At 42.5% G+C, this 60948-nt stretch overlaps 2 protein-coding genes across 3 annotated transcripts; one reads left to right on the forward strand and one right to left on the reverse strand.

Moving 5' to 3' along the window:
• Positions 1-25951: 25951 nt before the first annotated feature.
• Positions 25952-47223, reverse strand: LOC118093787 (fatty acyl-CoA hydrolase precursor, medium chain-like). Of its 2 annotated transcripts, none has more exons than XM_088660638.1 (15): positions 46966-47223; positions 41525-41619; positions 40261-40465; positions 38450-38594; positions 37623-37756; positions 36099-36252; positions 34642-34746; positions 34140-34244; positions 33552-33587; positions 32151-32291; positions 31984-32064; positions 31532-31679; positions 30041-30172; positions 28455-28527; positions 25952-26953 (listed from the first exon to the last, which is right to left on the reverse strand). In XM_088660638.1, exons 1-15 carry the CDS (start codon positions 47004-47006, stop codon positions 26779-26781), a joined length of 1770 nt encoding a protein of 589 aa, XP_088516764.1. In that variant the 5' UTR covers positions 47007-47223; the 3' UTR covers positions 25952-26778. The 2 variants fall into 2 exon arrangements, with proteins under 2 accessions (XP_088516764.1, XP_034989397.3); XM_035133506.3 differs by lacking the exon at positions 46966-47223 and adding an exon at positions 42197-42328.
• A 318-nt stretch (positions 47224-47541) lies between these two features.
• Positions 47542-60428, forward strand: ZC3H15 (zinc finger CCCH-type containing 15). The gene is made up of 10 exons (XM_035133494.3): positions 47542-47859; positions 50242-50343; positions 51335-51446; positions 51549-51701; positions 52952-53043; positions 54975-55157; positions 56421-56567; positions 56692-56793; positions 57037-57163; positions 59678-60428. Exons 1-10 carry the CDS (start codon positions 47776-47778, stop codon positions 59869-59871), a joined length of 1296 nt encoding a protein of 431 aa, XP_034989385.1. The 5' UTR covers positions 47542-47775; the 3' UTR covers positions 59872-60428.
• Positions 60429-60948: the final 520 nt, after the last annotated feature.

Here is a 60948-nt window from a genome sequence, read left to right on the forward strand (position 1 = left end):
AAGTTGGGGGGGGGGAATAAATGGCATGCAATTTGAATGAATTGTTGAATTCATCCAAAAAATTGTAAAGCTGTCCATACTCTCCCATCTTCTCCACATATAAAGAGATGTACTGTAACATTTGATCCACCAGCCTTGCAGCTAAATCCCAATTGGAAAAACAAAATTTGGATCAGAAGGGTTTTAGAATATCATTCTTCTTTTTAAACAAGAAGCTACTGAGAAGTCTATAAACCAACACACTCCAGCACTGAAATTGTCACACAATTTTCACGAATATTCCAATAAATGTTTATTCATTTTACTTCTCAAGACCTCAGGACTTCCAAACCGTCAATTCAAACCCCAAATACAAATTCCAGGATTTTGACCTAGCAAGAGATGAATCAAAAGTCACCAAAAGCATTCACAGTCCTCCAAGCATGACCACTTTGTAGATGCTTCTGACCCTTGTACAACTGATACTTTGATTAACTTCAGTTTGGAGAGTTTTCAGTCAAAATCACTGAAAAATCAAGACTGTGAAATTAACCCTGTAATAGCTCCACTAATTGAAGCCTGCCAAGTCAATATTCCTGTTCAAGGACCAGTTCAAATAGATGTTCTCCACTTAAATGGTGTGGTGTGTCTAGACTCTTCATTAGATCCAATAACCTTAGCTACCCAAAGTTTTGATAAGGAATTTGGATTGTGCAAGATAAAATGGGTAATAAGCTAAATCTTTTTGCTAAAAAATCAAGGGCCTGGGATATGTCATTAAGCACTCATGTATTGAACTGCTGATTTGTAAAGAGCACCCAGATGTCCTCCTTTTGCAGAAATTCCAACTGATTAATTGACTTAATCCATTTGCCTTTAAGTATTTGTAATGATGCTGGTTGCTTCCTCACGAGTAAGCAGCTCCAAACTCCGCGGCTGCTTTTTACAGTGCTTTATTACGGTATATACACATGTACAAAACAGAGCATCAAAATCCATGACTGTCCTAGTCCGATTCAGAATCCGGAAGCACCGTCCGTCGGTTCCACCAACAAAACCCCCTTGGCATCTTGAATCTCCTCCTCTCCTTGCACCTCTTTTTCCCCCTTCGCTGTTGGGGTGATGGGGCTGGTGGAGCACCCTCTCCACTCGAGCTGCTCAGCTGAGGGGCCGGTGCTGTCTCCTATGGCACCTCCCCCTCCTGAGCACTCTGGTCCGACCCTTCAAACCTCCCCTGTGGGAACCTTGCACTCTCGGCATCCCCAAGGGTCTGCACCGCTTCCTGAGCCCCAGTACCACCTTCCGAAGGATGTCGCGAGCCGCTCGCCTCCCGGGCTCCGTCTCCATCAGAGAGCCCTGGTCCCGACTTCCTGGACTCTCCACTGACCCCTGGTGGTCCCCTGACAGTATTATTCTTGTTATCCTGGATCCTCAAACTCAAGGGGCACCGCTGTTATCCTCACACAGAGATGCCCTTTCCGAACAATTGATAGATTAACAGTCTGTAGAGGTTGATACTACAGCCACATTGGACCCAAATCACCTTACTATTGGCTCTATATATGCTCCAAATGAGGGACAATTGCAGTTTCTAACAATGGTGTTGAAAGTGAAGTGATTGTGGGTGGCAACCTAAACATGTCCAACCACACTGCTAGTCACACATTCTGTTATATGTGGTAGGCTCTGCATTCTCACAATTGATACTACCTGTATCTGTTGTTGTTTTCAAGATGCAAAAAGACTTAGTCTTGTATAGATCTAGTCCTCCCCTTCTCTTCACCAAAGAGCTGCTTTGAAACAGCAGAAACAGAGTGTATCACAACGTTAGCTCACACACCAGTGTCTAGGCCCTTGTCAATGATTGATCATGATAGAAGTGTTTTCTCCTTTCACTTACACCCTGTGCTTTTGACTGATTGGCTAGTAAGGAACAACTAGAAAAGGGCCTAGATGAATTCTTTCAATTTAACCATCTTCCTGAGACATCGATTGAACTGTTGTGGGACTGTGATAAAGGGAGCTTGTATTAAAGTCTTCCAGACTGAAAAGATTGAGTAGCAGTCCGAGACTAGCCATTGTTAGAAATTGCCATTCTAGAAGCTGAACATAAACACACTGGCAGCATTAAAATTTACCAAAAACTATTGATCAAGAGAAGTGAATTGGTTGCTGCAGACACTGGCGGAGGAAGAGGAGTGGGGGGGGGAGAGCGCACTGCCCCTGGCAGCGCGATCCCGGTGGGGTGCCATCGTGGGGCTGCCCCCCACCCACTCTGGGCACCACACGCCCACAGGGGGCACGCCACGCCCCCGGGATATGCGCCAGTCCCGCCCCTGCCTGCTCTAAAGTGTTTCTGGCACGGCCATATGTACCCAACAGACCAGAAAATGCATGCGGTGCTAACAACTAAGCTCCCAAACATCTGAAAGACCACCTCCTGCCCTACAGACACTCTTGGGTGCGAATATCAGCAGTGGGAGCCTTCTTAATGGTTCCATCTCCCCCAGAAGTTCAGGGGAGTGGCTTGGGAGACAGCACTCTCTACAGCAGCCCCCAAGTTGTGAAATTCCCTTCTCCACAAAGTCGCTGCTGGCTTCTTCACATACAGCTTTGGGTGAATACTAAAAATGCACCTCTTTATCCTAGCCTTTTGGCACTTGAGATGTGTGTTATTAGGACCCACCCTATTCCTATGACTGCAATCTGCTTAACTGCTTTTTGTATTTTATTTTAAACTAGCTGTACCCAGCCACGCGTTGCTGTGGCTCAATCATGGGCCTCCTCCACTCAGCGTCCCCATTCCCCACCGCAGCCGCATGACGTTGAGACACCCCTGTCTGGTCCCCCCGCCACGTGATATCATCTTCCTCCCAGTTGACGGCACCCAGCAGGCCAAGCACTCTCTCCCCCTCGCACTCGTGTTCTGGCAAATCCCCCCACCTCGTCCCCACCCATTCATCCTCCCGTAAGGCACGGGCGTCCTCCACTCAGCATCCCCGTTTCCCACCCCAGCCGCACACCCGTCTCTGGTCCTCCCGCCATGTGACATCATCTTCCTTCCGTGTGAGGGCACCCGCCACCCCAACACATTCCTCCTCCCCAAAGGCATGGCCCACCTCCACTCAGTGCCCCCGTTCCTCACCCCAGCCCCGTACCACAACCCAGACGTCGTGACACCTCTCTCTCTGTGGTCCCTTCCGTCTCTCTGGTCATCTTCCCTCCAGCTCTCTCTGCTAATCACTGGTCATCTTCCTCCCATGTGATGGCACCCGTCAACCCGACCCCTCTCTCTCTTCCACCCGCACCCCCCATGTGCATCTTGGGCCTGGCCTTCTCCCCTGGCTGTGCTATGCTGGGCAATGCCATGCTACTGTGATGTCACAGATAGTCTGCAGCCAATGGCAGCAGCTGAGACATCCTCAGTTGTGCTGCTTTGACATGTTTTTCTAGAAAACATGTTCTAACTTCTCACAGGTGTGACATCTGTCCAATCTAAGTTTATACAAACACCCATGTAGTGGAATGGAATGTTGTGTGAAAATTTCAACGCAACCGGTCAAGCGGTTTCGGAGGTAGCTGGATGCGTACGAACGGGGACCTTTTACATTTTTATATATATAGATTATTGTAACCTGCCCTGAGATCCAGTGGTGAAGCACAAGTAATACTAACAACAACATACCTGTCTTGAGGCCAAGCATTCTGCCCCTTAAGAGCTTCCATTCTTTGATCAAGGGGATGGAGTTTGGGAAGGGCAGGCTGGCGACAGAGGCTCATAAAGCCCTTGCCAGAACAAGATGCTCACTCTGAGCTATCTGTGATACATTATTCAAACATGCACATAAAAATATGTTTATCAGGAAAAACGCACACTAAAATGCTGAAGGGTTTTCATGAGGCTTTTTTGGGGGGGGGAAGGTGAACGGTTGCAGGAATGTGAAGAAACAGAGAACCAAAGCTTGATAGATCCTTCCATTCCTACCGTGAAATAAACCCCACTGAACTCACTAAGGATTACTTCTGAGGACTCTTCCAGATAGCTTGTTTACTGAGCATTCATCCTTTCTTTGCAAGGCGATTAAATGTCATTGGGTCAAAGGAAGTGTTGCCCCACACTTTCCAGTGTATTTTCCTGTCATTTTTCTTTTCCCAAAAAGTTCTCTCTCGTAGCAAAGGGGGTTGTTGCTCAAGAGCTCCCAATCAACTGTAATTATGTTACCTGAATTAGCCAGCATGTGAGTAAATCGCACCCAAAATTGTGACAGTCTGGAATTGCTCTGAGGAGAGAGGCATAAGACTGCACTGTGGGAAATCTGCACTAGCCGAATCTAAGGCCCATTCCAGACTGGCATTTTATCATGGGTGAATTCTGCAACATGTCATTGACACAGTAATAGCACATTAATAGCAGATTTATTCTGCTTTAGTTTGTTCTGTGATGGTTCCCCAACACTACCAGATTTTTGCTGTCTGGAGGGGCTACAGAGCGACAAAAGTGGAACAAAAATAAACCAGAGTTACGAGATTTTAGCAGGAAATTATGGGATATGCCCTGATTGGAAATGAAGCACTGGGGCAACCCCAAAACTTTTGAAAATGATATTGAAAGCAGGTTCACCTGTGACTGCCTCAATAGCATCTTGAGCACAACCCATCATGAATGTGCAATAAAAAAAGATGTCTGGAGGAATCCAAAGGTGAGTGTTGCCTATAGATGGCACAAACAACCATTTCCCCCATATAACTGCTGTACAAATGCTCCCTTAAACTTGTAAATGGTTGCAGGCCGAAGATAATACCATTCATACTACAACTGACAGCTGAGCATAAGTTTTTCCTCTCCTTCCGAATTCTTGCAAGTTCAAATCATCTGATATTTTGTTCACAAAGAAATTCTATTGCCGAGTGCTCACATTTTTATCTTGACATTTGTCCCTTCAAGCTGCCGAGCATTTCCATTAAAATGGGATTTCTAGATTGCTAGGTAAACACATTTTTATGAAGCCTCATCCTGTTGAAAATCAAATATGGCCTCAACAAGAGCACCGTTCTACATTGGATCAAACTGTTTCACAGGGAAATAGCTCAGGGGGTGGGATGGGGAGAGAGAGAAAGAAGAGTGGCCTTTCTATAAATAGATGTAACATTCTGGTGTATTTCCCAGTAGGAAACTTAATGTAATCCAGCCAGGATCAATTTGTTTAAAATGCCTTTAAAGTTAAGAGAGTAACATTTAAATCAGAAGCCTTATGCCAGAGGTAGACATCTGAAACAGCTTTAGCACATGAATATGTCCTGGCTTTTTTGTTGCTGAACATTTTGGAGCGTAGTCCTTTCTGGAGCAAGCACACGCAGAATTCACTTAGCTGCCTAGTGGTTTCAGTGAGACTACTTCACAAAAGATGCTTCCTAAGGCCCAAACCACACAGGGTGCTAAACACATCATTTGCAACTGTCAAGTTATTTGTTTATTTAATAGCATAAAGGGCAATGTGGGGACTGCAGCATGTAAGCAGGGGAGATTTAACCCTTTCCTCCCTGGTCTCAATCCCATTCCAATTCCAGACAGAAATCAGATACTGTAGTGGTCCCCCCCCCATTCTTTTCAGTGAATCCCATCAAAGGACAGAAGGAGCAATCAATCATGTCATTGCCACATCAGGGAAACAGGGGCAAAAAAATATATAGCAAGGAATAGATAAAGCATTATCATTTCTCCTTAGCTACTTTAATAATTACCTGAAAGAAAGCAAAATAGCTGGCTCTGGAAGAAACATATCTGGCTGTAGAGTTCTTGCCGGTTGCTGAGTGGTACATCACCAGATTTGGTTAAGCTACCCAAAATGGAGAGCAGCTACTACTCAAAATCATACTACTCCCGGTCATGGAGGCAGAACCTAGCCGTCGTGACAAGCAGTAACAATTGTGTTGTGTAGTGGGTATTCAGTGGTTTCAACCCGGTGCAGGTAAGAAGCTGGAGGCGAGGATCTGGTACAACATCTCTTTACTTCAAAGAACAGGTAAGAGCCAGAACACAGGAATGGGGAAAACTGGGGCTTATATAATAACAGAGGACTAGCAGGGAAAAGATACATTTTGGCGGGAACCAATGGCACAGATTCCCTCCCACGAAAACCAATCCGGCAGAGGATCCAAATCCTGCACCCTGAACCAGCAAATGATAGACGTTCCCGCTGGAACTTGTACATTCAAATAAACTCTGTAATACAATACAATAAACTCTGTATTACAAATACATACTTGGCTGTGCTATTACTTTAATACACAACAAATTGGTAGCCTTATCCTCCAAGTGGAATGGCGCCTGAAAACAGGACAGCAGAATTCTGCAGAGGCCAGTGTTGTGTAGTGGTTGGAGAGTAGGGCAAGGACTGGGAAGCTCCAGGCTTAAATCTCCGGGTGATCTTAGGTCTGTCATCATCAAGGGAAAGAGCGGTATTGCCTCTATTTTGCATGCAGAAGATAAATCCAATCCACAGCACCTCAAGGTAGAGGTGGGAAAGGTTCCCTGTAGACAGTACTGAGAAGACAGGCCAGTAGCGTGATTCAGTATAAAGCAGCTACCTAGATTCTACTCACAGGTTTGTTGCGAGGATCATATACACCATCATGAACTCTTGGGATGCATACGCACCATACATTTTAAACCCATTCTCCAAAGAATCCTGCAAACTGTAATTTACCCCTCACAGAGCTACAATTCCCAGTAATCTTCACAAACTACAGTTCCAATTATTCTTGGTGTTGTGACATGGGGTTCGTGATTTCAGCTCTCTTGACATAATATGCTGGAGACAGTTCTCTAGTAACATTTCTTTATTAAAGCAAACAAGACTAAGCTCTGAGGAGAGGAAAGCTACATTTATAGGGACGGGGGACTAGCTAGAAAGGGATACATTTTGGAGGGAACAATATCAGGCAATCACAGTGCTGCCTTTTGGAGGAAACCAATAAGACAGAGGATCCAAATACAGCAGCTTAAATGAACCAATAGTAGCTGTACCTTCTGGAACCAAAAGGCAGTAACTTTACCCTAATGCAAATACATACAATTGTAATACAGATATAAAATCCTTTGACTCAATACACAACACTTGGAGGAGTGTTTTAAATGTATAATGTGTACATAGCCCTTAAGGGAACGGTTGGGCATGAACATTAATAAACAAACATGTGTAAAATGCACAGGATGCTGCATTTTCCCTAGTAACCATTAACAATTCTGAGGAGTGGAGACAAAATTCCAGACACAGGGTTTTATTTAGCACTGCCAGATAAAATGAAGCCAAGATACAGTCTTCTCCACTAATAAATGTACTTATGCAAACATTTATTCTGTGTTGTAACCTTACTAATGGGAGCTTTTACACTTAGATAAGACAGTCCTTAAGGAGGGGGGGGGGAGAAAGGCTCCGGTAATTTCCCACAACTCTAATCCAACATCTTAATTATGGCAGCCAAAGTTATATCAGAGGGAAATTGTTGAAGTATGTCTGTTGTCAATCCTGTCCTTATTCAAATTTCCCATTCTATCCACTATTTAACTAGACCATGATTGAGTTTCTATCATCATCATTAACAATATTATTATTATTATACTACCACCACCACCACCATGACTGAATTTTGAAGTTGCTCTTATAGTGACAAAAGACAGACATTGGTTAAAAGCCTCCATTTAATGAGATGTATGATTTGAGAAGTATGGAGGAGCAGAGGGATCATCCGATCCTGAACAGCAGTTTCTAGAATTGGAAACAACATTAACTTAAGGCTGCCACCCTCCAAATACAGTACTGTACAAGATAATACAGCTGCCAAGTTGCATACACACATAAAACTATTGATTACTATTACAGTGGTACCTCAGTTTACAAACACAATTGGTTCCAGAAGTCTGTACTTAACCTGAAAAGTACTTAATCTGAAGTGAACTTTCCCATTGAAAGTAATGGAAAGTGGATTAATCTGTTCCAGGTGGTCCGTGGAGTACTTAAACTGAAGCGCACTTAACCTGAAGCGAACTTTCCCATTGAAAGTAGTGGAAAGTGGATTAATCCGTTCCAGACAGGTCCGTGGAGTACTTAAACTGAAAATACTCAAACTGAGGCGTACTTAAACCAAGGTATGACTGTATAGCTCAAAAACTTTTACGAGCAGTTTACAGTTTAGAAAAGAGAACTTTTTAGCTTTCAAGTAGAGAAAGAGTACATATATTCCTATTCAAAACATAAAGACTAATGAGCATGCTTCGTACCCAAAATAAAGTTTGGCCAGCTGCTGTAACACCTGCCAAGATTTCCAGTTTTCCACACACATGTGAGCAGGAGGAAATCCAAAGCTGTGTAATAGCTTCTGATTACCTAACTGCAGGGTTGTTAGCTTAAGGAGAAGAAGGGACGTGGGTGGCTCTGTGGGTTAAACCACTGAGCCTAGGGCTTGCTGATCAGAAGGTCGGAGGTTCGAATCCCCGTGACGGGGTGAGCTCCTGTTGCTCGGCCCCAGCTCCTGCCAACCTAGCAGTTTGAAAGCATGTCAAAGTGCAAGTAGATAAATAGGTACCGCTCCGGCGGGAAGGTAAATGGCGTTTCCATGTGCTGCTCTGGTTCGCCTGAAGCGGCTTTGTCATGCTGGCCACATGACCTGGAAGCTCACGCCGGCTCCCTCGACCAATAGAGCGAGATGAGTGCCACAACCCCAGAGTCGGTCACGACTGGACCTAATGGTCAGGGGTCCCCCTTTAGCTTAAGGAGAAATCCCATAAAAAAGAGTGTCAATGTGTTTTTAGCTGCACATCATTGCTAACAATCATTGGTTTCTTCCCAAATCACTGTTTCCATATTGAGTGAAAATAACCAGAAAATAACCTCTACTACTATTCAAACATCCACTTATTCTCAAGCTGCAGATAATAAATAAAATAAAATAATAATAACCAATAGCTCTCCAATGCTTTCCTCATTAAACTCTTCACTCGGAGCAACCTCAAGGTTCCCTCTGAGACACGTTGACATAACCAAAGCTTGAACCAAGTTCAGAGAGTTGAAATAGAGAAAAAAAAACTATGCAGGAAACATACTTCACACCTTCTTCCTGTTCTCTGTATATATAAACCTCTTGCTTTGGAGTACAGACTTACATACTAGTCAGTGCATCTGACTTTTCCAAGCTTCTCAACATTCAATATTATTTCACTAGCAGGTTATAAAAGAAAGCTGGTAAGGTATTTCATGAATAGCCCCTCCAAGGGGCGTAGGAAGATAGGGGCGGAGGGGGCGGGCCGCCCCGAGCGGCGCAATCCCAGGGGCGCCATCGCGGCTGCCCACCCCGCCCCCAAAACGTGCACAGCGCCCCGCCTCCAGAACGCATGCCACATCTTTGGGGGAAGCGCACCTGCTCTCCGCCCCCAGTGGTGGAGCATGAAGCTCCACCGCTGGCCCCTCCTGAATAGTTATTTTAAAAAATCATGAGAAATTAAACTTTACTGAAAGATATAGTCTTGAAAACTGTATAGTATTCCAGTTGGAATACGAATAATATGCTTTGGGCCAAACATTGCTAACTATGAATTGATAGCTTGGGATGTCACCTATTGTATATTATTCAAAGTGCAATTGGATTTAATAAAGCTGCCAGACTTGTGCCTTCACTTCTAAGCGCACATCCATCACTCAGGTGAGAGCACAGTGCCAAAAATGTGTGTCTTTCGAGGTCGCAATCTCACAGGAGCCAGGTGACTTGCACAAGACCACAGGCCCCCAAAACAGGGTGTCCTGCTTAAAAAGCAGGACAGTTGAGAGGTATGTCATTAACCACAAAATATAGGTAGTTGATCTGATTAACTGGAAAATAACATAGTATTCACAATCTGTTGGTTAAGCAGATCCGTTAACTTTCTATTCCCTCTAAGAAGGTCCCCAAAATTAGAATATTAATTTTCTCCCTCTCATTCACATTAAATGTCTTAAGAATAAATATTCACACTTTCTTTTAAGGCCTAGATTAACTCCAGGTACGGGCTTTCCCCATTAGCCATATTTCAGCGGTGGGCAATGTCCACTGCAAGTAGTAAGTCGGACCGGACACCTCAGCTAGGGGAAAAGAATCTCCAGCCAGCAATGGGCAATGAAGAAAGAATTGATTTAAAGGCCCAAGAGTAAGAACAGATACAAGGACTGCAAATATCTGCTTCGATCCAAAATCATTCTTCAGAACTATGACTTTTCAAGTGAATCATTATAATACTGTCCCTGCTTTTTACCTGGTTACGTTAAAGCAGGGGGTTCTTGCATAACAAACAAATGTCACCTACTCTGTTATTTTCTTTCTTTAGGAAGGAGCAGTTTGCAAATGAGAAAATGCCATTCCTGCATACAACAGTCTACTACTGCATTATTCCTTTTTTCTCCCCTTGCAAGATGTCCCAAGGAAAAGATGTCAGACAGGTAATGATTTTTTCTCCCTCTAGAGTCTGTGCCTTGTCAGATTCCTAAAGCATTTAAATTGGTGGTTTAGAAGGCTCCTTGCGCCCCCCGCCCCCACCAAAGAACCAGTCTGTGACATGCTTTTAAACTTCTGATAGCCAATCAAGGTTACTTTGTCAGAGGCAACTCTTGCCCTTGATGCTAAGTGACTGTGCATTTTTATTCATTTGCAAGCAAGGCCCCCGCAGAAGAAATTGTTACATCTACCAACAAAATTGTGTAGGTCTGAAAATACGGTACTTGCATGAGTTAGTATTCACTGGAGCCTGAGATGAGAATGCTAAGAGGCCAAGTATGGCATTGTGACATAAAGATGTAATGGGTTTATATTGTACGTATATAAAATGTTAGAGCCTCCTTGACTGCAAAATAGCCTTCTTGGCAAAACATACCTGCACCGGAGCAAAAAAAAAAAAAAAAGTGAAGCTTTCCAAATTAAATTGACTTTTGTTCCAGCAATGCACATTGTGAAACAATTAACACTTATTCTATAGTTTCTGTTTTGAACTGAACTCAGTTTTGTTTTGATTGCCAAGGACTAGCTAATTATCTTAATCAGCTCTCATCTGTTCTCTTTCCTTCCCCCCTCCCAACAAAAGCAACATATTTCACAAGAAATTTGGCCATTCTTGACTCAGAAAATTATCTATTTAATATATTTGCTCCCCAACCTTCATAAAATAGTAAGATGGCCAATAACAAAATCAAGAAATAATTTGATCATTTAAAATATCAGTTACAGAAACATAAAAACAATAGTTTTAAAAAACCATATCAAATCAGTAGATTAAAGCTAATTTAAAAAGTTGTCTGCAAGCCAAAATCTTTCTTAAAAGGGGAGTTTTTTTGCCAGCTTCTGCAAGGACATCTAAGAGAAGCGTGCCTCCCAGTCGAGATGGAGACCCAAAGTCTCGATGCAGCCACAGAAATGACTCTTCGGTTCCAACCATCTTAGGAGATGTTGGAACACAGAGGAGAACATCTTAGGATGTTCTCAGGTGGGGAGACTTGCACCAGCGCAAGTGATCTGTTCTTTCCCCCGAGATTGCAATATAACACTAGACTGAAGTTCTTGCTTCTGTTTAGGTGTGCCTAGCCAAGGTTGGAGGTCCATAATTTACATGCTGGGTTGACCATTTCTATGGACCCCTGCAGAAACCGGATTTTGCGTATCTGGATTTTGCTTATCACATGTAGGAGCCACATCCATTGGACTATTGCCTCTAGCCTTGCTCACTTTTGCCTCTGGTCATGCCCACCATTGTCATCCCCCCCCCCAAAAAAAACAGGTTATGCATGACAGAATGTGACTCCCAGGCTATAAAAACCTGGGAAGTAGGTACAACAGCTCTTTATTTTCTCAGCTCCACAGCTGCTGTGCCTTGCTTTCCTTTGGTCAATGCTTCTCCTCCATCTATGATGAGACATACCTAAAGTTTTGTATGCTATAGCAGGGTAAAAAAATATATAGGGAGATAGTAGCTTCATATTCCTTCTTCGTGCCCCAGAACTTTTAAAGAGACATGCACCATCTCCGGGTGAAGACCTGGCAGTGATTAATTGAAGGCCTGTGCCCCTTTTTGCCATAATTCTATCTCCCGGCTACATTTGTGCTTCCTTTGTGATTAATGAACATAGAACAGAGAGATGCAGTACATTGTGCAGATTTTGCCTTCTTCTGCCAGTTTCATCTCTACTTAGCCATTCTCATTTATTATCTCTAAATACAGGACGCAACTCAATGTAAGCTAGGACACATGCATGATATAATTAGTAGTATTGATCAGCATTTCATTAAATCAAGGCCTCTCATTCTTCTTAGGAAATGAAACACATTTTCTGGAGATCCAAAACCACTAGCGGCAGTACATTAAGAAAACAGACCAAGTGAAATTGACAAACTAGATTTGGGTCATATTTATGAATGAGCATACCATTAACAGGCAATATTTGTAACTTATCACAGTCCAGAGGATCTAATCATCATAGTCTTAGGGAGAAAGAGAAGAAAATATAGGCTAGCTGGCTGGCAAACATATACCATAACAGATTTGCAAAGGACAATCCAATATTGTAAAGCAGTTAGGAATAGCAGTGGTCCAAAGACACCTTCCTGTTGTTGTTTAGTCATTTAGTCGTGTCCGACTCTTATGGCAGCAGGAAAGTTGTGGCTATTGGACCTGTATTTCCTTATTACACCTGCTGCTTCTGAATTTTTACAACAGTAATTCTTGTTGTTGCTTTGCTGATCAGTCACCATTATGCCTTTTGCCCTGGGAAGCAAGGATGCAGTGCAGGATATTTCTGAGAAATTTGACAAGTAGGTGTTTCATCTGAACAAAATGTTCCCAGGCAAGGGATGAGAAGGGAAATGAGCTGACAGAAGGGATTTAGAGGAGTTACAAAAGGATTGGACCAAGCTTCTCCAATCTAGTGCCCTCCATATGTTTTTGTAGTAAAACTCCCATCAGCCCCAACCATATCATTGGTCAATAGCCATGGATGAAGAGTCCAACAATATATGGAGGGCACCAGCTTGAAAAAGGCTGGATTAAATATATTCATGGTGGAATAAATTCACAAATCCCCCCCCCTTTCTGTCTCCCCTGCCACCTTTGGGAACTTGAGCTTCTCCTATGTCTCTATGCAACCTAATCAAATTATGGCTTTCAGAACCACATATACAGTATGCTGATGGCACCCAACTGTACCACTCTACACTCTACCTACCTGATATTTATGTTTGGATGCCTCCATAAATCCCTATACTGGCTTCCAAAACACAATCTCTTCATCCGTACCTTCATCCATACCTTTATCTCTCTGCACCCACATTCTGATACACAAACACAGTTGTGTTGTGGTTTTATATCATTCTTTGGAATTTTTATTGAACATTGTACAGTATTATTATTTTTTACTCTCACATAAAATTGCTTTTAGATACTGTTATTACATTAGGCAGTATTATTTTGTATTAAAAAATAAATATCTGCTGAGATATATTAAACATTGTATAATACTTTTTTCCAATATAATCTTTTTTCTGGAATAATAATACATATGGAGGCACACTACAAACTCAAATGCTGTGTTATGAAAGCTACTGAGAAACTACAAGGCGGCTTTTTGGGGGTGGGAACTTAATGGGGAAACAACAACACCACCCAAAAATCCAATGACCATTGAACATACTCAGTGGTGACAGAATGATAATGACAGGAGCAAACCAGCAGTAAATCATACTGTGCATATTGGAGTTAACTCTATTAGCAAGAACAGGATCTGCACCGTCTTGGCAGAGTGCCTGACCTACTGAGCACAAGAACTCGTGCCTGGTAGGCCTTTAGTTGCTGAGAGTGCACAAACATATTGAAGGCAAACATATTTGGTACACTCTGACCTGTGAATCTGTGCTGATGAAGAATAATCGAAACAGGGCCTTGTCCTGATGTTGATGTTTACTGGAATTTATCCTTATTAAAACTCTGTGAAGATACTTTTTTGAAATCATCCTTCTTTGGCCTGAGTTCTTGTAATTTATCATTTATTTCTGGACTCTCCCAAGAACTCCAATTTCCACTGAGAGTACACAGCTGCCTATGTCTTCTTCTCTCCAGGGTTTTGCCTAGCAATCAGAAATAGCTCTTGCATGCTTGTTTTGCTCCTTTCCACTTCATACATCTTCTGGTTGTGGGAGGCCAAGGGGGAGGGGAGCTTATTACAGCAGAAGAGGGAGACATCCGTGACTCTTCACCAGCCTGACTCCTCTCTGCCTCTCTCCCTCCTGCTTCAGCTTCTGCTCCTGGACATTTCTCTGCCAGAGTCTCCCAGGTCACTAAGCCCTGTTACCCTCTTCAGCTTCCGACACTTCCTCTCCCCAGTTTTCTCCCTGTGATCACTCATCGTTGTCCCACCACTCCAGGCTCTGAGCCTTCTTCCCTTGCTGGTTTCCCAGCTGGTTCCTCCCACCATTCCTCTGCATCCAACCAGCCCATGGCAGATAATATATCTGTTGAAGGGGCAGTAACAGAAAGCTGGGTGGGGAGCTGGAATGGAGTAAGCTGAAAGACAGGCTGGCATATTGAAAATAGTCACTCCATGCTGCAACTTTTTTTATGGTCACACACATGCATGTGTATACTGGAGGGGTCCGATCACATGGAGACAACTGGGTGGACCTTGGCCTGATACAGCAAGCCAATTCTTTTTTTAAAAGGTGGCATAGCTAAGGAATTGGTGCATGTCCACATTTTACATCACTATTGTACAACAGATTAGTAATCTAACAGTCTTAACGGTTTCCTGTAATGCTACAAATATTTAGAGCTAATGGGATACAAGCCCTCTCTCCCCATTGATGGTAATGGATCAGGACTGCCACCTCATGGTAAGCAGGACAGTTTAAGATGAGGTGAATTGCAGCAGAGAATAATAAATAATAAATAATAATAATAATAATAATAATAATAATAATAATAATAATATTTATACCCCGCCCATCTGGCTGGGTTTCCCCAGCCACTTTGGGCGGCTTCCAACAGAAAAATAAAATAAAATAATCTATTAAACATTAAAAGCCTTGGCTTAAAGTGTTTAAAGAGGGATAAGCCTAGTTTTCTTTTAAAGAAAACTTTGCTAAGCGTATGCCCTAAGAAAGTAATCAATGTAAATTTGCACATTTTAATTCCTAAGGAAACAGACAGGTTTGTGATTAATATAAAAGGCAGCATAATATGCAGAGTCTACATGCAAATTTATTGCACAGAGCTTATGGCAGTCCCCGGGCTTCTCCGCCGGTTGTAGATTAACCACTGGCCTGACGCACCAAGCAAGCAATTAACACTAAATGCATTTTCTCCTTTGAAATATTTAGTAAGTTTCTTGCCAGTAGAATTCCCTCATCAGTTTGAAATCACCTCTAGAGTCTGATAGCCTAAAAGTGCTCACCTGTGAAGTTTCGTATCCTATGATAAGCCTTAGTCTACCTCAGTTTCTCATATTACAAGAGGCAGAAATCGTTTAGGGCCTGTGTTTACTTTGAGTCCTTGGGACTCTGTTCCCTATGAACTTGGGGCAGAGGGAGGGAGGGATAAAAATCTAGGTATTCCATAGAGGAGAAATTACTTAGCCTATGACAATGGAAGACATTTTTTTAAATCAAAAGACAAACAGCTTTTACATTAGGAAGCATTTTAAGGGCCAGCAAACCTCTGTTAGAATCTGGCAACTAGTTAGTATGGATAATCAGGATTCAAGTTCACTTCTGTGTTAAACGAACATTGAAATCCACATCCTTGTCAAATTCCTTGGCTTGTTCAACAACCAACCCTGTGGCCCTATGACCACAAGTTCTGGAGTGAAGGTAACCACTTAGAGCCAGTTTACTGGCCATGATATTAAATGTGTGAATCCAATTGATGTGCAGAGTTTTTATGATGTAAATAAATAAAAAAGCAGCCATGTGGAAGCCTGAGCAGCCTTGGGATTATATAGTGGGCAGGCCGGGGGGGGGGAGATTAAGTCTTTATTTCCCTGCCACAGTCCTGAGAAAAATGGCCTTTCCAAAGGTGCTACTTGCATTTCAAGTCATCATTGGCACCAATGGAAGCTTTCCTTGAAATACAAACAGCAACTTCAGGTAGGGGACTTTTTGTAGTGAGGTAGTCAGGACTAGGAGAGGGAAATAAAAGTTTCACTACAAATCATGGAGAGGCTAATCTCCACAGCTGTTGTGCCTGCTGCCCCTACCTTGCCTCCTTTAACGCAAAAGAGCTTGCAGGTACCAGGTGTGTGTTGCGCACTGGTTTAGTGCTGAAACCCGCAAGGAAAATAGGACAGCTGGCAGACCACGGACAGCTCCAAGTAAGCAATTTGAAAGCTGGCTGAGACTTTGTCTCCAGACTACCTCCTTTAGGCTTCACCCACTTGAGAAAAATTCAGAGCCTTAAAGGGCCAACCATCTAGCCTGAAGATGGGCTCCCCTCCTTTGTTCCATGGCCTCCCTCCCAGTGGCGTTGCTAGCCGCTCGGACAGCACAGAGCTTGCAGGCAGTCTGCCCGACACCTCCCCCTCAACTGTAGGGCAAAAGCCTGAAAGGGAGGCGGGAGACGGCGAGAAGACACAAGCCACATGCTGGCGTTTGGGCAGCGCAGAGCCTGAAGGCGTCCAAGTCACCGTGTCACTCCCAGGAGAGACGCGTGGCTCGGGTGCACTGCAGGCCCTGCAGTAAGTGCCGCCCCCGCGGTGTGGCACCCAGTGCCCCCCACACTGCCTAGCTATGCCTCAGCTCCCTCCTGATGCACTCCTAAAGCTTCTGGACTGGTCATGCATGGTGGGGGTCATCCAGTTCTTCAGGTTCAGCGGAAGATGTTCAGGAGTCCCCACTCTGGCCTTATAGGCCCTGTTGGTCTGAGAGGCTCCTCTGTGAGTTCTTGTCCAACTGCATCTGGAGCAATCAATTCCCTATTTTCCACAGTCAGTTCCTGGTCTTGACCCAAGCCTAGCTCCCCAATCTGATGCCTCCAACTCTGTGTCCAGATCACTGCTGTATACAGGGGGTCATTACAGTGTGTCACAGACACACACCCTGCAATCTGACCCACAGCTTTCACTCACTTATTAAAAGCTTCAGTGCATCCACACTTGGGTAACATGTGGTTTTATTGTTGCATATTTCCCCCTTTCAGATTATCCACAGATCAGGAAATTCTAATTATTTGGGGGAAAGTACAGGTTGCCACCCGGATGAGGAAAACACAACATGAACATCGGAGCAAAAAACCCACACACAAGATGCATTGTATTCACTTTAAACTGCCTTGTATACATGCCCTTAGTGTTGAAGGGCCCATAGCATCACAGGTGTATAAAAACAAATGGACGGTGCTAAGTCACTGGAGGGACAGATGTGAGATAGATCTGGGAGACTGCCCCAGGAACTGAAATCACAATTTCGGGCACTAATGTGAAATGAACAGAAAGAGACGGGAGAGTGCTACGCTAAGCTGGTGGCAATCATGGATTTAAAAGCTGGATGTGTTAGCTGAGCAAGGTGGTATAAAAACAGGATGTATTGCTCATGGTCACACTAATCTTACCTTGTTTGAATCACAAAGTATATTTGTATTGGGCACAGAAACACAGAGCTGCAAGTTGCTACAGTGGTACCTTGGGTTACAAATGCTTCAGGTTACAGACTCCACTAACCCAGAAGTAGTACGGTAGCTTGGGTTAAGAACTTTGCTTCAGGATGAGAACAGAAATCGCATGGTGGCGGCATGGCGGCGGCGCGGTGGGAGGCCCCAGTAGCTAAAGTGGTACCTCAGCTTAAGAACAGTTTCAGGTTAAGAACAGACCTCCAGAACGAATTAAGTTCTTAACCGAAAGTACCACTGTATTTGCAAAGAGACAACATTATGGTAATAAATTAGTAAACCATTTTAAAAAGAGACCACCGATTTTTTGTTTCACTAAGTCTACTTCTACAACATGAAAATCTATTTCATTTCATGATCAAACAAGATGTGTGCATTCATTATACACATTTCATGACAACCTACTTTGAAAATTAACCCACAGTTTCAAAAATTCTAAATAACCTTAATTAAGAGACTGAGAAGGGATAGCTCAGAGGAGCCATTACTAAGGTTTTGATCGAGTAGCTCATTAGTTATCATTATGTAACTGGTCCAAGTTTTGCTCCAAAGGGCATAAATTATTCCATAGCTGCCTCCAAAACGGAACCTAGACTCACTTTTTCAGGCTTATCTATAAAGTATTCCAAAACCACAAATCCAAAAAGCCAGAGTGCAGGTATCGCTGTAGCAAGTTAGTATTCTGGACTTAAGACTGGTTCGGACGCACCGGTTAATGTGCCTACAAGCTAGAAACTACCCTGTGAGGTAGGTTAGACTTTGCCAAGGTCATCCTAAGGCTTTCTAGCTTGTAGGGTAACCTTGACAAAGTCTAACCTACCTCACAGGGTAGCTGTGAAGATAAAAGGGGAATAATAATAATAATAATAATAATAATAATAATAATAATAATAATAATAATTTATTTATACCCCGCCCATCTGGCTGGGTTTCCCCAGCCACTCTGGGCAGCTTAAAACAGAAAAATAAAACACAATAATCTATTAAACATACTGCTTTCTGCATATTTAAAAGTTTAAAAAGTGACTGCAGAATACTGGCAGACTCCAGACCATGACTAAGTAAGTCTTTTCTTCAACTCTTGCCTGCAGCATGAACTACCGGTAAGTAATTGGCTTTAGCTAAGGAACTGCCCTGAGCCTTCAAACAAAATCCTGCAATATCAGATTAATACTACTGACCTACCTTATAAGATTGTTGTAATGATAAACTAAAATAATGTATGAAAAGCATTTTGAACATTGTAAATTGCTATGCAAATGTTAAATAGTATAATCTTATTACTAAAAAGCTTCTGAGAAAATTCTTTAAACTACAGAAGAGTGAATCCATACCGGGGGGGGGGGAATACTCCCAAATAAAACTGTATGGTATAAGGGACCTAAAGGTTATTTCACTAAACAAATCCCCAGCTTTTAGATTAATCTCTTATACACAAAGTAATTTATAAATATCCAGATAGGGGAATGTCTTAAAAACTTTCCTCCTTTTATTCTAGCAGTGTTCATAATGGCAATCATTTGCTTTTCAAACAAGCATTGAGAAGGAAAACACATTAAAACGATCACAATGAAACCGCTAGAGTATTATTGCTACCATTGGAATATCAAAGAATTTCGCAAGCACTGAGGATTTATTGTCATACGAAAACATTCAAATGTTAATGATACCAATCTGCAATAGGATATTCTCCCTTTGATTAGATGCCATGCATCAATCTGACACCCTTAATACTTTTCAGTTAGGTTGAAAAATGAAATCAATTTTAAATTACATTCCACAGTATGCCTGCTGGTTAATTTAGAAATAAAATTATTTCCTTATAAATCTTGAGACGATCAACTAAGCAAGTGTAAATAGCCCAAAATAAAAGTTTCTCCAGGGGTTGTACTTCTGAGGTTGGTGTTTTCTCTTTAAAATAGTAATAGTAACACTTCTAAGCTCAGAAATTGGGCATTATGGGTGGTGTGTGGCTGCCATAAATTTTGCAGTGTGCTTCTCCAACCAATCAACATGCACAGAAATACACTTATTGGGGGAAGAGTTGGATAAGCACCCACATATTGATGACAACAGCATACAAAAATACATTGTATGGTGTAGGGGTGTAATTAGCCAAAACTACCGAGGAAAATGTGCTTATTAGAAGAAATACTGGTGAATTTTTAATAATTTTTTTTATTAAAAATGCACAAATTGCTGCAGAAATGTGCAGAAGTGAATTTAAGATTGGAAAAATGGGGGACAGAAAGAAGCCAAAACTTGACAGATTCGTCCATCCCTCTTACGGCCTGAAAGAACAGGTGATCATCATTGGGAGGCAGCAGATATATAAGGAAGTTGCAGGTGGGACTGGACAATCTTAACTGAACTGATTAAATTTCACCCTAAGAGGCTGTGCTGTTGAACATTCCCTATTGCTAAGCATGGATAATTTATGTGAATACTTTTGTGGATTCAGATACGAAGCGCTGGCACTTTGTGCAAAGTGACATTTCTGCTGAATTGCAGTTCTGCCTCTGCTTTGATCTATAGGGCTCGGTGTGTGCAATCGCTCTTCAGAGATATACAAAGAGACAGTCAAGTTGCAGGAAGATGGCACATAGCAAAAGTTATGTCGATTAAATGTAATTACCAGGCGCACATTTTACTTTAGTCGTTTGGAAACGACGAGAAGCGCTGCAAAATTAAAGCGAAGTTTCAAAAGAGAGGAGTGGGCAAAGAATCTCAGCCAGCTGGGCTTTGCTGGCTAAACCGTTACAAGATGTATCCCGAGCCGTTTCCTGAAGATCAACACCACTCGCTCATCAAGTCTGCAGGAATAAGGCACTTCATTTCTCCCAATTTAAATCAAGTTGTGGGAAATGATGTGCAAAATCTTGTATGTCCTTAAAGGAGGATAGCTAATGGATGAAGTTGCTTCCTTTCCCACAAATGATTCTGGCATCTGCTATTCTGAAGGCTAGAACCAAATATAATGGCATAAGCTTATTGTCCAGCTAAGTTACCATTGTGCTTCCACTGATACAAGCTGATCAGTAGCCTATACCTGGCTAGCACCACCATCAAACCAGCTGTTATAAGAACTCCAAACAAAGCAATAACAACACACCCACTGCAAAAGCCATGGCAATTGCATGCTCCAAGCAGTCATAATGTCATACCCTAATAATTCCCCAAGCAACTGCCAAGGTTACTATAGTGTAACGTTACCCTTTTATTATGGGAGCACTTGACCCACAATTGCCCTAAGCTTCTTTTATGATTCTTTAATGCACAGAAGCCCTGTTTAGCTGTCACACAACAAGCACATTATCATATCTCACATAAGCACATTAGTTCTGCACATCACGTGCTGGAGTGGAAACTTCTGAAATGGAAAACTTTTCTATTCAAGCAGGCTCCCCACCACACAGTTTAGAATCTGAACCTTCCAGGATTCTAATTGTATGGTAGGAACATAAAGAGGAGCCCTCCTGGATCAGCCCAAAAGTTCATATAGTCTAGCATTTTCATAGAATCATGGAATTGTAGAGTTGGAAGGGACCCAAGGGTCATCTAATCCAACCCCCTGCAATACAGGACTCTCAACTAAAGAATCCATGACAGATGGCCATCCATCCTCTGCTTAAAATCCAAGGAAGGAGAGTCCAGCCCACCTCTGCTTAAAGACCTCCATTCCATTGTCAACAGCTCCTACTGTCAAAAGGTTCTTCCCAATGTTTAGCCAGAATCACCTTTCTTGTAACTTGGTTCAGGTCCTACCCTTCATAGCAGGAGAAAACAAGCTTGCTCCAGAAGTCCGCGTCTAAAGATTTCCAATTTTCCTAACAACTTTTTGTATTCCGTAATTAACTATTACTTGCTTTTAAAAAACAATAACCATTTTTTTACTTTAACTTTTCCCTGTAATGTTTCATATAGCTCTCCTTACAAAACTTCTTGCAAACCTACAAGTGTAATTTTTTTTGTTTACAATTGTCTTTCAAATATTTCTAAATTTTAGTCCAATCCTTCAAGAACCTCTGGTCCCATTGGTTTCAAATTCTACCTGTCATCTTGTCCAATTCTGCGTAGTCCATTAACTTCATCTGCCATTCTTCTATCGTCGGTAGTTCTTCTTGTTTCCATTTCTGTGCCAATAATACTCTTGCTGCCGTCATCACATACAAAAACAGTTTTTTATCTTGTCTGCTAATATCCTCTCCTACAATTCCAAGTAGAAAAGCTCCTGGTTGTTTTATGAATGTATATCTTAACATCTTTTATATATCATTTCCCAGAAGCTTTTCACTTTCTTACATCCCCGCCACATATGTTAAAACGTTCCTTCTCTTTCCTTACATTTCCAACATTTATTACTTGTTTTATACATTTTAGCTAGTTTCACTGGTGTAATATACCATCTATACATCATTTTCATTATATTTTCTTTCAAAGTACTACATGCAGTAAATTTTATTCCTTCTTTCCACAGTTTCTCCCAGTCCTCTAACTGTATATTATATCCAAAATCTTTGGCCCAATGTATCATCACCGACTTTACCTCCTCATCTTTCAAATGCCATTCCAACAGTATTTTTTACATTTTAGACAATATTTTACAACTATTTTTCAGTATTTCAATTTCAAATTTTGATTTATGATCAAATCCACTTTATTTTAAATTTTCTTTAAACATTTCATTGATTTGGCGATAGTGCAACCAATCATTTACATACTACCTGACCTCTTCATACGGTTTCATTTTCCATTTATTTCCTTTCTCTTTTAACTTTTCATAAAGCGGAATTGATAGTGAACAATGTGGTAACAGAAAATATTAAGATACCGAAAGGAACAAGACAGGGATGTCCATTGTCACAACTATTATTCATCTCGGTTCTGGAAGTCTTTCTTAAGGCTATAAGGGAAAATGAGAAAATAAAAGGAATTTCAGTTGGTCGAAAAGAGTACAAAGTTAAAGCCTTTGCAGACGACTTGATATTGACAGTGGAAGACCAATTATGTAGTATGAAAGAGGTATTGGAAGAAATTGAACAATTCAGACGATTTGCAGGTTTTACATTAAACAAAAAGAAAACTAAAATGTTGGTTAAAAATGTGAAACAAGATTTGGTGGATACATTGCAACAACAGACTGGTATAGAAATAGTGAAAAAAGTAAAGTATTTAGGAATTTGGTTAACGCCAAAGAACATAGACCTATTTCAGAACAATTATACACCGGTGTGGAATGGAATAAAAAGAGATCTGGAAGTATGGGGAAGGATGAAACTATCCCTATGGGGTAGGATATCAACTAACAAAATGAATGTGCTACCAAAAATGTTATTTTTGTTTCAATCAATTCCAATAATCAAAGGGGCAGTGATATTTAAGGAATGGCAAAATATGTTTTCAAGATACACCTGGCAGGGAAAGAAAGCAAGAATTCAATATAAATTATTAACAGATATTAAAGAAAGAGGTTTCGCCTTGCCAGACTTGAAATTATACTATGAAATGTCCTGCCTTTTTTGGTTAAAGGAATGGATATTGTTAAAAAATACAGATTTGTTGGATTTAGAAGGTTATGATAATAGGTTTGGTTGGCACGCATATCTATGGTACAATAAAACAAAGGTTCATAAAGGATTTGGTAACCATATATTCCGAAGATCTCTGTTTGAAGTTTGGGATAGGTATAAAAACCTATTAGAACGTAAAACACCTTGGTGGTTATCACCTTTGGAAGTTATGAGTGTGAAAAAGATAAATATGAGTGAAAAATGGGTCACATATGAAAAATTTCCTTAATTTCCCCTCCCTTAATTGCTTCGATGCCAGTTTCTGTTCCTATGTTATTGGTTTCCTCTCATTATCCCTCTCATTTCTATAGTGAAATAGTGCTTTTACACTATCACAAAGTTGGAGCAGGAATAAAACCGAGGGGAAGGTCATAATTTCCCCCCTCAAGAACAGAAACTGACATCAGCGTAATTAAAGAAGGCTATTCAAGAAGCTCTTTTAATCAGAAATTTCCCACCTGCACTCAAGAGGAAGCAGTAACACAGGCCAAATGTACAAGGAAGTTTTTAGAAAAACAAACAAAAACAAAGAAATGGAAAGAACTAAATAGAAATTACTTTTCTCAAATACAGTAGTGTAAGCAGATCTAGACAAGGAGGGGTCCACAACCCAGCATCCATGGGTATCAATGCTACCACAGAGATCTACCAGGGAACCTGTCAAGCTCTTTAATCCTCACCTGGACACCAGCCACAAATCCAGTATGGTCTTCACTCTCCTGCCCACCTACTAGTTTAATTGGCTGGCTGATCTGGAAAATAGGAAAGAAAACTGTTCTCTCTGCTGGTGGTGTCCAACTAGAAGAGAGGGCAGTTCTAATTGGATGCCACCATCTGAGAGGACACAGAGAGAACAATTCTAATTGGAGGCTGCCAGGAGAGGGCAACAGCTCCCAGGAGAGATAGCAATAATCTAGCAAGCTCTTTTTAATCTCAGTTACAATTCCTCTTCCAGACCATCGTGGGAAAGCAATGCATCATCTCTAGTGTGAAGCAGCCAGACATCTTTTTTCATGGATCCCAATCAGAATGTTTTAGGAGGAAGAGGGCAGAGCTCAGTTTAAAGGTACTTTAGTGATACCAAACTGACCTTAAATGGCTGCCTAGGGAAACCTTCATTCTGTCCTTGGTCAGTAGCCATGAAACAATATTGGTGCTCTATCTTCATCATGTTGTTGTACATTTACTGCAGAGTTAATCAAATACAATGCACAAGTCTGCCTCAGGGCAGATATCGTCCAAAATCACCACAACATAAAGGAGCTATATATCAAGCAATATATCCAAGGCCAAGTGTTAACAACAACAACAACAACAACAACAACAACAACAACGATTAAGGATTTTGTAAACCTGCAACTGCAGATCTGAATGAAAGGATACTCTGACATTAGCCAGGAGACCAAGGCCTCCTTGGTTGTATATGCGTGCACACATAAAGGCAGGGGGGTCCACCTGCCCAGATCAGACAATACTTCAAGAATTTGTGGCTGAATTTGCTTATTTACCACTTGCCTACATTTCCCCTTTTAATCCAGGTTTACAGTTTCCATGGGAAAATGTGGTCAATCAAGCAAAAACAACATGGAAATTGGAAATTGAACAGGCCCTTTCTCCCATCCTCACTAAGCAAACTTATATTAAACTTGGAAACAACAGAAAGCACCTCCGTAGCTGAGTGAAGTTCTCAAGTAATTCTTGAGGCACTCTGGTCCAAGATCATTTGGGCTGTTGAAGGATAATGCCATCGTAGCACCTTGAACTAAATCTGGAAACAACCTAAGAGCTAGTGACATATAAAAGGTATAATGTGAACCATTCTGCGGGTCTCTGCTATCAATCTGGTTCCCTTTTGAAGCAACTGAAGGTGCAGGCATTCTTTTATTTAAAAAAAATTTAAACTGCATTATTATATAAAGTATTACAAGGCACTAGAAAACAACACGAAGATAGCATTACACTAGTCCAATGCTCAGGCTGTACATATGTCACGGTTGGGAGAGAACACTATATTCACACACATACATCATCATAACACATAACCTGCATTAGTAGGCTCTGCTCATATGATCCCTCTCTTTTGTGGCTGATTGATCACATGCATAAAACATGCACAAAGGTCCTGACTCATGCTAAAGCTCCAACACAAAATATGAGAAAGAGTTCACAAACCAAAGTTTGCTGTGAAGTCCTGTCAAACGGACAGTATACTCCAGCCTTTTTCAACCTTTGGTCCCCAGATGTTGCTGGACTACAACTCCTATCATACCTAACTAACAGAAAAAGTGGTCAGGAATAATGGGAGTTGTAGTCCAACAACATCTGGGAACCCAAGGCTGAGAAAGGCTGGCCTACACCAAACGTGAGGAGCCTGTGATCCACCAGTTGTTGTTGGACTTTAGTTTCCATCAGCCGCAGCCAGCATGGTCAATGGTCAGGGATGATGGGAACTGGAGTCCAACAATATCTATTTAATATCTGTATGAACCCTTTGGGAGCAGTCATTAGGAGATTTGGGGGCAAGGTACCATCAGTTTGTTGATGACACATCAACATGTCCTTCATGTATATGTGAACAGCTTCAGTATATGTACGCAATGTGTGAAGCCTGTCAGACTTGGGACCAACAGGGTGTGTGACTCAGCTTCAGCAAAGTGGAGTTTTTGGGGGCCTACTCTCATCACAGGTGTTACATATAACTACCAATGCATGTGCTGAAGCAAAATGCACACAAACCTTTTAGTGTATAAAATATTTTTTTTTGAGGATGAAACCTTTTTTTATTAGATTTTCTTGATTTACAGAAATATGTGCAATGTCTCTCGTAACATTTTTACAGAACAGTTTCATTTGTTGAGACGAAGTGTTTAAAAACACACACACACATCATAGCTGTAATCTTAAACATTTTAAAGAATTGAAAGTGTTAAAAGTTTCCTACTACAGTTGCTTTCATTCTTAGTACTTACCCTGAAACCAACCCCCATAAACAAACAGTGCAAAGAGGAAAACACAAAAAAAAATTGAAGTATGTTCCTTCCAGTCTGCATATTTAAGGGTGCAATTTAGCTATGTGGACATTGCTGAATTCTCAGGTTATTGAAATAAAGCAAATTAAAATTTAGGATACAATTATCCATGTTCTAACAGAATGCTGGTACAGTTCTTACAGCAGGTTTGGACTGCCATCTTCTGGGATCCTGGAAAATTTATTCTACATGCTGCGCAGAATCCGGTTGTACAATACAGCAGTAGAATTATTGACTGTGCTTTAGACTCCAAGTAGAAGAGACATGTTGTTGAGTGCTCCCACACAAACACACACACACTTCTTGTAAACTAGCACATCGAGAACGATTTTCTATGAGATGTTTATATGGGGCAGCACTCAACAATATAACCTCTCCACATCATAGCTGTCAAGTTTTCCCTTTTCTCGCGAGGAAGCCTATTCAGCATAAGGGAGAACTTGACAACTATGCTTCACATAGAGTCTGAAGGGCAGAGTCCAACCTCATTTTGCTACTTCTATACTGGAGGTGTGCCAACCATCACAACCTGACATTATAATTCAGTTCGCCTTTGGCTTTCAGCTATTTTTTCAGGTAAGGTCTTGGTCCAAAAGTTAACTACTTGCTCCTTCAGCTTCTTTGCCGGCTTCTGCTTTAAGCCTATTTCCAAGTATTGTTCAGCTGCATCGTAAAGGGGCCAGTTCACCAGGCCAGCACCGTTCGGGTTCCTAGAAACCATAAAAAGAGGCCATCAGCTTCCCACAGGACCTGTTATCCCAAATATGCTCACTCTTATGGGCGATGGTGGGACAATTTGGGGTCATTTCACTGGAAGTAGGACCCTGACCTCCTCGCAAGACACACAAGCCAACTGAACAGGCTCCTGCTCTTCCCACTACACCCTCCTGCCTATATTGCTGTGCAAATCTATGTTTTATGGGGCTGGTTGTGGGTCAGGGGTTTTGCTTCAAGGACAAATCCTGAAGCCTATAGAACATATCTCTCACCACCTTGGTCACACTCGCCCCCCAAAACCTCCAGCTGGCCAATGTCCTTCTTAAAATGTAGTGCCCAGAGCTGGACACTAGACTACAGGTGTGCCTGGCTAATGCAGGATAGACTGACTCTATATGGTTTTCAATGATCTGGACATGATTCTGTCAAGGAAGCCTAAGATTGCATTAGCTTTCAAAGCAACTGCATCACACTATTGGCTCATGTTCATCCTGTGATCTTCTAAGACAGGGGCCACCAGCCCTCATGTGCAAACACTCTTGTTGGAGTCCCTGGACTCCAAACTTCCAATCATTTTTTTTCAGGTAGTCTCTGACCTTCCTAAAAAGAAAGTTATCAACCAAAATGTGCAGGCATCCTTTTAAGTACCGTAATTTGTCTGAAATGAGCCAGCATGGCGTCTTCCATCTGCCAAGTGAAGTCATATCTCTGATTGATAAATGAGATGTTTGGCCATCATGCAGTAAGGGTCCCCAGGGTCCTAAACAGCTGCTAATGTCCACTTGCCTTTAGTGTGCTTTCTTCACTTATGTATTTCTAGTGGTCCTTGAAATATCTGTAGTTTATCCTTCCTTTTCCTCCAGCAACCGGGATGCATTTTTTTCTGAGGTGGGCCCTCTCTAGAAGTTATTTTACTGCAAATACTTCACAGTTTGTGTGTGTGAATGTTAAATAATTCCTCACCCAGAATGGCAAAATTCAATGTTGAATTTTTTTCAAAGAGGCCAAGGTATGCCTCCTGCTCTGCAGGAGCTGAAGGCCAGGCCCTCATTAAGAATTTGCTGTATTTTCACCTACAGTACAAGGGTTTATATACCTCCTTCAAAGTAAGTGTTTAATGGAGCTTACTCCCAGGTAAGTGGGTATCTGATGGCAGCCTAGACTTTAATGTAGGATTGACACTGGAGAGAAAAAACAGGATTCTTCTGCCTTTAACAGCTGTATCTCTGCAACGAGGGCTAGCAGAATATAGCCGGCTTCGCATGCTAAGCAATAGGTTGTCCTGGAGGAGTGTGTGTGTGTGAGAGAGAGAGAGTAAAGGAGCAATGACTGTGCTCTATTTTTGTGTTATGGCATTTTTGTTATGCCACACCCTCATGGCAGCCATTTTGTGACTTTTGCCCATAACATTCTCTCAAAATTCAAAATGCACCCACTGGTTCAAAAGACATATACTACAGTAACATCAGCATTCTATTCTATTCTATTACTCACCCACTGCGAGCAAAATTAGCCCAATATTTCATAACCGTTTTGCTCAGCCTTTTTTCTTCCTCTGTAGCATCACCTGCAGACAAGAGACAAAAAAATAGATGTAAGCCATTTCTAAAGATTATGGGGTAATTTTTAACTTTTACTCAGAGTAAATTAATAATTGCAGTGGGTTTACTCTGAGTAAAGCGCTGAATTTCACCCATTGGATACAACCATGGTGTTCCGCTGCACCAGAAGTGGTTTAGTCATACTGGCCACATGACCTGGAAAGCTGTGGACCAACGCTGGCTCCCTTGGCCTGAAAGTGAGATGAGTGCCACACCCCCTTAATCGTCTTTGACTGGACTTAACCATCTAGGGGTCCTTTACCTATTTTACCTTTTCTATGTATATCAAATACAAAAATACAACACAATAATAATATCACAATAATAAAAATCCACAACAAAAGGGCAATATAAAATATTGTTACAGGACTGGGTGGCTGATGATTACTTGCTCTCTGTGAAACCAAAGACGAGGCTTTGGAGATCCTCTTGGAAACCTAATAGGGAAGCAGTGTGTTAATGCTATGAGCCCTTCCTCCTTATGCTAAGCCTGTATACAGAAATAATTCAGTTTCTCTTGCGTAGCAATAATAGCTTCATAACACACAGCGTGGCTCGGGGGGGGGGGGGGGTACAACAGAAAAAACAAGTTAGATAAAATTGCTATATATTGCTACAGGTCACCTAGCCCTTAATACACTAGTGGCCAAAATTGTAGAAACCTTTTGGGTAAAGTGTATTTCCACAGTTTGATGGCTCATAACACCTGATTGGCTCTCTAAACACTCATGCTCATTGGCTACATTCAGATGAAGGAAAGCTACTGCATATCAACCTAAGCAAGTTGTGCTTCCTTTTTCTGGTTATTTGGCTATAACTTTTGATAGAATACAGATAACTGAACAAAATTTGCTGCATTATATTCTTCATTAAATTATGTTTCCATTGATATATAATTTTATGGTATTATTCCAAAAAAGTGTTATGAGCCATCAAACCTCAGAAATACACTTTTCCCAAAAGGTTTCCACAATTTTGGCCAATGGTGTAGGTCACATTTGTTCTGTTTGATTGCAGCTGGAGTCACAAGATACTCACTAAGGAGTCCTAGAGATTAGGGATACAAGCTTTGAAAGAGCTTCACTGCCTGGTGAAAACAGAACTCCTGCAGCTTTCCTCCATAACTTCACTCCTCTTGCCATTTAGGCTCAGTGATAGTCACTCATGCAATAAATGCTGGGATGCCAGGACCAGGAGAGAGAGGGGTGGGAAGTGTTGGATTGCCGACAGTGGCTCACACCTTCACAACCTTAAAATCTGACTGCTGTTAACAAATTGCATGTGGATCTGCCTTTGACAACAATTTAAGAGTCTTCAAAATGCAGCCACCCACAGCCCCTCTGTGACCACCAGCAATCCCGAGGTTTAAACATCCTGTTTAGATGTGATTACATGCCCATCGTTTGCAGATGAAACCAAAATATCATTAATTGCTAAAAATGAAATGTAAAAAGTTTTTAGAGAGCAGAAGCACCTCACCTGCTAAGAAAGGCTTCCCCAAGACAAAGGCAATTTCATCACCATGGTCCGCTTTAACATAGTCTGGTTTAAAGCCCAAGGATGAACTTGGACGGTGCTGAAATTCATACACAAAGGTTGGGTAGCCAGCATCTGAAAAAAAACAAAGACGTTGTTAGAAGGGGGCATTCTCTGGCACATTACCCAAAATAAACATAAAGCAACATGTTGAGTGAGTGGCTGGTGGAAGAAGACAGAAGGAAACCTTAAATGTATTTATTTATTTACAAAAAACCTTTCCATTTAGGTCCAGAATGGTCTGCTGTAGGGGAGAAGTTCTGGATTCAGTCTGTGAGCCAGTTTTAATTCCCCACTCTTGATTTTGGAACTGGAACCAGAAGTCATTTTTCAGAGAGTTGATGACAGTTTGAAGGGGGATCACTGCTTGTGGGGCAGGTGTTCACTTCACATTGCCTCTGGAGAAAGAGGCTTTGAAGAGTTTTTAATTGTTTCCAAAACCAGAAGTGACAGTGGGACCAAAAAATAGTGTGTGTGCATCCAAGGAAAGTGATGACTCTGTCAAAATGCTTTCATCTCCATTTAAAAATTGTGTATTGGATAGTTTGATGTATAAATGTGTGTGCTGGTCAAGAACAGGAACAATAAATTAACTAACTAACTCACTCACTCCATTTAAAAACTCTTCATAGCATTCAGACCTTGAGTTTGGAGCACATAAGTTATATACAAAACCAGAAAGAAAAACCTTTCCTTGGGCTCAGTAACTCTTGGGACTTACCCATACTCTTGACTTCTTTTCATGAGCTGTGGAGGTTCCAGGGGATGTTCTCTCAACTAGCATACCCACTATTTCCCAGACTTCAAACTGAAAACCAGAGTTCCTGGTAGAAAGTAATCTCCATCCCCCTACCCCAACCAAATGTTTGCATGGCCATTCTGAGAGAGCCACAGGCAGTTAATGCTGAAGGCCAGCAGCTCAGCGGTGGAAGCAAATAAATGCTTCACAAACCAACAAACCTGGGCTCAGCATCTGCAGCTGTCATGAGTGGAGACATCTTGGATGGAGGGGGTAATCAATTCAGGGGGAAGGCACTCCACATTTTTGCAATTTTTTTGTTAAGTCCTCGTGAAAATCCACAAGCTTTTTAGTGCAAGTTTCTCCTAACGACACATTTTTGCAAGCAATTTATTCTAACACAATGCATTTTTATGTGTAGTTTTCACTAATATATGGATTTTTTTCTTCAAACTTCCCCCAGACGCACACACTATTTGGTGGGAGAATTGCATCACAAAATTGGGAGAAATGCTAATTTTGAAGGCTAGCTATGTTTCACTTTCCACATTTGTTTCGGAAAGTGTGAATTGGTGAGATTCATATTAAAATCCTAATGAATCCCAATTTATGCCTCATTCCTAGTGAGCAGCTAGCTCGCTTCTACTGGCCCAGCGAAGGCCACCTGTGATGCAGCAACTCTGACAGCAACTGACCTCTGTGGAGATTCGCTGTTAGGATGGCTGGAGCAACAAATACCACATCTCCTAGCAGCTCAAGAAGTTGGTCCCTGAGCTGTACAGGGTCACTAACATCCTTCAGATATTCATTGGCAACTATAGGAACGTGTTCCGGAGCAACACCCTGCAATGGGAGATAAAGGCAGGAAGAGCTATTGAAAACATAGCTTCTCCCATGATCAAGGAGAAGGGCAACATAGAACCACATTACTGTATTCCCTTCTGCCAGGAATCCTGTAATTTCCCTTCCCTGCCATCCCCTTGATGAAGATGCTCAAAAGAGTTCTTTAGACGGCCAGAAAACTGCCAGTAGATATCAAGCATCTCCAAAAAGCCCCTCTACTCCTTGCCACCCCAAGCAACAATTCACTTGGGGAAAGTACGGCTAATGACATTAGAAAGTCAATCAATCTGAGAAACCCCCTTACCAATAATTGCTCTGAGCTGCGCAGCACAAGAGTGACCGTCTCTCTGTCAAGCCCCTTCGTGGCATCCGGCAACTGCATCATCTAGAGGAGAAGAAGCAGAGCTTCTAGTTCTAGATGTGAGCACTAGGGGGCCCCAGAAAGATGCATTAAAATACACAATGTCTTACATTAGGTATAAGCCATCCTGTTTCATGATTATTGACACCTATGATGTATGGAACATTATTGATCCTTTTCTCTTCAAGGAGATCCTTAGGGTTTTTTGGAAGAAATACACCATCAACACTTGCAGTGTAGAACATAGTGTGCTGGAGGGAGGAGGGAATTTAAAAAAATCAGTTATTTGCTTTTGCTTCGCTCTTCAGGGCTGGAACTTTCATTTATGCCTAACATAAATATGTCCAATATTCTGCTCTTCCTCTTGCTCTTAAAGGCTGGAGGCAATTCTTGTGGTGAAGCCTGTTTGTGGCCCACACCCTTACCAGTCACAGGGTCATCATCATCATCATTTTTAATTTGTATACCGTCTTTCTATCTTACAATACTCAAGGTGGTTTACAAGCTGAAGAAACAAAAAAACGTACAACTTATAGCAATCTAATGCAATACAAAAATGTGATAATAAAACAAAACTTTAAAATAAGCAACCTACATCAAAAAGTAACATTCAACAATTATTGGAATAGTATAAAATAATATCAACATATAAAAGTTAAACAGAAATCTACTCAACAGTTACAATAAATAATTTCTAAACTATAATCAATAAAACAACGACAAGCCACAGTACATAAAATAATACAATACACATTGAGAAGCAGAGACTAGCAGGCATCCCCAAACTGCGGCCCTACAGATGTTCTGGAGGTGTTCAATGCAATGAAGAGTCCATGAGAAAAGGGCCAGCCCTGGTTGACAGGCTGGCTCTGTTTAGTCAGGTGGGTGGGGCTCCATGGGCTGTTCTGTGAGACTGGAGCTGGATCAGGAGCTACTGTCCTAGGCTTTGTCTTCTGCAGAAGACTACCTCTCCATCAGTGGCAATAAGTGAAGGTTTTGCAGCATCAAATGGCACAAGATGACTATCTCAGGCTTCATATACACACCTATATCTTAGAAGCACATTTCCCCGCTCCCAAAGATTCCAGGGAACTGTGGCTTATCTCTCTCACAGAACTACAATTCCCAGTGGTGCCCTTTGACACCAATGACACTGGGAGAGGTAGCCTTGTGGGGGAGCAAAGTTTAGCTTGCTACAGTAAGTAGGAAGTCCAAATCCAAGGCTGCCAAGGCTGCTTCCTCAGAAATACGCCCTGTTCTGTGCAGAAGGGGGGAAAGCAATGGATGTGACTCTTATCTTTACATGGGGGGGGGGCAACCAGCCACATAAAAATGTGCATCCAGATTCCGTTTCTGGATCCCGAGGTGCAGAGAACTCTCGCCTGCAGTTTGGAAAAGAAGCAGGCTTAGAGCTGCCCTCAGTCGGCTGCTGTTGGTGCCTGTTCTCATGGTAAGTCTTCTTCACTTGCTTCCCTCCCCTCAGGCCATCCTCATTCAATTGATTTACTCACTTTTTCTTCTGCGCCAAGATGCATTCTGATGAAATCCTGTAATCACAGGAAGGGGGAAGCTGAGAGGACAGGTGTCACATGGTCTTTTCCTATTTAAAGGTCTGCAGACATAAATCACTAAGAAATTGTCCTACACATAGGAAAACAATGGGAGCTGTGCACAGGTCAGAAGAGGGCAAAGCCCCAGGAGCAGACGCTGCCTTGGAAGGAAGCGGATTAAACAACCAGCGGGACATTCGCAGGAGCACCTTCTCTTCTGGGCTTGTGCTGCCAGCCTGCTGGACAAGCTCCAAGGTGTGAGGAGCTCCACTCACGCAGGGGATTCTACTCTCTCCCTGCTCCCTTACCTGTAGTGCTTCCCACCTCCCAACTGGTAACGTTTCATGGCCACTAAGCATACTCAATTCTCATGCAGTGATGGAACAAGGATAAGAGGACTAAAAATGATTGTGCCATTATTATTATTATTACTATTATTATTATTATTATTATTATCAACATCTAGTTCCACTGAGATTCCTTAACCTCTATCAATACTTTTATCTCCCTAACTATGCAGAGGGCAGCATCAGATTGCAACACATTTACCATCTTGAGAGTCGCCTGTAGGATCTCGTTCTCCGTCTTTCCCTTGAGGCAACGAATCATCTCGACTGAGCTGGATATCGGACAATCAGCGGTTGCAGCAATTTTCTGCAACCATGAGAAAGAAACCAGTCCTGGCTAAGCATCAGAAAGAACAGGCCATTCTGCTCCATCAGGAAAAGCACAAATATTTTTAATACTTGTGTGGACACCGCGAGGTGTAAACAAAAGTAGCAGAGGACGGCAGAGGAGAATGCTTCAATGCCATGTAACTAAGTGTTCAACACACACACAGACACACACACATCCTGAGACAGGTGTAAGAACCCTGAGAGAGTTGCACGTCACCCTAAGAAACAGGCCACTTCATGTTTTGGTTTTTGGGTTTTAAAAAGTGCAACACAGCTCCAAAAGGCAACTCCTTGGACCAGCACACACGCTCAGCTCTAGCTGCCCTCCCTCGCCAATTCCGTCTATATTACCAGGGCCATTTTCAAACACTGACCTTTGCAAACTCTTGTGGATTAACCTCTCTGTGAACATCCATGACAGAAACGCCACTTTCACAGATGGCTTTGTGGAACAAACCCTTTGACAGAGGAGAAACGACCTGAGAAGGGAAGCAGGGGAAGCAGACATCCCAGTCACGGCCTTGCCATATCACTCCTATTTCCAAAAGCGTGGCAATGTCCAAACATTCCTCCTGAGGGGTCCTGGACTTCCTCGGGGTCTCCTCAGCGAGAAGATCTGTAATGCCGCCTTCACCCTGGGCCTCATCCCTCCAAAGTGCAGACACAGGTGAGGGTGTCAGAACTATGGCACACCCTCAGTTAAGGGGAGCAACACTGGGCCCCAACACACTGGGCCAGAGCCCTGCATTAACTATGTGAGTGGTCTAGAATCCACTCCAATATTCTGAAGGTCTGCTAAAAGGAAGTTTGAAAACCAGCGCATTAGCTACTTTGACCCTTAATGTGGATTCTGACACACTTCAAACCTGCCTAGGTTCAATTGTTACCCACTAAAGCAGGGAGGGATGGTATCCCCCAGAGAGACAGACTCCTTGGCATGTGCCACCATTTGTTGCCCTTTGAATGTTACCCCAAACAGCAAACCCTCCAAGTGTCCCTATTTTCCAGGGACATCGCTAATTTAGAGAAGCCATCCTGGTTTCTGATTTGATTCCAGAATGTCCCTCTTTTCCTTAGGCTGTCCCTATTTTCATTGGAGAAATGTTGGAGGGTATGGAGTTAATCGACTCTTGAGCCGTCTGAAGGCAATCCTATATAAGGAAGGTGTTATTTGTGTTTAATGTTTTATTATGTTTTTATATATGTTGGAAGCTGCCCAGAGTGGTTGGGGCAACCCAGTAAGATGTGTGGGGTATAAATAGTAAGACTATCTTTATGGAATGGAACGGCCCTATTTTCACTGGAGAAATATTGGAGGGTATGAAACAGCTATCACCAGCTTGCCTCATAAGCAGGGCCAGGCCTTGAACCCCACCCCACATTCCACTATTAGTCATGGCAGTTCAGAGCCTGGGGGTGCGGGGCTGGTTAGAGAACCACTGACTGTTAGAAGGTTAAACATGCTTTCCCCAATTTCTATCTGAGTAATAGAAATCTACTACTGTATAAGTTTATTCTCAAATTAAACTGCTTCAGAGTGACATTAATTTGCACACACACAAAAAAAATTGCCTTCATTATCAGTTGCCCATTTTGTTTTATAAGCTTCCCTATTCCAATTTTTTTAATGCAACATTTCAATTAAAACACTCTTTTGAGTTGTTTTCAGGATAGTTTCTTCACATTATTAATCTTAGGTTTCTAGAGCAATAAAACAAATGTAATATTTGCTTAGTTTTATAGCTAATCACTTGCAATAGAAGGCCTGGAAATTCTATGAACAAAAAAATAAACAAATGAATCATAAATGTTATGATCCCCATGAACCTACATGGGCCGAAACACTGAATCCACCTGCAGACTCTCCAAATATAGTAACTGATCCAGGATCTCCTCCAAAGGCTGCAATGTTCTCTTGGACCCACTGGAGAGCTGCCACTTGATCTAGGAGGCCCCAGTTTCCACGTGCAAACTCATCACCAGTACTGGAATGAAAAAGCAGCACAGAAATGATAGGCTGCGATGGAGTTTGGGGATTCAGAAAAGAAGCCATCTACAAAAGGAAATAGTCAACATTCCTTATTTTCACGTTGTTGAAAAGCAAATCGAAAGGAGAGATTCTCCTGGCTGAACTGCAAACTTTCAAATGTTCTAATGCTAGACAATATCTGTTGTCAATGCTAAACCAGTTCAGGTAATGTTCCACCCCACACAGCAAGCCTGTCATCCTGGACATGTGTAGACAGCTGTAACATTTGCATGAAGGGACTGTATTGTGTATGTCAAATGCACCACACGTGGGCCAGAGCAACACAATCCACATCCCATATATCATTCAGAAATTCATAGTGCAATTTGTGTTTATATGCATTGAATCTTTACTTGGAGAGACCCTCTTTCAAATGTTATGCCCACATGCAGATGTTAAGAGGTCTTGGAGGTAGGAAAGGCATGACAAGGAACAATGCAATCCAATATTAGCCTGGGGGGGGGTGTAGATGCAGCACAGCATCCTCCCCCATTGGTGCACAGACAGAAGATCTGCCAAACCTGATTAACTTTTTGAAAAGCAGTCACAATACAAAGCCAACCCATGGGCATGCAATGAGAAAATGCCCTGCAATAATTTATTTTACCTTGGTTACCTGAAATGAAGCAGCCTCTCCAGAAGCAATGATGTCTCACTGGATGTGTCTAAATTTGATCACATGCACATTGGAGGGGAGGAAGGGGTGTTGCAGGAGATATGAGCATCTGAATAGAAGCTCCACTTGCCTAGTCACTGACAGCCAGTCTTAAGAGACCTGGGCTTGAAATCCAGGTTCAAATCCCCACTTAGCCTCAGGCCAGGAGCTCTAGTGTCTCTTCTACAGTACTTCACAGTTGTTGTGACAGCAGAACAGGGACACAAAGGCTGCAATCCTAAAAAAGCACAGTCCAAGCTCCTTTGTGTCCCTCCACCCAGCCCTGGTAGCCTCTAGCAGACTCCTACTGGCCACCACCTGCAAAGGGCCACCACCTGTGGTCACTTGATGGTATGATGCACGATGTGGTCCCGATGGTGTGGCATTTTGCCTGCTCACCCTACCTCCTGCCCTGTTCCCAAGGAGAGGGCTCACAGTCTGAGGCTCCAGTGTGTTGTCAGCAGTGGGAAAGGCAGGCTCTGTTTTCCCTGTGGCACTCCAGCACTGACCGTGGAAAGCTTTTGGTTGCCACCAAGCAGTCCATTCTGTCCCCGAGGGAGGGAAGCAGCATGGGTGGCCTCTGAGACTGTGCATCCAATCCCTGAGTGGGGACTTTTTCTTCTGCTCCACTCATGTTTCAGGCTCAAAGGAGCTTGGGACAAACATCTTACCTATAAAAACCAAGAATGCCCAGCCGGTATTGAATCGCCACCACTACCACGTTTTCAAAAGCCGCTAACACAGACCCATCATATATGGACGCTGCACCCACCAATAATGCTCCTCCATGGATCCAAACCATCACCTGAAAGCAAAAGATAGAATTTGGGGATCATGCTGGGTTACCTGCCCCACCAGAGCCAAATAAAATGTTCAGAGTGGGTTTGATGTCATGTTTCACTTGTATGTTTAGCCTGGAAAAGAGGAGACTGAGAGGAGATATGATAGCCATCTTCAAATATTTGAAGGGCTGCCACATGGAGGAGGGAGCAAGCTTCCTTTCTCTTGCTCCAGAGGGTAGGACTTTAACCAATGTTGCAGGAAAGGAGATTCTGACTAGACATATGGAAAAGCTTTCTGACAGTAAGAGCTGTTCAACAGTGGAACAGTCTCCCTCGGGAGGTTTTGGACTCTCCTTCCTTGGAGGTTTTTAAGCAGAGGTTGGATGGCTATCTGTCATGGATGCTTTAGCTGAGTTTTTTGGATTGCAGGGGGTTGGACTAGATGACCCTTAGGTCCCTTCCAACTCTAAGATTCTCTGATTCTCCAATTTCTTCCAGAGTTGGATCCTGAGCTGTTTAAGGCTTCGTATGTTTACAGCAGGCTTTCTGTTGGTCCTGCTAGCTAGGGATCATGGGAGTTGTAGGCCAAAAACATCTGGAGGGCCAAGGTTAAGGAAGCCTGGTTTACAGTATATAGATGTGGACAACATTTGGCAGGCTGCTTGGCCAAGACACATAATAGGGAGTGAAAAGCCCTGAAGAAGAACATGACTTACTGATAACTTGCTGTTCTTGTCAGAACGAGCCGGGGTGAAGATGTTTAAGTACAGACAATCCTCAGAAATACTCAAAGAGACCTTTTCCTTTTTGTTAGTAAACGTATCTGACAGCATTTGTCCCATCTCCGGGTCCTGCAGACACCTTGACAAAGCAAATAAAAGAAATAAACTAATTCAGTACACACAGTGCAAAAATAGCTTCTCATGTTTGACCATCAGCAAACACCAAATGAGTAGAGAGGAAGAAAAGTGTTGCATGACTTAATGGAGGAGAATGCCAACAAAGGACGAAAAACCCAGGGCGGCAGCCTGTCCTCACCTGATTTGATATACAGTAGTCTTTTCTTTAAGTGGTGCTGCCAAACAAAGGCCACCAAGCTTCTAAGACAAGCCTTCTGCGTAGTTGACTGTTGCACTCTCTTTGCTATGGCACAAATTTCAGCATTCAGGTCAGTTTAAAACCACCCACCCACCCCACTCACACATGAAAACAAAGACCACCACAGCCAATCACAAATGAACAACCATACCCTAGGCCAACGCCAACCTCTCTCACCACCAAAGGAACACAAGCAAACAAAAGAGAACCCACACAAGCAACACTGACATCAAACTCTACATATATTAAGTAAAAGTATCGTCAATCAACACCCCCAACCCCCGTCTACCTCTCTTCCCCTCTTCTTCCCAATGTCTCAACAAATGAAACTGATTTGTAAAAATGATAAATGGAAAAAATACGAGAGAGACATTGCACATACTTTTGTAATCAAGAAACCTTTAATAAAAATACTTTTTTAGAAAAAAGAAGCTGAGACAGACACAGAGCAGTTTAGGCAGGAGTTGCTTAGCTATGAACAGAAGGGAGGGGACAGATTGCAGAGACAGCATTAGAGAGTGTGGGGGACGCACCCCACTCCAAAATGGTCCAACTGTATTAGAGAACAAAGGACGCAGAGAGGAGGAGGAGGGACTTCCCGTTGGCACCTCAGGTGCTGCGGAAGACGGAAGCAGGAGGATTTAGAGAAGCCAACTGCTCTCCTTGGAGGGATGTGGATTGTTGCTTGCAACCTGATGCCTGTGTGTGTGTGTGTGTGTGTGTGTGTGTGTGCGCCAATTTGTTTTAAAAACTAGTTTGTTTCATGGAGGATCCTGGGGAAGCAAAGCATCACTCGGAAAAAATGGGAATGGGAAAGCCAGGGGGATCCTTGTAGGGGGTGATTCAATCATTAGGGACATAGTTAGGTTTCTCGTCGGCATGCAGAGTGCATGGTAAGCTGCCTGCTTGGTGTGAAGGTTGCAGATGCCACAGACTGTCTAGAATACTCTAGATCGGGGTAGTCAACCTGGTCCATATCGCCCACTAGTGGGCGTTTCAGGATTAAAGGTGGGGAGTTCTACGCCACATGTTACTACAGCACTGTTGGGCAGTAAATACATTTTACCATCAAGAAAGATGCATTAGTGGGCAGTAGGTATAAAAAGGTTGACTACCCCTGGTCTAGATAGACCTAATAAAAATAAAAGATAAGAAATTGTGGGGCCTGGATGGCATCCACCCAAGAGACCTCAAATTCTGATCTTCTAACAAAAATATGTAATTTATCCCTCAGATGAACCTCCATTATCTGAGGACTGGAAAGTGGCCAAAGTAACACTAATTTTGACCAAGGGGATTTTCATATCCGGAGGCGAATCAGAAAATTACAGTCTGGTTAGCAAGTTCTGTAGGTCAACTTTTCTAACAATCCCAAGGCAGCAGGTAATACTTTCTTGGGGTGACCCAACTTCCCCTGCACTTGACTTACATTGGTGGGTAGGAAGTTGCATCTCTTAGATTGCTCCAAGGTTCCGCCGGCTGTGGTTGGGAAAACCGTAATGGCCCAAGAGGTGGCTTTGCATAGGGGACTCCAAGGAAAACATCCACCTTTCTCTCAGCATCATTGACTTGGACCTGCTGGCCCTGGAGCTTCCCATTCTTGGTAAGCACTTGTGGAGGAGAAGGATTTTGGCCTGTGTGTGCATATAAAAGAAATGTCTGAGTCAGAGAACCGTTGCTATTCCTGCACAGAAGCTGCAGAATTTCAAGCTTGCAAGTGCTAACTATTCAGCTCTCCGGTGTCAGAAGCAGGGTTAGATTTCACAACTGGAAAAGCATGGGAATCCTGAAGCAATGCTGCTCTGGCCACATGCAGGCAAAGGCAGCACAAGCTCCACTTTCCACAAGACGGGCAGAACTTGACTGACTTAATACACCTTTTTACTACTTAATCAAATAATAAATTAGAGGAAGACTCACTGGCCACCTAGGTTGCGTACACACCAGACATTTACACACCCCCCCAAAAAAAAAAACTGACAAGAATTAGGAAGACCAAATTTTCAATAAGGAATGGGGGAAATACATAACTCTTAGAATTTTGAAGTGTCAGGCATAGCTCTAGTGGCTTTAGCTCAAACGTAGCAGAGTTTTCCTGCACAGCGCAGAAGCTAGTTGAGGTGGAAATGACTAGTCGGCTAGACGCAGAATAACTATTTACTGGATTTATTAAAAGAAAATAAAACCAGCAGAGTTTCTGCATACAAAGCAAAGCAAAATAAATCCTCTCTGTCTCTCTAACACCCAACAAGAAACAACTGTGCTAGCATTCCTAGATAACAGAGTTCAGTGCTGGTCATTACCCGATCAGAGAGCTGTTGCCAGGCCAGGCAGACCTTGGCTTTCTGCCAAGAGTAAATTGACACTGCCTTGAGTTAATTGTGTGAAGCAAGAATCTGTAAGCTTCTCATGAGAACCAATTATCAGAAACCGAACAATAACTTACCTTAAAAATAATTGTAAACAATTAAAATTATTAGTAGGACTGGAATGAGGCTTGCCGTTAAACTTTGGATGGCTTTATTGGGGATTTAATAGAACTGGATTAATAGAGAAGATGCAGGAGAAAAAGTTAACCTAAAGACCCACAAAAGGGAGGGTGGAAGTCCAAGGGAACTTATGGAAATTGTTTTGTTTGCTTGATTGTTGTTTGCAAATTTGCAAATTTGAATATATATAATGTAAAATCCTACCTTCAGCTGCCAAAATGGTGACCCAGGAGGCCAGCATCAGCGGGAGCAACCAAGCCATTGAACCAGCCATCGAAATCTTCAGCGCACTCAGATGCCTGAAACACAAGCAGCTTCTTTCAATGCATCCAGGCAAAAGTTGACATTGCCAAAGATAAGCAGTAAGGATTGTGTAACATCTGATGCCTGGAGAGTTCAGTTGCAGAGGAATGGGCTGCAATTAATCTTGAGCAGTGCTTGGAGATTGCCCAGCAGCAGCAGCTCTCTCCTTTCGCAATGCCACTAAGGGGTGGGGGGTGGGAGGCTGTTAAAGGAGGCCGGACTCTGGAACACCGTCTGGTTTTAACCCTGTGCTGCTCAACTTCCTAGAGCACCATGGGATTTGCAAGATGTGGGACAGTGCTCGTTCACCAGCAGAACTCTTGGAACACAGATTGAGTTGCCCTCAGTTGACTTCTGGCTTTTATGCATTGCCACCCCTGAACTAATCTGCAATATGGAAATAGTATTTACTAACCTTACACAGTTTTTTGTAAGAATTGCAACATGATGATATGCATGCAAAGCATTTCTAAAGTGCTCTGTTGCTATGGCTCTAAACTTTGTTAGACCACGGTATTTAGATAAAGAGTCTGCATAGAACTGTTTCAGATAGAATGGCAACAGCACACTTACTGTAGCTTGGCCAGAGTAATGCGGCTCCTTCACACTGAACTGAATGCAAGGCTGAATTATGGGACAGCAAGGCAACAGTCCTAAACACATTCTGCAGCAATAAGCAGCACTTCATTCCAACATATATTTAGCATTCATGTCTTTTATGGCCAGAGTTGAAACAATACATGCACCCAATCGTGAAGCTATGAGATATTTCGGGGGTGCCACTGGTAACTATGGTCCCAGCTGCCCTGAGATCATTGACAAGTTCCGCCTGTGTAGTTCTGGGCTGCTTCATCACCATTCTCATGATCATTGCAAGCCCCAGACCAAGGGAGGTTGAGAGTTATTTTTGTATTTCTTCCATTTGCAAATTATTGCACCAACTGTTGCCACCTTCTCACCAAGCTGCTTGGCAATAGTCTTGTAGCCCAGTCCAGCCTTGTGCAGGTCTACAATCTTGTCCCTGACATCCTTGGGTAGCTCTTTGGTCCTGCTCATTGTGGCTACTTTAGAATCTGCTGGATTGATTAATTCTGTCGACAGGTGTCTTTTGTACAGGTACTGTAACGAGCTGGGATTACAGGTACAACCTCTCCCTTACAGCAGGTACTTTAATCTCCGCTTGTTACATGCAGTGAAGATACCAGGTAGCCTGACAGCTGGCTGGTTGATAGGGGATCAAATACTTATTTCACTCATTATAATGCACATCAATCTCTGACTTTTGTCTTCTGGGGGCTTTCCTGTTGTTCTTCTGTCTCTCACAGCTACAATAAACCTACCATTAAAATTATGGACTGGTCATTTCCTCGTCAGAGGACAAACGGGCAAATTTAGCAGGGGGTCAAATACTTTTCCCCCTCACTGTATAGTTAGAAGGCATAAGGTGACTTGCACTTATGCCCTGCAGTTCTCTTCATTGCTTTCACAGGGGATGCAGGGGGGTTTTCTTGAGAAAGCCTCACTAGCTTCATAGATTCCAATTAAAAAAATAAAAACCCACAGAAATGAGGGAGATTGCTACTATCCCACAACATCACCCAGGCACCTCCACCAGCTTCTGCCTGCCAACTTCATATGCTAACTTCAGCCTGCCAACTTCCACGGGTTTCATCTATTCATGAATATACACCAGTTTCTTTTCACATATCACATTCATGTACATATGCACACCACTAGCCCCAACCCCTTTCAAAATCTTACAATCATGCACACAAGCAACCTCTCTCACCACCAAAGGAACACAAGGGAACAACAGAGAACCTGTACAAGCAACACTGACAATCCCCCCCCACATATATTAAGTAAAATAGAAACATCATCACCTCACCCCTCACCCCCTCCCATCTACCGTGTTTCCCCTTTTTTAAGACGTAGTCAGAAAGTAAGCCATGGCAGCATTTTTTATCATTAGTGAAATCTAAGACACCCCCCGAAAATAAGACATACCTCCATGCGAGACCGCCAAGCGCCCCAGCCAGCCAGAGGGGCCTGGAACCGGCTGCTGTTGCTGCAGTGAACGCATGGAGCGCCCTGCAGCACCTGGCCTCTTTTTTTCTTTTCTTTTTTTTGGGCTGCCCGAGGCCTGCCGCCCCGCCACCGGAACCGGCGGCTGCAGAGCGGAGCGCTCCGAAACAGCGAGCGCTCGGAGCGCCCTGCAGCACCTGGCTTCTTCTTTTGCGGGGGGGGGGGAGCTGCCCGAGGCCTGCCGCCCCGCCGCCGGAACCGGCGGCTGCAGAGCAGAGCGCTCCGAAGCGCCGAGCGCTCGGAGCGCCCTGCAGCGCCTGGCCTCTTCTTTTTTTGGGGGGGAGGAGCTGCCCGAGGCCTGCCGCCCCGCCGCCGAAACCGGCGGCTGCAGAGCAGAGCGCTCCGAAGCGCCGAGCGCTCGGAGCGCCCTGCAGCGCCTGGCCTCTTCTTTTTTTGGGGGGGAGGAGCTGCCCGAGGCCTGCCGCCCCGCCGCCGAAACCGGCGGCTGCAGAGCGGAGCACTCCGAAGCGCCGAGCGCTCGGAGCGCCCTGCAGCGCCTGGCCTCTTCTTTTTTTTGGGGGGGGAGGAGCTGCCCAAGGCCTGCCGCCCCGCCGCCGGAACCGGCGGCTGCAGAGCGGAGCACTCCGAAGCGCCGAGCGCTCGGAGCGCCCTGCAGCGCCTGGCCTCTTCTCTTTTTGTTTGGCTGCCCGAGGCCGGCGGCTGCAGAGCGGAGCGCTCCGAAGCGCCGAGCGCTCGGAGCCCCCTGCAGCGCCTGGCCTCTTCTTTTGGGGGGAGAGCTGCCCGAGGCCTGCCCCCCGCCGCCGGAACCAGCGGTCTGCAGCGCCGAGCGCCCGGAGCGCCCAGCAGCGCTGGGCGGAGCGCCGAGCCAGCAGCCTGCCGCCTCGGTGCCGCGCAGAGCGCCCAGCAGCACCCCGAGCCAGTGGCCTGGCCCTTCCGAGGAGGCCTTAAGGTACAAGGCATCCCCTGAAAATAAGACACCGTCTGTTTTTTTGAGTAAAAAAAGTTATAAGACGGTGTCTTAAAAAGGGGGAAACACGGTACTTCTATCCCCCTTTCTTCCCAATGTCTCAACAAATGAAACCGATTTGTAAAAATGTTACGAGAGACATTGCACATATTTCTGTAAATCAAGAAAATCTTTAATAAAACAAAATCATGCACACAAGCATACACCAGAACACCAATGGACACAACCACTCATCTTCCACTCACCATTTATTCATATTCATTGCCCAACTTCAATCCACAAATATCCACTGGCTTCTGCAATCAGCTTCCAAAGGTGAATTTCAAGCAGTTTGTACCCACAAATATCACTGTATTTCAGCCTTGCAACATCCAAATGAGAACTCCATTGGCTTCCACCCACCAACATCTGCCAGCTTCTGCTAGGTCCACCACTAGACATCACACAGTTTGAACCATGGATATCAGCTGCCTTCAAGCAACAATTCCAAACTGCATGTGAACTTGCCTTATTATTGCTCTGCAGCATCCTACAGCCAGATGATCATCTCCATCCATCTACCTATTCACCTCCTCCAGGTGGAAGACTGAACATCACAGCTGTTGCTTACTGTGTTCTTTTGGGGAAAAGGAAAAGGCCCACCTTTATATCCACTCAGCTGCCATGTACTTTTGTGATGTCACAGGTAGTCTGTAGCCAATGGCAACAGCTGGAGATGCATCATTATAATCTCTGCAGGCCTCACAATTGTGGGTACATCTCAGCAGTAATTTATTTGTATGCTTGTTTATTGTTAAAAATATTTATAGAAACCCACCTTCATGTGTACTGATACCAGGGAAAGATATACCATAAAATGGTTGTAGGAGTCCTTTTTCAGCACAAGGGTCACATTTCCCTGTAGGGACCCACCCCCCGCCCCACCCCCCAATCTATGTACAGTAGGCTTCATTCCAGCTATTCCAACCAGGCAAAAACATTTTGAGGGTGTACAGCTGGTGAGGGGAATGACCTAGAGAGAGTCCAGTGGTCTACTCTTGACTTGCGGACTGGACGTTCCCCACCTCATAATAAAACCCAAGGGTTATAGCCAGCATTATTTGCAATCAGACGAGACCTATTGAATCAATAGGATTAATGACTTAAATCCATTTATTTCAATGGATGTACTCTGAGTATGATGTATTTGGATATTGCTCCAATTATTAAAAACACCAGCACACAAAAACACTTAAAAAAAAGCTGAACAGTAGGAAAGAGTAAAATACTAGTTTCACAGTAAGTAGCCACAATAGTTGCCCAAAACAGACAGGACCAAAACATACAAATGCACACGCAGAACTACATACTATATCCTCCTTCTCAACACACACAAACTGCACATCCACATGTGCCCACATCCACCCATATCTCAATCACACATGCATTACACATGTTCTCACACATAACCATACTGCACACTTAAGGGCTCCCCTCTCTCAGCTTGACTTCATCATTATGTGCTGTATCACTTGCTCCATTTCTTCCCCATGTACTGAGAGACAGGGGTTCCCTTTTTTGAGTGTGCAGCAAAGAAGCGGAGCTTAGAAAAGGGAAGCACAACAAACTGGTGACACGGGAATTATTTGCTCTAGTGATTCAGAGACAGAGTGCTTTTCTTTGCCAGCCCACTCAGTTTCCATACTGTCAAAGGACCTATTCTAAGATGCACACTCCTGCACTGGATTCAGACCCACAACATCAGAGGCGCCACACAAATGAGAACGTGTAGCCTGAACCATCTACCTTAGCTACGCTTTTTGTAGGGAGCAGTGTTGCTCCAAAGAAAGGACCTTGTCATTTATACAAATGGCCACAAGGTGTCAGCTGTTTGTAACTTTAAAGGGGAAATCTGCATTAACCTATACGGTATAGCAAGAAAAAGCCGGGTGGGGGAGCAGCCCACACAATTCTATGCATACATGTAGTAAGCACCACTAAACAGGGATCGTGGGCGTAACCAGGATTTAAGCTATGCGCCTATCTGTCATCATCCTGTCTGGCTCTGTCTAGCAGATTCTAAATGAAATGTCTCAACAACTGTTGTTTTACATTACTTTATTTTGACCCAAAGTGCTCAGAAAAACCTGTCAAAATCTTTCTGCAATGTATACTTTTAGTTAAGTGGGTTTTTTTTTAGTTATTTACTTGATTGACTGGGATGACTGCCACCTCGTACAACTAGGGGGGGGGGGTTGCGCCGTGAGCGTATTTCACCAAAATATTAATTTCCTGCTTCTCTCTATCACACCATCCTTCAAAACTTTGGTAGCTACTGGATTCCATTAACCTTGTCAAAGAATAAGATAGCAGCAGCAGCAGGCGACGCATCCCTTGTGAGGCTGGATCTGCTGCCCCTGTGGGCCCTTGCCGCTTGAAGCAGCCGCCTCATCTTGCCTCAGGACGTTTTCACAACGCTTTAGGAGGGCCGAAGACGTCACACTTTTAATAAAGAAGGCTTCCAGAAATTTTGCTGTCCGTAACACAAGCGAGGAACAGAGGAAAAGAAACGGCGCGACGAACGTTACAGCGCAGACTAACAGCCTCTGAGGAACTTGAGAGAGGCACTCCGAGTCATTCCCCCTCCCCTTTACCCGGCGAAACCGAACCCTCAACGGAAACCTAAGCCCCGCCCCGTGACGCAATCGCGCGCCGCAGGAGGGTTCTGGGGAGGGGCTTAACTAAACTCCGCCCTTTGCCTTGTCCTGTCAGGGTTTCGCAATGCACTGTGGGATCGAGGCGATGAGCGTCGAGAGCGGCGGCGGACCGGGGAGGGAAAGGTTCTTGCGCGCGTGCGCACTCTCCCTTTTCACGTTCGGCTTTTCCTCCTCTCTTCCCGTTCCCATAATGCTCTGCCGCTTCCGTCACTGACGGCTTGTCGCAAACGCGAAGCCCTCGTTCGGCCGGTGGTGGTTTCCATCAGTCTCCCCTCACAGCTTGCACGCCGCCACCACCACCACCACCTCTCAACCCAGCCGGCCCCTACCCCGCTTGGCGCTTAACCAAAGGCGTGGGGGGGCCGCTTTTGCTTCTGGGCCTCGGCGGCGTCTTCTTCTCCCCCCCCACCCGTTCTCTTCCTCCTCCTCCCCCCCCGTCCGAAATGCCCCCCAAAAAACAGGCACCGGCAGCATCGGGGGCGGGTAACAAAAAGTCAGATCAGAAAAAGAAGGAGAAGATCATCGAGGTGAGACAATTTAGGCCCAATTATCGTGGGGGGTGGGGGGGTCAAGCTCTGTTTTGGAACTGTACCACTAAGGACTGCAGGGAAAGCTTTTTAACTACGTGGCCTCCAGACCTACCCAATGTTTACCCTGCATGTAGAAAGCTAACGTTTTAGGGAGGGGAAAGTTTCAGCTCCTGCCATTTATCCCAGACGTGTTCTGAGGTGGTGGGTGTTTTCATCCAAAGAACCAATAAACCAGGATATCCCCCTCCCACCCACATTTGTACTGTATTCTGATTTTATGTGATCCAGACACAGAGGTAGGCAACTTTTAGCAGGGAAATGAAGATGCCACCTCTCTGTAATTACATGCTAGGCTGGACTTTGCACCCGATACAGGTTTTGGAGGCTGTTAGCGCTGATTCCGGTTCTGAGCCGAGTCCAAGATCCTCTGGTGGCGTCATAAATTAGTATTGCCATTCCTGTTTATGTGCTGTCCGCTCCTGTTAATTATTACAAGACTTTAAACAGGGCTGGGGAACATGTGGCCTTCCAGATGTTGATGTATTGTCACTCCTGTTACCCTTGACCTTTGGCCAGATTGACTTGGGCTGATGGGAATTGGGAGTCCCAATAGAATCTGGAAGGCCCACAGCTTAGCCACCTGTTTAAAGAAGCTATTGGTATACTGGATATCTCTTAAACAATGCCAACTTTGGAGTAATGCACAGAACTATATGCCTCATATTTTTCTATCAGTATTATTTTTCAGAGGGTATATTTCAGTATGATTTTGAAAGTGGCATGGTAATAAATAAAAAGACTGAGCCCAGGCATTTGTTTCCAATGCCTGAACTTAACTTCCTTCTATAGTCAGGTCATTGATTCATCTAGTCTGGTATTGTTTACATTGGTTGGCAGCTGCACTTTTAATGAGGTCTTTCCTATCCCTACATATTTGCCAGGGATTGAACTTGGACCCTTTCTCATGCAAGTAATACAAAACATATACTCTGTACACTGAGCTATGGTGGTAAAATTCATACACATCATTATTATGGGAAAGGCTTCCAAATTCCCGATCAAAGGGTCATGTTTTCAGGTGGATAAGCCCTCCAGCATCTCTTCAAAAAAGTAAAGTACTGAAAGGTAGGAAATGATTTGTAATGGTGGAATTAAGAGAGCTGTGTGCATTTCGGAGTAAGACCCACACAACTTAGTCTGGTTTATTCCTGAGTGATCATGTTTAAACTAATCTGAGTCATTGAACACCCTGTTAGGTTTCTACTTCTGAGTGAACATGCATTGGTATGGAATTGTAATGCTAATAACCATATGGTGGTACCCCTTGGTAGAATTCTAAACCAGATGAAATATTGGAGGGAGACTGATTGATGGATTTTGAACCAAAACAAAAATATAATATGCACCTTGATACAGTATTAGTATAATACTGTAATATGATAAAATAAGACTCTGTTCTTTAGACTTCAACCCTGACATTCAAATAATTTAACCAGTACACATGACACACCATAATGAGTTATGACAGTGTTAGAAGTGAAAGGTGAATTGCTATGTTACTTTGCATACATATGATCCACATGATGTACATCTTTTAAAACTTTTAGATGAAAGTGTTGGTTCTTTTAACACTGGAGCAATTTCAGTTCAAAAAAACTTTCTTTTTTGAATGAATAGGTATTCCTGTTTAGCAGTTCTGTATTTCTTAGTGAACAGAGATGAATTCAAAGAGAAAAGGCCATATATGTTATATGGGGCAAAATTAATATTGTAGAAAATTTGAAATTATAATTATAAATGTACTGCTATTACAGTAGCAATTGGGACCATGTTACACAATATTCTGCCCAAATCAGTTGTATATTGTTATCAGTAACGTCCTCTGCATGCAGAATATTTTGCTTCAATTTTAATTGGTCATATAAACATGGTTATTGTAATTCTAAATTGTAGTTTGTTCTAATCCATGAACTCAGAAACCTTTAAGTTCTTTTAAAAAGAGTGATCACAGTCCTGTAGTTACTAAAAAATTCTTGATAACTGGGTAGGCTTCCTCCTTTATTTGCATGGCTCTATTGAATCACCAGATTTTTATCACTGAAGAGAATATTAGATACACATTGCAAGACAGATGCATATGATTTAAACTGACCTGTAAAGAGCCTTCATAGGAGATTTATACTAGAATTGGTGTTTTTTTGTCACTAGATAGCAGTTAAAATGTATTTATTTTCTAACAGTGAATAGTAAAATGGTTTTATTTAGAGTTTTAAGTGACTAAAATGATGTACACTAAAAGTGAATGAGAGTTAAACTACATTTTCTACACATTGAAAAGTCATGCTAGCTAATAACAATCCTACAAACCTTTGAAATTAGGACAAAACCTTTGGCTTAAAGAATAAGAAAGGAGCAAAACAGCAAAAGTTTATCAAGGCTGTGACCCATCAAGTTAAGTTCGGTCAGCAAAACCCACGGCAGGTAAGTAAATGTTTACTTGGCTTCACTGTTCTCTCTTTGCACTTGTTATAATGTGATTGCTTTTTCTATTATGCTGCATCATAGGAGTGTGGAGCTGTCAGAAGATGGGACAATTAAGTTAGGTCCTTCTTTGTTGGATAAATTTGTGTTAAGGGGCAGCCATTATGCTTATGGGTGTATTGTGAGATTAGGCCATACTCACAGCAGAAAAAGAGGTGATGGGCTATAAATAGTCCTTGGGCTACATTGGAACAGTTCAAAATATATTAATGTGTCTTTTAAAAATTATTATTATATTTATTTATATCTCGTCTTTTTCCCAGACTGGGACTCAATGTGGTTTACAGATGAAATAGAAAAAGCGAAAAACAAAGAAAGAATAATAATTGAAAAGTAATTAAATACTTATACAATTAATATATAATATCTATGCAAATATAGATAACAACAATAAAATGCCAAAATATGGTTAGTTAAAAAATGAAAGAAAATGCTTTCAAACTCCTCATAGCTGCACCAGAGAGGAGAAGGAAACACACAAGCCCAGGTTATGCACAGGCTCGTTCCACTTATAATGTCTGGGAAAAGGCCATTATGAATTATGTATACCTGAAGGAGCATCTCCATCCCCATCATTCTGCCCGGACACTGAGGTCCAGTGCCGAGGGCCTTCTCGGTAGTGGCTCCCGCCCTGTGGAATGCCCTCCCATCAAATGTCAAAGAGATAAACAACTACCTGACATTTAGAAAACATCTGATGGCAGCCCTGTATCAGGAAGATTTTAATGTGTGACATTTTAATGTATTTTAATCTTTGTTGGAAGCCGCCCAGAGTGTATTATTATTATTATTATTATTATTATTATTATTATTATTATTATTATTATTATGTTTTATGGATATTGTATCGTGCACTTTGTTTTAAGAGTTGTGGTATGCACTTATGCACTCCCGGTGGTTTTGTAAATACCTGTTCTCTGTGTTCTCTTAGGCTGGTCAAGCAGAAGGTGACAAGAAACTAAAGAAAGATGATAAGAAGAAAGAATTACAGGAGCTGAATGAGCTTTTCAAACCTGTGGTTGCTGCACAGAAAATCAGTAAAGGCAAGCTTTCTTTGGATGACTTCCATTTTCCTGCCTCAGTGCATCTCAGATTTATGTATTACTTGATCTGGAAAGGTACTAAATAATCAGCATATGTTGCAGGTGCCGATCCAAAATCTGTAGTCTGTGCTTTCTTCAAGCAAGGGCAATGCACAAAAGGGGACAAGTGCAAATTTTCTCATGACTTGACTTTGGAGAGAAAGTGTGAAAAGAGAAGTGTTTACATTGATGCCAGAGATGAAGATCTTGAAAAGGGTAGGTTACTTCTTGAAAATTGCAGACAAATTGTTTTTCTGTTGTAGTTTTTAGAACAAATCATGTCTTTGAGGAAGTAGATATAAATGCAAGTCTAAATAGGTGGTTCTTCTCTTCATTCAATTTTCATACATACTTATGTAAAGGACAAATTACCTGCATTTCTACAGATTCACTGTGGTCTGTGCTTTCAATTTTTACAAGCATTTAAACCAGGGTTAAAATTGGTTAAGATGAAGAAATGGAGCTGTTTGATCTGGGATGGTGACTCTCCAGTCCATGAGCTAATCTTGTCCTGCCAGGGAGTCCATCTTGGCCTGATTTTCCCCAAATCATCTCCACAATGGGCAGGGTTCAAGGAAATTCTCTCGCAGGTAACCAGAGCTTTCAAATGGCACATTTTCTGCCCTCATCAATTGATTGGGCGGGGGGAGAATGAAGCATTTTGAAAGCATTGGCTGCATGTGGGATTTTTTTCCACTTTGCAAACAGCAAATAGACTTTAAAACAACGCTATACTGGTTTTGGAAGTCTCAACAGTTGGGACTTCAAAGTGCAGCATCAGCTGGCATAGTGATGTCATAGCAGCTGAATTCACCTGTCACATTTGGCCCACCAGGATGTGAGGAGACAGTGACTTGGCCCAGTGGCCAGAAAATGTTCCCTGCCCCTGTCCTAGATAATAGTATCTCTTGGCACTGTCTTGTACTTTTACTCTGGGAGAATGAATGTAAAATGAGAGAGCTGCAGATTTATCAGTGGCCATATTTACAAGCATAGCACTTAGGAAAAGACTCCTGTGAACATGCTTCAGCATAATTCAGATACAATGCTAAATTATGGTTTGGTGTTACATGAACAAACCTGGGCAAACTTTGGGCTCATGCACCCAACCCCTTCCTCTGGTGTGGCTAAGAGGAGCAGTTTGGAAGCTTTTCTATTTTTCCACTTCACAAGAGTTTGGACTTACTAGTTAGTTGGTTTTGATACCTGAACTAAGGTAATTATTTTGATCTTTCCTTGAAGTCATTAATTACTCTTGTTGCTTCATCCAAATATTGTCCTATTTGTCTTCATCTTAGTCCTGACTCCCTTTGCACTTTTGATTCCTTCTGGCTTACATCTTTTGATATGCCTCTTGCAGTATAAACACAAAGGTAGAATTCAAATATTTATATAGGAGAGCTTTGCTGGTGGTGTTGATCAAGCTTCTTCCCTTGTATAATGAAATGTTTTGCTGCTATATGTAGACACAATGGATAACTGGGATGAAAAGAAACTGGAGGAGGTAGTGAACAAGAAGCATGGTGAAGCTGAAAAGAAGAAACCCAAAACCCAAATAGTATGTCTCTCTTGTTTTGTATTGGAATACCTAGTTTAAATACCTCATTTTTAGCAGAAAAAAACAGTTTATAAAATGACAAGATATTCTTATTGTGTGACTTGTGGCTGAAAATAAGCTGTGATGCAAATAAGCTGAATTGTTTAAAAAAATACTATGGCAACAGCTTGAACTTTAAAGGACAAAATAGCTCAGGTGACATTATATGATAATGCCAATGTACAATAAACAATACTAAATAGAATGAGAAGTAGCTCATAGATATCATTACTTTATGTAGTTGTTAGTACAATATAGGTAAAATACAGTCAATAATAATTACAAGTTTTGAAAGTACAGTGGTGCCTCGCTTTACGAATGCCTCGCTTTACAAATGCCTCGCACAACGAAAAACTCGCTAGACGAAAGAGTTTTGCGTTACGAGAGGCATTCGTAAGATGCCAAAATTTTCTATGACTGCTGCTTCGTCTTACGAAGCGCGACCATAGAAAGCGGCAACAGAAGATCAGCTGTCAGCGTGGGAAGCTGACAGCTAATCTTCCTTTGCCAGGGGGGACGGAGCCGAAACGCGGCGGTGCTGCGGCTGCCCCTGCTTGTCTTCCCCTTGGCTCAGGGAAGACAGGCGGGGGCAAGCAGCGCCTGCTGCGATTCGGCTCCGGAGCCACCGCCCCGCACCACCGGGGAAGATAGGCGGGAGGTGGCGGGGGGAGAAGCGCTTCTCTCCCCCGCTGCCTCACCATGCACCAGTGGCATGAGACGGCATACTGCTTACTAGTGTTGATCAAAACCTTATATGTGATAATTAGTTGCATCAGCAAATGGAATCTGTGGAAGTCCAGTTTTATAACCCATTACTATTAAATTTGAGTTATAAGGTGTGATTGCTGTTCACTGTATAGTACAATGACATATAGATGGCAATTCTGTGGTGTCACAAAATTATTTCATAGACTGTAATCTTAAACTTGATTTTATTTAAAAGTAGATATTCACCGTAACCTGAAAATCAAAGAACAATGATTCAAACATGATACTACTTTCCTAGGTAAAAATTGTTCCACAGAGGTCTTAATCTTCCAAATCAAGATAAATGTATACTTTTTTGAAGTGTTGACTAAAGGTAACCATTAAACCAGAGAGCTAGCTCAGATGTACACAAGTTGTTGCATACACTCATTGGGGATTTTACCCTTTGTTGAGATAATGGCCTTCCTATGTCATTTCACCAACTCCTTTTAACTCCTTGAGTTTTTGAAAATGTTTGTCATACAGCCAGAGTGGTAAGGAATGCTGCTCTATACATTCTAAGCCCAGCTGAATGTACAGACTCCTTAGGGTTCCCCCCCCCCTGAATATTGTGCCAGATTCTGCTATGAAACCACTGCATTCAGTCATGGTTGATTTATACATGTCATACATTTAGGGGTTCTGGAAGAAATTCAGTGTCACGCTAAGGTAATAGTTCCATCAGGGCAAGCATTTCAGTTTGCTTGCCAGACAGAATGATTCCCCTCTCCGTCCCTTACATGCTGTTGCAGGGGTTCTCTCAGTCCCAATTTTGGGGGATGCAGTAGGGAGGGGAAATATTTGTGCCCCGTTGCAAAAGCAGGTTGTTATACAAAATTTCCACTTATAGGACTCTTTGGTTGAATCTCGCTCACTGCATCTGATAACTTTAAAAATAGGTACAATTGCTGAGTGAATGTAGATTTAATGATCATACTATGGTAACTTTATCCAGGATGTAGTGCAGCATTTCCCAAACTTGGGTCTCCAGCTCCCATCATCCCAAGCTAGTAGGACCAGTGGTTAGGCATTGACACTGGCAAATGCTTGCTTCTAATTGGGTTTGGTGACCAGAGCCTAAGATTCATTCTGCCTATTGTGTCTATAAAATGAAGACAATGTGTGATAATGAATGTTCCATGCAGGTCTGCAAGTATTTCCTCGATGCTATTGAAAACAATAAATATGGATGGTTTTGGGTCTGTCCTGGTGGAGGAGACAACTGTATGTACCGTCATGCACTCCCTCCTGGCTTTGTACTCAAGAAGGACAAGAAGAAAGAAGAAAAGGAAGAAGAAATTTCTTTAGAAGATCTAATAGAAAAAGAGGTAATGTTGTAGTCATTTTCTCTATAAAAATACAGTTAAGGTAAAGGTATTAGGTCCAGTCGTGACCGACTCTGGGGTTGCGCGCTCATCTCGCATTATTGGCCGAGGGAGCCGGCGTACAGCTTCCAGGTCATGTGGCCAGCATGACAAAGCCGCTTCTAGTTTGTCACTTTGATGTTGTGAGGTTATTTTAGCAATGAGGAGTCTTTAGTTAACTGGATTTTTGTATACCTGAGCCTTAATATGGACACTTTAATTTTTTTAAAAAGGCTTATTTCAGAAAAATTTAGCAATTTCTATCTATAATTGGAGTAGATTTATTGGATTACAGCAGATTTCTTTGTAATATTCTAGTTAAGTTTTTTAAAAAAATCAGTTTCTGCAACATCAGGAATCAAGTACTGAATTCCTGCCTCCAAGGGACAGCTATGTTTACTTTTTTAAAAAATGTGTTCATATATTCAAACTGAATAGAGTGTAGCACTTAATGTTAAGTATCTGATTACTAATGAATGTGGCTTGCCATGTACAGTACAGTGGTACCTCGGTTTATGAACACAGTTGGTTCCGGAAGTCTGTTCATAAACTGAAGCGTTCATAAACTGAAGCGAACTTTCCCATTGAAAGTAATGGAAAGTGGATTAATCTGTTCCAGATGGTCCACGGAGTACTTAAACTGAAGCGTTCATAAACCGAAGCGAAGTTTCCCATTGAAAGTAATGGAAAGTGGATTAATCCATTCCAGACAGGTCCGTGGAGTACTCAACCTGAAGGATACTTAACCCGAAGCATGGGTGTAATTGGTTCCGGAAGTCTGTTCATAAACTGAAGCGTTCATAAACTGAAGCGTTCATAAAGTGAACTTTCCCAATGAAAGTAATAGAAAGTGAATTAATCTGTTCCAGATGGGTCCACGGCGTTCGTAAATCGAAAATTTGTAAACCGGGGTGTTCGTAAACCGAGGTTCCACTGTACTTGGAAAATGTTTACTCAGATAAGAACATATATGGGTATTAGTGCATCATGTAGTCTTTTTGACATTAGGTAGTTCTTTATTCTGGCTGTATTTCATGTTTACTAGTTCCTTGCAGGCTCAGAGGAAACTACGAGAACAATAATGGAGACTCTTGCTGAAATCCATAGAACAAAAGCTTCTGCCGAAGGACTGTATTTAATTGCTTTAAGGCTTTTTCTTAATGTACTGGAGGGGGGGGAATTGAGTCTTCTAAAAGTGTGCTCAGTTAATAATCTTTTGTCTTACAGCGTGCAGCCTTAGGAGCAAATGTTACTAAAATTACTTTAGAGTCTTTTCTGGCATGGAAGAAAAGGAAAAGACAAGAAAAAATTAATAAGGCTGAGCAAGATATGGAAAGAAGGAAAGCAGACTTTAAGGCTGGCAAAGCACTGGTGGTAAGTTCTGTGTACATTAAAGTAATGTAACGACACACAGGCAAACATTTTTCAGTGAAGCGAAATGTTCCGAACTCTCCAATGTATATTACTATTTCATATTGTGCTCTTTCTCTGTGGCTAGATCAGTGGACGTGAAGTGTTTGAGTTCCGGCCAGAGCTGGTTGATGCAGATGATGAAGAAGCAGATGACACCCGTTATATTCAAGGAACAGGTGAAGATGAGGTAAAGGAGATCCAAGAGTATTGTATGCAATCTCAAGACAACCAAAGAATAACCTTATTTCCATGGTCGAGGAACTTGAAGTTGCATAACGAACTGTAGCATTCTTAGTGACCTCTATGTACCAGATGCCTTTTGATCACAGCATGATCTACTGTGGGTCAGCTGCACTGAATGCAGTGGAACTTAAAGCCTGCACTGATTCTGCTGTAAGTAAAATTAAAATAACTTTTTTCCCCCTTTCAGGTTGATGAACAAGTGGATGTAAATGATATTGACTTGAACCTGTATGTTCCAAAAGCCGTAGATGAGACTGGAATTACAGTAGCTAGTCTGGAACGATTTAGCACATATACTTCGGCTGAAAAGGATGGTAAGATTTGTGTGTTCTGTGTTTTTAAGATCTGCAGTAGTATTTAAATTTTGAAAGGTTATTGATACATTCAGGATTGTATTCAATGAAGCTGTCCTATTTATGCAAGAACTTGTCCTCGCGCACAGGAACTGCCTTTCCATTCCTCCCCCACGCTCCCTCTGATCTTTTCTAGGGGTTCCCCCAACTCACAAGAGCAGATTTGGGGGCAGAGGGAATTCCATTGTTAAAGTGGAAGTCCTCGGCACAAATGGAATTCCGTTATTGGATTCAACCTTTAATGCATGGGTGTAGGCAGGGGAGACAGCTGCCCCCCTAAATCGAGTAAATCAATAAAATATACTTAATTAACTGAGGTTCTGCCCCCTCCAGCATAAATCCTGGCTACACCATGCTTTAATGTTTCGTGCCACAGTGTGTGACTCCTATGTTTTTAATTTATCCTTGCAGTTTGTTTATGGAATAGATTGCAAAACATTAACTTGGGTAGGTGGTTATCCCTTTTAAAAAGTTACTTATGTATCTTTCCTGTACATGGACATGTGTAATGATATATAGCATTGTATCCATTGTGAGCCATTCAGATCCATATACAGTGGTGCCTCGCTAGACAAATGCCCTGTAAGACGAATTTTTCGCTTAACGAATAGGTTTTGCGATCGGAGGTTGCTTCACAAGATAATGAGGTTTTCTATGGCCGCCGCTTCGTCTTGCGAGGCATGGCCATAAAAACCTCCGATCACAAAACCTAGGGCATTTGTCTAGCGAAAGGAGAATCAGCTGTAGCAAGGGAAGAAGGCAAAGGAAGATCAGCTGAGAGGCGCTTCTCTGAAGCCGCGTCTCATCCTGGGGAAGGCAAGCGGGAGGCGGTGGCAGGGAGAAGAGAGCTTCTCCCGCCGCCCCCTCACACACAGCCAGCATGGGATGTGGCTTCGAAGACCTTCACCAAAGCCCTGTCCCATACCCTCGCCAGTCCCCCAGAGCCCATAGGAACACATTGATTAAGTTTCAATGCATTCCTATGGGAAACCGGGACTCGTTAGACGAAAAATTTGTTACACGAATTGACCCGTGGAACGAATTAATTTCGTCTAGCAAGGCACCACTGTATAATGGAATATGGTTTGTAAACAAACAAACAATTTCTACCCCTCCTATCTGGCTGGTATCCATTACCAGCATGAAAATTAATTATTTTCTTTGTAACTTAGGGTTACGATAATGTCACTCATTTCCCCATTCCACTCCTGTCCATTTCTCATTCTTTCTGAAATCTTCAGGATAGAGACTATGGGAAAATGCATTGGCATATTTAATATCCATTTCCTAGCTCTTGTTGTGGTTTTCTTTGGAACACATTATTTCTAAAGCTGCTAAAATTGTATAGTCACTATACACAGATTAAAAAGAGAACATTACTGGCCTACAGGTTTGGAATCTAAAAGACACGATAAAAGGGGGGGAGTGATAGGGAGAGGAAAACAAGCAGGCATCAACTCCTATTACTTCTATCTATCTATTTACCTACCTACCTACCTACCACCCATCTGTCTGGGTTTCCCCAGCCACTCTGGGCAGCTCCCAACAGAATTAAAAGCACAATAAAACATCAAACATTAAAAACTTCCCTAAACAAAGCTGCCTTCAGATGCCTTCTAAAAGTCAGATAGTTGTTTATTTCCTTGACATCTGATGGGAGGGTGTTCCACAGGGCGGGTGCTACTACCGAGAAGGCCCTCTGCCTGGTCACATACTTCTTAAAATGACAAGCTTGAATGGAAACCGTTCATAAAGAAGAGAAGCTAAATTACCAACTGGTCTTTAAACTGGATCTATGGAGAGAGGCCTGATGTTCCTTTGCCCTCTGCTACCATTAGGAAAAAGCAAAACAAAAAAATCACAGAACAAAAATATCAGCAACAAAAGCAGTCACTCTTGGTGAGCTCACAAGCAAAAAATGTGGAAGAAGACTATAAAATCAAAGCAGTGTAATAATGGCTACCAAACTCCCAAGAAATTCCTATCAAGCAGAAGGCTCAGATAAAGCTACAGTTTTTTAAGTCCAGGAAACCTCTGTGGGACTTGAGTGTAAATGTGCTCAGGACTAAGTAGCAAATATTTCTGATTTCTGTGACATTTACTTCAAAATAAGGGTGCTCTGCTCACTCTGGGAAGTATCTAACAAAGTAGTTCCATTAGCACAGAAACCTCCAGCTATGCAGTGGAATTTCTCCTCCCTCTCCCTTCCCCACAGACTCCCTAAATCTGTTTTGGGGTTTCCCCCAACCCTCGAGCACATTTAGGGAGGGCATGTGAGGAGAGGGAAGAAATGTTTGATTGCACAAATGGAATTCCTAGTGCTAATAGAATTCCTTCATTGGAATCCAGTATATATTTTTCAGATACATCAGCCTCACTTTCTAGAGTTGTGTAGCCAATTTTCTTAGCCTGCTTAACATCAGCAGGAAAAATAGGTTGGTGTGTTTAAATGGTATGAATTGTTTTCACTTTCAGATAACAAGTTGAGTGAAGCTTCTGGAGGTGGACTGGAGAATGGAGAACAAAGTGATTTGGAAGCTGACAGCGACATGGAGGGCACCCAGGAAAATGGAATAATTGATGCAGTCCCAGTTGACGAAAATCTTTTTACTGGCGAGGATTTGGAAGAACTAGAAGAAGAACTAAACACACTTGATTTAGAGGAATGAACAAGCAGCATCACAAATGAATTTAAATCTACTTGACAACGTTAATACTATCTCCACTCTTATGTGGAGTACTCTTGGTTCCTCACATGATTCTGGAAAAAAAACATTAAACAGAAATATCTCTTCCCCCAATTTTTTCCTGATTCAGTCTTAACCAGCTTAATAAACTTCCCAGATAGTACACTGAGAAAGAACTCTCTTAATGTACAATGACGTAATGAAATCCCCGCCAAAAGTAGGAAGTCGATCACTACTTTTCCAGGATGTGTGAAGGGGAGTGTTGCTACGAAGTCCAGGAGGAGGTCAAGAAATCCTTCAGTAGAACTGCATTTGAAATAAGTATTTTGAGTGATTAAGTATGTGCTACAATACTGTAAGTCGAAGTGATAACAGGTTGAAATGGCTGTGTTATTAAAAGTGCTGGAATTGCTTTTGATTATTTGACCAAACAGATACCTAAGGTAGAGATTCATAAAATCACACAAGTATGGGCCCTGCTTCTAAATTTTAAAGTTAATCCACCAAGGTGTAAATAAAGACTATCTGGTTAAAAAAAACACACCATGTTGGTTCTACATTAGTGTATATGCATGTTTTGCAAATATGCAGTAGACCTAAACAAAAGCACTTCTGCAAGTATGATTAATTGCAGCTTAAAGTGTAATCTATAGATTGCCTCTATCTGTGAAAAGGCTTATTCTTCTGCCTGCTGAAAAATCCCAGCATATGCAAAATGTACTTGCTCTGACTTCATTCTTTCTAGTTTTCAGGCATATCCATTTGTATGTAGTGTAAATTTTGTGAGATTTGGGAATTAGTAGTACTGGAATTCTGCTTTAAGCAATCAAAGCAGGAGATTCGTACATTCTTTAGACTACAGAGGCAAATGGGTTAAACTTAGCTGTAATGTTGAAAAGACAAATACCATATTACAGTACAGTGATATTTTTAAAAAATGTGTTAGCCCAGGTAGTTCAACATTAAATACAGCAACTCGCTTTGCATTTTTTGTAGCAAAGTTTAGAAGTTTTTCTGGCAGAATAGCTTGCAAACCAGTGATGTGGAGAGAGCTTAAAG

This window comes from Zootoca vivipara, chromosome 1, assembly GCF_965207765.1.
Source record: "Zootoca vivipara chromosome 1, rZooViv2.hap1.1, whole genome shotgun sequence".
NCBI classification, from domain to species: domain Eukaryota; kingdom Metazoa; phylum Chordata; class Lepidosauria; order Squamata; family Lacertidae; genus Zootoca; species Zootoca vivipara.

Excerpts from the sequence above, each read along its gene's own strand:
- LOC118093787 (XM_088660638.1), bottom strand. The coding sequence starts at position 47,006 with ATGCGTCGCCTGCTGCTGCTGCTATCTTATTCTTTGACAAG. Across the intron at positions 41,620-46,965 it reads CTATCTTATTCTTTGACAAG|GCATCTGAGTGCGCTGAAGA; the intron begins GTTAATGGAATC and ends CTTGTGTTTCAG. Across the intron at positions 34,747-36,098 it reads GATTCAGTGTTTCGGCCCAT|GTCGTTTCTCCTCTGTCAAA; the intron begins GTAGGTTCATGG and ends TTCCCTTCTCAG.
- ZC3H15 (XM_035133494.3), top strand. The coding sequence starts at position 47,776 with ATGCCCCCCAAAAAACAGGCACCGGCAGCATCGGGGGCGGGTAACAAA. Across the intron at positions 55,158-56,420 it reads AAGATCTAATAGAAAAAGAG|CGTGCAGCCTTAGGAGCAAA; the intron begins GTAATGTTGTAG and ends TTTGTCTTACAG. Across the intron at positions 56,794-57,036 it reads AAGGAACAGGTGAAGATGAG|GTTGATGAACAAGTGGATGT; the intron begins GTAAAGGAGATC and ends TCCCCCTTTCAG.